General features: G+C 45.0%; 1 protein-coding gene and 1 non-coding gene across 3 annotated transcripts; both read left to right on the top strand.

The window, feature by feature from the left end:
* The first annotated feature begins 11,116 nt into the window (after positions 1–11,116).
* On the top strand, positions 11,117–11,189 carry TRNAA-AGC (transfer RNA alanine (anticodon AGC)). The gene has a single exon. It is a non-coding gene; the product is annotated as a tRNA-Ala (tRNA).
* A 44,176-nt stretch (positions 11,190–55,365) lies between these two features.
* IRX6 (iroquois homeobox 6) lies at positions 55,366–61,332 on the top strand. Of its 2 annotated transcripts, none has more exons than XM_057713034.1 (6): positions 55,366–55,947; positions 56,978–57,235; positions 57,927–58,036; positions 58,218–58,525; positions 59,313–59,921; positions 60,884–61,332. In XM_057713034.1, exons 1-6 carry the CDS (start codon positions 55,903–55,905, stop codon positions 60,889–60,891), a joined length of 1,338 nt encoding a protein of 445 aa, XP_057569017.1. In that variant the 5' UTR covers positions 55,366–55,902; the 3' UTR covers positions 60,892–61,332. The 2 variants fall into 2 exon arrangements, with proteins under 2 accessions (XP_057569017.1, XP_057569018.1); XM_057713035.1 differs by having other exon boundaries at positions 55,826–55,947; positions 60,887–61,332.
* The last annotated feature ends 10,757 nt before the right edge of the window (positions 61,333–72,089 follow it).

Genomic DNA, 72,089 nt, shown 5'->3' with positions numbered 1-72,089 from the left:
TAGCAGCATTATTTACAATTGCCAAGATGTGGAAGCAACCTGTGTCCATCAACAGGTGAATGGATGAAGAAGATGTGAGATATATAGATGATATAGATAGATATAGATATAGATATAGATATATAGATCCAGATGTATATGCAATAGAATATCACTCAGCCATTAAAAAGAATGAGATTTTGCCATGTGCAACAATATGAATGGATCTGGAGGGTATTATGCTTACTGAAGTAAGTCAGACAGAGAAAGACAAATGTGTTATCACTCAATGTGGGATCTAAAAAAGAAAACAAACTAATGAACATAATGAAATGGAAACAAACTTACAGTTATAGAGAACAAACTAGTGGTTACCAGAGGGAAGGGGGAAGGGAGAGGGGAAAGTAGGGGTAAGGGATTACTATGTGTACAGTAAATAAGCTACAAGGATATATTGTCCAGCCCAGGGAATATAGCCAATATTTTAGAAGAACTCTAAGTGGAGTATAATCTATAAAAATATTGAATCACTATGTTGTACACCTGAAACTGATATAATATTGTAGATCAACTCTACTTCAATTTAAAAATTTTAAGAAAACAAAATCACAACACAAAATGTAAAAATAAAGCAGGATTTCTCGATAGCAAAGCCACTGACATTTTAGATCAGCTCATCCTGCGCTGTGGAGAGCCATCCTGTACACCGTACAATGTTCGGCCGCATCCCTGACACCTCATCCTCCCAGATGTGACAACTGAAAATGTGTCCAGCCATTGTCATGGGTCTCATTGAAGCAAAATCTTCTCTGATTGAGAGCCACTGCTTTAAAATCTTACCCAAATCTAAAGCTTTACCCTCAAAGCCACATACCCCATGAAGCTAAGAGTGTATTCACTTGCCGGGGAATATACCAAGAACTGGGCCCTCTGTCTCACCATTAGGGCCCTGAGCCCTTTCTTCTTCATACCTATTTCCATCCAGCGTGTAATCCCTCTTGGATCATGCTTTTCAACTGCATATGCCTCAAGGACTTACATATAACAGAAGCTCGGCAAGCATTTATCAAATGACTGAGGGCATTGGACAAAATAGTTTGCCTTGCATCCCTCCCAGTAGGAAAGCAAGTTTTAAACATACCTTGTGTCGGCTCCTGTACCAATCACATAAAAGAACAGCCTGTTGCTAGGTTTGATGCAATAGAAACCTAATATTTTACCTGAAATCCTGATTTATGTGTAACCACTCTACTCCTTACTAAAAGAGAGCTTGTTGTAGCAAATGGGTCCAGATTTAGTCCATTAGCTTAAAATAAGTGCAAAACTCTAGGGTTTGGTGAAATCACACAATAAAATATCATTAAGCGCTACAGCCTGTCAAGGCAGACGGCAGGTTTGAGTTGAAAGTCAGAAGATCGTCTGAAGTGAAGCGAACGCGCAGGGGATGAGATGGGGGGCAGCTGGCTTTCATTTGGGGGAGGTCGTCAGAAGACCCTCGCGTCTGTGATGTAAATGAGGAACAGAGGCCTCAACAATTTACCTGTCATCGGCAGAAATACTTGGACGGGCACGGCCACGAGCCCTGGCCCTTCACTCCATCTGGGTAGCTCCTGATCTGCATTTATGAGATGGGACCATGGAGCTGGAAGATGAAAGGCCTGGGTCAGGCCACTGGGAGCAGGAAAGGTTCTGCCAGTGTGCCAGGCTGAGGGCTGATGGGCAGCTGGTGTCCTGGGGAAAAGATGGGGGCCACCACCACTTCTAATGGTCCCTGGATGTGCAGATTTGACTGTCCAGGTGGAGGAAACCGGACCCCATTCCCTGTTGCTTCTGGGCATGGGAGCCAGGGGTAGCCATTGATCTCTTCCTCCTCTCTTTCCTGCCTCTGTCTCTGTTGATCTCTCCACCTCTCCTACTCCATCTCTCTGCCTCTATTTTATTCTCTGTATGCATATCTCTCTTCCTCTCTCCCTGTAGACTGTCTCTGTCTCTCCACATCTTCATTGTGGTCTCTGTCTCACCTTCTCTGAGTCTCTCCTTATCTGTCTCTCTGTTTCTCTCCATCTCTATCTCCATCTCCTCCATATCTCTCTGACTCTATGTCTCTTTGTCTTCCCAACTCTCTTTTCTCTATTCCTCTGTGTCATTTGTCTGCTTCTCTATCACCTTCTTAGTCTCATGCTTTTGTTACTTCTCTCTCCTTCCTGTTTCTGCCTCTTTCTCTCTCTTAGCCCCAGAGAATCAACCCCAAATGAACTGTTTCCCTGGGGATTCCCCCAGCATGTTCCCCAAGATGTTAGCGGCCCAGTGCAAGCACAGCTCTAGCTCAAAGTTTGCAACATTTGGCGATCGGCAGTTATGGGCTATGGCATCTCTCCACCTGATGCCTTCACTCTGTGCATCTTCTTCCTTCACCAGCTGAATATGTGCAGACAGTAGTCTTAGTGTGTTCCCTGCCAGAGTTTAGAGCAAGGTCAGCAAATTTGGTCTGGTGCCCCGGTTCCTCGCTCCTCGCCTCCAGCAGACAGCACCAATGCTCTTTCCCAGTGAGCTAATCGCTCTTTCCCACGTAGCTGCTTCTGAAGAAACTGCTCCAGGCAGCTCCAACCAAGATCAGAACAAACACAGGCGACACAGGAGACAGGGTGGATGTGCCATCCCAGACCTGGACAGTAAAGGGCTCAACCTCATCCAGAAGTAGCTCAGCCATGGTTGTCATGGAATAACAACCATGGCAGCCACCGTGAGCACGTGACTTAGAACTACGTGTTTTATATACGGTGCCTCGAGTAGTCTTCATGATGTTATTAGCCCTATTCCCCAAATTTAAAAACTGAGGCTCAGAGAGAAAATATAACTCTCTCAAGGTCACCCAGGTAGCAAGTTACCTAGCTGGGACACAAGCCCAGGGCTGTCTGACTCTGAGCACCAAATGGGGCAGCTCTTCCTCTCATTTCAGCAAAAAGGCTCTGATCAATTCCATTAATTAAGCTCGTACCACATGCCAATCCCTATGCTCAGCATTTTGTATGCATCCATCATGTTTCCAATTCATAATCCCATATATAGCTACTATGCCTATCACCTCCCATGGAGCAGATGAGGAAACTAAAGTCCAGAGAGGTTAATTCACTGGCCCAAGGTCACACAGCCAGTTAAGCAGCAGAGCTAGTGTAATGGGTGGCAAGCAAATTAATAGATTCCAACTGGCATCTCTAAATTTATATTTCCGCCTCTGCCGAGGTCCCTACCACTGCAAGTAATCCTGAAAATTCGTCATGAAGCTTTCAAAACAATTTATGCAAACAAACCTCAAGTGGGGCTATTTGTATTGGCAGCCCATCTCACTTAACCACCCACAACAAGGAACAGATGCCCAGAGCGCTGGAATCGCCTGCAAAGAAAACAGGCGGGGCAAAGGCATCAGAAGCCTTCCTTCCCCCATGCCTGCCCAGCTCTGTGCCGATTACAGGCTTGTTCTTGTTTATGTCTTTGATTCCGTTGTTATTTTATGTACTTGTGAAACCGACCCGGCATTTCACGAGACAAGTTTGTTCAAAGACCATTTGCCAACCATCTTTGGTTACCAGAAGCCTGGCTTTCGACACTGAACTTGGAGTCCTTTCCTGATGGATCCTCCTGGAAAGGGGCACAGCAGGAAGTAGAAACAGCCTGCAGATGCTGGCTTAGAGACTGGCAAAACCTTCAAGACAAACATTTGGAGAGTCTTAGTTACCTGCCTTTTTCTTCCACCTGTGTTTCAACTGGGCATTTGCCACTCTGAGGACGAGTCCTACACTGGGAGGCAAATCCTGGATTCAAAATTGTCCTTCACCAGCTGTGTTGACATTATGCAAGTTGCCTAAACCCTCTGAGGCCTCTGTGAACTCATGAATTAGGCTACCAGTGCCTCCCTGACAGGGCTTTTGTGATATTTAAACGATATTTGAATGATACATATGTATGAGTGATGTGTCCATCATAAAATGCTATTCAATCCCAATTGTCTTAACCCAGAGTAGTCATGTGGCTGCCTGCATCACAGGCCAGTTAATCAACCAATAAATATTGCTAAGCAAGTATTCTTTTCAAGACACCGTATAATGGGTCTGGAAAAGATTCAAAGAAATTAACTCGTGGTCTTTATCCCAGAGGGAACATTTCTAGGACTGTGGCAGATGATACTTTCCAAAGACTGCTGCAACAGTACCTCCCACCCCAAATGCTCTTGCAGAGTGTCTTTGACATTCCTCTCACTGAGAGGTGGGGTCTGTGTTTCTCCCCCCTGAATCTGGGCAGGCTTGGGGAGAAACTAAAGCAGTGATAGGTGACATCCAGGCTAACTCATAATAGGCAATAGCTTCTGCCTGGTTCCCTTGAGGCATTTGCCTTTGGAGCTCTGAGCTGTCAGGTAAGAATTCTGATGCCGCTATGATGGGAGGAAGCCTGGTCCACATGGAGAGGCTGTGTGTAGGTGTTTCAGCCGAGAGGCAGTATCAAATGCCAGTCATATGAGTAAAGACGTTTCCATGTGATTCCTGCCCCAGCCATCAAGTCACTTCTACCCTTGGGGGTCTTCCCAGAAGAGGCCCCAGACATCCTGGTATATGGAGACAAACCATCTTAGTTCCATCCTTTCCTAACTCCTGACACCAGAACTCCATAAACATAATACGATGATGGCGTTCGGTGATAATTTGGGGGGTAGTTGCAGCAATAGAGTAGCAGAACAAAAAAGCAAAATGAGATAGATATACACATGAGAAGTTCACTGAAAATATATGTGGAGGGAATTCCCTGGTAGTCCAGTGGTTAAGACTCTGCACTCCCAATGCAGGGAGCCCAGGTTCTATCCCTGGTCGGGGAACTAGATCTTGCATGCTGCAACTAAGGGCCCACATGCCACTACTAAAGATCCCACATGCCTCAACTAAGACCCAGGGCAGCCAAATAAATTAAAATATATATATGTGTATATGTATTATAGAGAGTCGTCGTGACTGGAGTTGAGAGGAGGGAAGAAACGTGTGCGCTGGAGGTCAGGAACTATTTTTGAGGCAGTAAAGCAAACGTTAAGCCTTAATTGAATGGCCATTATTTGGATAGAGGTGAAGGGAGTTCACTTATTAATAAAAGAACCCATAACTCAATATGTCTATAGTGATTATAGTAATAACAATTAGAGTAATAGCTAATGATGTGGGTGATAATTTTAAATACTTACCAATTATTGTTTTTCCCTGGTATTTCCTGTTACCCCGTGACCCCTTCGTACCTTTTCAGCAGCTCCACCATATGGCATCCATTGCCTGCAGGAAAGGATGTGAAAGCAAAAGCAGAGAAAAGGTATTTGTGAGCGGAGTGCCCGGGCCTCTGAATCGCCTTAGTAAAGACATGATGAGGGGAGCCATGTTTCCAGTGGGACAGCAGGAGAAAGAGGTGTGTCAACCAATCAGCAAGACTATTGGGACGAATTTTAAATCTTCCTCTATAGTGATTTCTTAGTGCCAGAGCTACAGGGACAAGTAGATTATTAAATGTTGAAGAGAAACCTGAAGTCCTGGAAGTAAAAAGGATTATGATAGATTAGCATCTTCTTCCGCCTTCTGAAAGGCCCACTTTAACATATTGCAAAGCCATCTGCACCCTGGAGTGGGCCCCCAACTCCTCCTCAGCCATCAAAAAAGCAGATGCAGTGCCATGTACTGTTTTCAGTGGTTGGCACATTTTCTGCTAATGTCCTAGTGTCTCTTTGATTCCCACCTACGCCCAGAGATTATGAGCTAAGGAAGCTGCAGCTATAATATGACTAAGGCAAGGAGCATTTCCCAGCTGTGACTTCACATACTCCCATCACCTTTCACAGCCATGGTGAGGACCAGCAGGTCAGCAAGCCTGATAATGGGGAATGAAGCAGTCTCAGTTCAGGAATTACAACTGTTCCTGGGGATTTTGGTTGCAACTTTAACACCAAACTAATTAATTCTCTGAAAGATCTCAGATGTTAATCCCCTAGGAAATCTTAATTAACCCTTCTTAGGATTATACTAGTTCTGAAACTTGGGAAGAAATATTAGACATATTCAAGTAATGCTGACTTGTGACTGTGTCATCTTTCATACAGAGGGCTCACTATCCTTTTATTCATCCAACCATCCAACCATCCATCCATCCAACCACCCTTCTGTCCATCCAACTATCCTTCTGTCCATCCAAACAACCAGCCATTTATCCATCCATCCATTCATCCATCTACTCATTTAACAATAAGCAACATTCTAAATTACATTCCAAGAGAGACTGGGGGAAAGTTGGACATCTATCATATAATCACACAAATGTGTAATTACAAACTGATTTACAAAAGTAAGGTACATGTGGACATAAGAGCCATTAGAAGGAAACCTGGTCTAGTGTGGAGGATGTTACGAGTGTTCACCCTGCCTGGGCATTCAGGATATTAACTTCCCAGCCCATTGGAGACATGTGATTGGTTCTGGCCAAAAATATGGATATAAATGACCCATTGAAACACCTCTCCATGATTCTCCAGCCTCTTGTTCCCCTTTGAAGCAAATGTGTTGAGAAGGTGGAGCTACAAAATGGAAATAACTTAGAGTTACACATGGAGGAACAGGGCTCTGAAGCGTTGCCTGGATCTGCAAACCACTTGACATGATTGAGAAATAAACTTTAGCTGTGATGGTCCATTAAGATTCTGAGATTTGTTATTACTGCAGCATAGCCTAACCTAGCCTGACTAAAGCCCCTAAGGTGGGGCAGGGCAGGGGGTCAAGTAAGACTTCCCAAGGGAGTGGTAATTCATTTGAAATTTCCAGGATGAGTAGGCATTAACTGTACAAAAGAAGGTAGGTCTGTTGCATGGAGTCATCCACAGTCTCTCTCCTGGTCTCCTATGACCCAGGGCCAGTCTCTGCCCTGATTGATGCCAGGTTAGAGAGCGCAGCCCACAGAGGTGAGCCCTGCAAGCCTCATGCCAAAGGCTGACAAAATAAGCCCACAGCTGGAGGGTGTTTGGAAAAGGGAGACACACATTCTCCAATGAGACCTAATCTGACCACCAGCAAGACATTAAAAACTGGAAAAAAAGAAGGCAGTGTGGCTGCAGTAGTTCAAAGCATAGTCTAGATCCACACTGTCTGGGTCCAAATCCTGATTGATCACTGACTAGCTGGGTGACCCTGGGCAAGCTCTACCATCTCTCCAACCTTAGTTTCCTCATCTGTTAGTCGGGGATAATAACAGTAGCTAGCATCTAAAGTTTTTTGACTTGAGTTTACTTGGTTACTTAAGTTAATGTTTGCAAAGGACTTAGTAAGTGCTGTGTATACAGTACACAGTAAGTGCTGTGTGTGAATTTGATAAATAATAGAGAGAACAGGTGGCAAGCCAGCCCTGGGTTCCAATGGCCCTTTCTCCAGAGCGTGAGCCAGCCCTGTGGCTCTGGCCACTGCTCCATCACCCACTGAGTTCCTGAGAGCAGGTTCAGTTTGGATCAGGATGTATTCCCTTCTCTGGGGGAGGATGGAAGAGACAGGAGGGAAGAACTTCTCCCACCTATAAGCAAAAGACCTTCAGCACAGAATAACATTACAAGGGACCTTAAAGTTCAGCTAGTAGAGCATTCCCTTTAAAAATTTTAATTCTGTCCAAAAAATTCCAATCAGGCATCCTCCCTTTGCTTGCACACCTTCAGTGACAGGGAACTCACTACGTTATGGGTCAACCCATTCCTCTCTTGTGCACCAGTTTTGCCCACTGATTTCCGCCCATTGGGCTTAACTCTACCTTCCAAGGCCTGGTAGATGGAGGGTGCGCTGTCTACACTTCACTAGCAAGGAGAGAGTGCTCAGAGAGGTAGCCAGGGGCCAGAGCTGGGAGTAGAGGCCATGATGAAAGCCTTGGATGCTAGTCTCATGTGATGACGATAGTAGAAGAAACAGCGATCTCACGAGCTTTCTCTTCTAAATGAATCTCTCTTGGTGGCTGTGCAAAGGACGGACTGCAGGGAGCGAGTGTGAAAGCAGGGGACCAGGTGCTCAATTAGCGCTCATTAATTAACATTGAACACCTCAGAAAGACTTGCCTGCAGCAATGGTCAGTGATAAAAAGACTTCTTGGTGGGGCTCCTTGAGACACTGAGTCACTTCTCTCAAAGCTCTAATCACACTGTGAAATAATTATCTGCTTACTTGTCTGTACCCCCCCAAAACAGAGCTCCCCAAATGCAAGGGCTAGGTCTTATTCACCACTGTAGCTCACCACCCACCCTGTGCCCAGGATAACGCATGGTACATGGTAGTTTCTGGAATAACTTAACACTAGTTGTTCTGTGGTTGTTGGTGTCACTGACATCAGGACCATAAGAGCAGGGTTTGATTACAGCTGGAAGGATAGAAGTTAGACGATAAGCAACCTTTTCCAACAGTGAGGAATATGTTGGCAGTTCAAAAGCAACCTGCCTGAAGAGAGGAGGTGACAATACAATTTATCATCTGAATTGGGACCCACTTGTGTTGAAGATAGAAGCTAAATAAACATGTGGGACATCAAGACCACAGGTCTAGTCCCAGGTGTTGACTGGGACTATCCTGGACAAGCCAGGATGGTGATCACCCTGCTGAAGTCTTACCATTATTTTCTCCTCCTTAACCTACTTTTTGGCTTGAAATAATTCTGTTCCTGCCATCAGCAAACTTCCACCAACAATCCTCTGACTCCAAAAGCTCCAAATCTTTCCCCTTCTCTGTCTGCATCCATCTCACTGGGCAAGATCTGTTCACTTGCTTCTATTTTCTCCAGATGCATCCTTCATCCTGTTTTTCCCAGTGGCATCCTCATCTGGGCCTCCACTACCTTTCACTTGGACAACCACAGCATGTGATTAACAAGCAGTTGTGTTCACAGCTGTAAGAGTTAGTTTCATGCGTCAACTTAATTGGGCCGTGGGGTGCCCAGATATTCGGTCAGACATAAATCTGGATGTGTCTGTGAAGGAGTTTCTGGATAAATTGATAGACTGAGTAAGGCAGATTGCCCTTCCTAATCGGGGTGGGCCTCATCAAATCTGTTGAAGGCTTGACTAGAACAAAAAGGCTGACCCTCCCAGGAGTAAGGGGAACTTCCTCCTGCCTGCCTATCTTCAGGCTGAGGCATTGTTCTTTCCAGACTTTGGGCTTTAACAGAAACATCACCTCTTCCTCCAGCCTCCTGGCCTTCAGACTGGAACTTACACCATCAGCTCTCCAGCATCTCCAGCTACCAGCTGGAGATCTGGGGACTTAGCCCCTACAATCGTGTGAGCCAATTCCTTATAACAGATCTGTTTATATATGTATTCTGTTGGTTCTATTTCTCAACAGCTATATTTTAGGACCTAGCCCAATACCTGGCACTTTGCACTCAATTAATGCTGATGGACTGTGGGGCCAGATTTAAATGTTTTGGGGGCTCTGAGCCATGTAAAGATAGTGGAGTTCCCAACTCTCTATATGTAATTCAAATTAATAACAAGAATAAGACACAAAGCACAAAATGTATATGTGTGCTAATAATTTTTAAAAGCGTATTTCAAAATTTTCAGATTACAGGATTCAGGAAGTCTATTGAAGCTGAACCTTGGAATGGGGGGAGTTCCCCTTCTTTGCTGGTGCCCAAAGAACATGTTCAGTCTACAAATGGGTGATCTCACACTGGCTGAATGAATGAATATAAGAATTAATGAAGGAGCACACAAGAGTCTGGGGTAATAAAGAGAAATTGACCCGTAAATCACACTTTATTATTTTTTCACCTTTCTTAATTTCAGCACTAGCTTGATTCCAGCGGTTTTTTTTTTTTGTTTTTTTTTTTGAGGTACTGCTTACTTGATACTCACCCTTTCAGTCCCATGATACAGCAGTCTAAACTAATTAGTTTCTGAATGTGAGTCCTTCCCAGCTCACCATCTGACCTGGAAACTTGAGCTCACAGCTGGACCCCTCGGTGATGCTCAGTGCAGATTTCCCCATGTGGCAGCCTCCCCACATTGGGGAGGATGGTCCCCAGTGACATTTAGCAACGGCAGGGAGCTGCCTCCTCCCTGTCCCCAAATCAAGCCACTTTGGCCTTGCCATCTCCTTGTTCTGGCTTTACCACCATGAGATAACCGACCTTTCTCTCAGGAAGTTCTCTCTCACACCTGCGGTGGAGACAGGGACGGAACCCAGATCTCTACTGCAGGCAGTGCCCCCAACAGGGCACCTTCTCTATACCAGCCACCACCTAACAACTTTCCTCTAAGGACCAGGGCTGATAATGGCACTTATCTTTATTTCTGCCCTTTGGAGTCATTCATTATCACAGATGACAGAAACTCCCAGGTCACTCGGCCATTCTAGGCTGTTAAAAAAAAAAGAAAAGATGGAGCAAAACCCAGCCCAATTCTCTGTCTTTTGAATCGGCTCAGAGAGAGGCAAAAAGACACTCTTCCCAGTTAGGCTGATGTGTACAAGACCCAAAGCCTGTGAAATGGGTGAGGTTTCCCCTGGTGATTTTGATTTTTGCTACTTGGGTCTTTTCCTAGGATGTTCTGAGTACTTCCTGTGCATCAGGCACTCCGTGGAGCCACTTAACCTTATGCCTTCTATGAGGCAGATGATGCAGTGTAGTGGTTAAGAGCTGTCCTGGTTCAGACCCCAGCATTTGCTTCCTGTGCAACCTTCTGTAAGTTACTTAACTTCTCTAAGCCTCAGTTTCTCTACCTGCAAAAAGGGGATGGTAATTAATAGTGATCTGTTCCATGGGACTGTTGTGAGGACTAAATCACTTCATTTCAGCAAAGTGATTAAAATCTGGTTTGGCTGCTTCAAGCTGTAGCTCAGGCTCAGATCCAACTCCTCCTGTGCTCATTCTAGGTCCCCAGCCATAGGGAAGCAACTCTCTGGGAAGCCTGATGATGGCCAAGTGTAAGACGGCCAAGTGCCGACATTTAAGGCTTTGACTTAAGCTGGCTCGCAGGCATTCTTGCCCCATCTCACCGGCTAAAGCAAGTCACATGACCAAAGCCAAAGTGAAAGTCTGGGGCATTACATTTCTAATGGGAAAAGCTAAAAAAAAAAAATCTACAACAGGAGCTGGGGAATTAGCTCAAGTGGTAGAGCGCTCGCTTAGCATGTGAGAGGTAGCGGGATCGATGCCCGCATTCTCCACACTTCAGTTTTATAAAGGGGGATCCCCTGTCATGGTCACTTTGGCCTAAAAAATCATTTGACAAAGGGTGGAGGTGCAGAGAAGGGTAAAGAGTTGGGACATCAATTCAATCTACCACAACAGGCAAGAGAAGAGAGACCCCAGGAGTCATGGACCCTGATGTAAGGCAACTATGAGTACAAATCCTTTATCCTGTCCTTTATCAGCTACGAACCTTGAGCAAGTCACTGAGCCCCTATTTCCCCATCTTTAAAATGGACATAATAATAGTACTTACCTGGTAGAGCACTAAGGGGGATTAAATGAGATAACGCATGGAAAGAGCTTACAATAGTATGTGACACAATGATCAGAAAGTGCCAGTCTTTTTTCTATGGTGGAACCACAGTTACTCAGGAGAGACACACTCAAGGTTTAGTAAGTGTTGGCAGAGGAAGGAACCCTTGAGCAACTCAGATCTAGACTTCCACCAGTGCCTCCCAACGTTAGTTAGGGTGCATTTGGCTACAAACCTCTTGGGGCATAGAGCAGCAAGGTGGGGTGGGCCTGCAAAGCTGCATGATGAAGACCCCCCCACAAGCTAGTCCCAGGCCAGCAAGGGAGACCTCACCCCACAGGTGAAGGCCCAAAGGAGGAGGCTCCCAAGGAAACGTACCTGCCCCTATGGCACGGGAGACAGGAAGTCTAACCCCAGCTGGGGTGCTTGCTCTCTGCCAGGTATGCCCCAGCCTCTCAGCGCTGGCTTCCATGTCCAGGGATCACACTCGTGATGCTTGTGAAGATCACATGAGTAACTTGGCAGGAGCTAGGAAAATTCTAAAAGCGCAGCCACTCCCGCCCCACAGTTGCACTTCTAGGAATCTCTCCTTGTGCTCAAGAAAGCACATTCACCAGAGTTGCCTGAGTGCCTGTAAGCTGAGGAATCAGTGCATCAATTATGATTCTTCATGATACATCATCATAAGGTGCATCTATTCTGCTTCTGCCTCCCGGAAGGACTCCCATGATCAATTAGGAAAGAGCACATTGCAGCGCACAGACATGGTTTTGCTGCGCAATAAAACAATAACTGGAAATTGTGGTAGGACGTGCACAGAGCCACGTGTTAATTTCGGGAGAGGAATCAGAACGGTGTTTCTCAACCTTTTCTTATTGCCCTTCAATGTCCCACCTATGGAATTTTTAAATCATAGATATATCACATATCTGTTAATGTACTGTGTATCTGTGCTTTATACATAAAAGAGTTAGTTTTTTAAGACCCCACCAAGCACTAATATTTGCCCCTTGGAAGTTACAACACTCCTGTTGAGAATGCATAGTTTGAGAAAGAATGTCAGCTTTTCCTTATTACTATTATTTGCTTCTCAATGGCTTAAGATTTTATTTTAAAACAACAATAGTGGGCTCTAGAAGAACATTGCAAGCACAGGGAACAACACCAGCAAAGTCCCTACATGTGAAGCAAGTGAATCTGAGAAAGAGAAGTAGGCAATCGGGTCAAAGAGACTTTCAAGATGGTGGAGTAGAAAGACCCTGAGCTCACCTCCTCTCCTGGGCACACCAAAATTACCACTATTTATATAACAACTATCAATGAAAAAGATGAGAACCTACCAGGAAAGATCTACAACTAAAGATATAAAGAAGGAGCCACAACGAAACCGGTAGGAGAGGCAGAGTCATGATATAGTCAAGTTCCATACCCCTGGCAGGCAACCCACAAGCAGAATAATTACAATTACAGAGGTTCTTCCCAACGAGCGAGCGGTCTGAACCCCACATTGAGGTCCCCAGCCCAAGAGTCCTGTATCAGGAAGATGAGCCCCCAGAACATTTGGCTTGGAAGTCCAGCAAGCCTCACTTTCAGGAGACCCAGAAGACTGTGGGAAATAGAGACTCCACTTTTAAAGAGCACACAAAATCTCACATACTCTGGGAGCCAGGGCAGAAGCAGTAATTTGAAAGGGGCCAGCATCACCCTGATACCAAAACCACACACAGATATCACCCAAAAAAAAAAAAAAAAATATTAGAGGCCAAAATCACTGATGAACATAAATGCAAAAATCCTCAACAAAATATTAGCAAACCAAATCCAAAATTACATTAAAAGGATCATACACTATGATCAAGTGGAATTTATCCCAGGGATGCAAGGATGGCTCAATAACCACAAATCAATCAGTATGATACACAATATTAACAAATTGAAGAATAAGAACAATATGATTATCTCAGTAGATGCAGAAAAACACTTTTGACAAAATTCAACATCCTTTTATGATAAAAACTCTCCAAAAAGTGGGCATAGAGGGAACATACCTCAACATAATAAAGACCTCAACATGATATGATAAGCTAACATCATACTCAATGGTTAAAGCAATTCCTCTAAGATCAGGAACAAGACAAGGATGCCCACTCTCACCACTTTTATTCAACATAGTACTGGAAGTCCTAGCCACAGCAATCAGACAAGAAAAAGAAATTAAAAAAAAATACAAATTGGAAAGGAAAGGGACATCTGTCACTGTTTTTAGATGGCATGATACTATACAGAGAAAATCCTAAAGACATCACCAAAAACTACTAGAGCTCATCAATGAATTCGGTAGTTTCAGGATATAAAATTAATAGAAATCTGTTGCATTTCTATACACTAACAACAAACTATCAGAAAGAGAAATCAAGGAAACAATCCCACTTAAATAGAATTAAAAAAAAAGAATAAAATACCTAAGAATAAACCTACCTAAGAAGATAAAAGACCTGCACTCAGAAAACTACAAGACACTGATGAAAGAAATTGAAGACGACACAAACAGATGGAAAGCTATACAGTGTTCATTGATTACAAGAATTAATATTGTTAAAATGACCATATGGCCCAAGGCAATCTACAGATTCAATGGAATCCCTATCAAAATACCAATGGCATTTTCCACAGAACTAGAACAAATAATTTTAAAATTTGTGTAGAAACACAAAAGACCCCAAATGGCCAGTCTTGAGAAACAGATTCACAGATATAGAGAACAAACTAATGCTTGTCAGAGGGGAGAGGAAAGGGGGGAAGAGGAAAGATAGGGATAGGGGATTAAGAGGTACAAACTACTATGTATAAAATAAATAACCTACAGGACAGCACATGGAATATAGCTCATATCTTATAATAACTATAAGCAGAGTATAGTCTATAAAAGTTTGAATCAGTGTTGTACATCTGAAACTAACACAATATTACAAAGCAACTATACCTCAATAAAAAAAATTAATCAAAAAATAGTAGTGAATACTGATATAGCATGTCTTACACTATTCTAAGCACTTTATACATTTTTATCATTTAATCTTCATAAAATGTTATGAAGTAGGTCCTGTATTATCTACATTTTACAGATGAGGGAACAAAGTCAGAGAGGGTAAGTAACTTGCTCAAGTTCACACAGCTGGTAAGTGATGGCGCCAAGGTTCAAACCATGTCAGCCTATGTCCAAAGTTGATGTTCTTAATGAAATATAACTGTTTCTCAAGTTTGCAGTGCAAGGAAAAAATTTAAAAAGAAAAGGCGGATGGGATGGGGTTTTCTGTCTGTAAATGGGTTGTTGTCGGTCAAGGTAGTTTTAAAAATTGAAGTGGTTTATAAACATAGGACGATATTCATTATTATGATTAATATGTGACTACTAGCACTGCTATTACACTAATAAAATCAAGTCCAAAGAAAACCACAGCCAAACTTGGAGATCTGACATCAAGTCGAGGAGGTGGGGAAGAACTGACAAAAAGCCAGAGGCAGAATGAGAGAGCCCCTTTAATTAAGATGAACCAGAGCGTAGGCAGCTGCAGGGAGAATCTGGAGGCAAAATATTTAGGCAGCTGTACAGTGTTCAGATGGCAGCCCCTGCTGCTGGAGCAGCGCCCAGCTCACTCCCTCCCCAAGTCAGCTCCTCCCAGCCCCCTGGAGTGTGCTGTAGCCAGATGGGTCAACTTCTCAACAGGGAGGATGCACCTACCTGGGGAGTGGGCAGAGAATCACCAGAGCGCCACTTTGGTCCATGTATAGAGTAGACACAAGGAAGGTCACTCTGATGGAAATGAGGGAGGGGGCCCCAGGACCCCACAAGCTCAGCAGCACCCTCCTCCCTGCACCCATCATCTCTGAATCTTTAGGATCCAAAGGACGCAATTCAAAAACCATGTTTCTAGTCCAAAATCCTAATTTTACAGGTGAGGAAACTGAGGCTCAGAGAGGGGATGTGATTTGTCTAAGGCCACATAGCAAATTGACAACAAGGTTGGAACTGGAATCCTCCATCCTGGATCACTAGTTACCAAGGCTAACTGCATGATACAACCCTCCCTGGGCTTGAAAAGATGAGTTAGTTTCCTTCCTCTGGTCCATCATGGTGGAATGGGTTATCTTTCCAAGTTATATCAAAACTTGCTCATTCCAGGGCCTCTTACCGCATCATCTCAATTTTTTTAAAAGTCTTTGTCTGAATCAGTCTGGCCTGGGAAGAACCCAATTAGAACTCTTTCCCAGGGTCAGATTTATTGGTATTTCTTTTTCAATGAGGTCTTTTAGAATAACCTAGCAAACACACACACACACACACACAAAAGAAAGAAAGAAAATGAAAAACCTGGATAGAATTTCCAGGCATCCGTAAGGCAGACAGCTTGGTATCTTTGAAGTTAAAACCACTAAACTAAGGAAACCACTAGCAGTGAATTGACTCCAGCTGTCCAGTCTCTGAGGTCACCCTCAGCTGGACACATTTGCTACTGCAGCCCGTGAAGTTTCTGCCATGGTAAGACTCAGAGACAACAGAGAACAACGTGCCACGGCAGCCATCGGGGTGTGGGTTCCTTCTGTGCAGGGTGCGGGTTCTTTCCTGTGCCTGCACCATTAATTGGCTGTGGTACTGTCCCACAGATCCACCACTCAACCTCAGAATCCTTCTCAACACAGTGCTCCAAGTAGCCCTGCCCAATCTAACAGTGCTGGCCCTTAAAATGAAGCACACTTGCTATTCTTAATCTCATCCAACATTCACCATTTTACAGATGAGAAAACAAAGCCCAGAGAAGCTAATTGTACCAAGCAACCCCTAACTCTTAAGAATCCCCACGGAATTATAAAGGCCAGCCATGGCCCTGACAATCTTGTCCTCATCTCACTTATTACTGACCTATATGTCATTTCATTGGGTCACTCAGACCCCACGTACCCAACTCTTGGCTAAACTCTACTGCTCTTGCCTCAAGCTCTTGGTGGTGGTATTTGATTCTGCATTCATTAAGAAATCTAGGCTGTCGTAGCAAATAGCCCAAAAACAAGATGCCTCAGATGCTATCAAACTTTATGTATTATAGTAGTCTTTATGTAATAGTTTTAGGCAGATGATCTTAAGCAGGGGGGGGTTCTCTGTGTCATGATTCAGGGACCTCATGTCTTTCCGTTGTGTGGCTCTACCGACTGCTAGGGGTGAGGGTTTTGTCATAATCAGCATACAGCTGGAGGAAGGGGAGAGAGCATTTCTGCTCATATTCCTTTGGCTTAGACTCAGTCACACAGCCAGACCTAAGTGTAGGGGAGACTGAGGAATGAGAGTGGGGTCTAGCTCTGTGATGATGATGATGGAGGAGATGGAGATGATGGAGAAGATGGAGGTGATGGAGGAGATGGAGGTGATGGAGGAGATGCAGGTGATGGAGGAGATGCAGGTGATGGAGGAGAGGGAGATGATAATAATGGAGGAGAAGAAAGAGAGGAGGGAAAGTAGAAGGAGAAGAAGAGGAGGAGGAGGAGGAAGAGGGGGAGGGGCAAGAGAAGGAAAAGAAGAAAAGTGGATTTTTGGTGAACAGCAAGCAATCTCCAATGGAGTTTCAGCTCTCCCCAGTGACTCAGTTTGACTCACTCCTGTCTTTTTTCCTAGCTGGACACTCCAGGTTCCAGTTTTCAGAACCTAATCCCAACAACTAAGCCAATGTCCACCCACAGCTAAAAGAATGATCTGCCCAAGTTCACACAGCAAGATGAGACTAAATCATGACTCCAGGACTGCTATGCTCCAAACATTAATGGAATAGGCAGTTTTTAGGAGTAATATCTCCAGCACTTAGAATATTATAAATAAGGCACAAAACAGCCTGTATTTAAATAAGGGAGGTAAGGTTTTTTATCTTTCATAATTTTCTTTGTTACTTTCAAACCAGCCATTTCAAACTTCAGTCTTTGGAAGGCATGAGGGGTTACTCAGAAAGACTCACTTGTAAAAGGAAAAACAAATTTAAATACTGGAGACAGAAGGAAACACTATGTCACACTTAGGTGCTCAGTGAAAGGGGTTTTGTAATTGGAATTGAGTTCAAATTGTACCCTGGGCTCCAAGCACAAAATAAAAGAGCAAAACTTCTGGTGAGTTGTCATTTTGCTCTGTCTTAAGTACCTCCTATTTTTCTTGTTTCTAAAGCCATATTCTTCCATTCTAAAAAATTTAGAAAACACGGATAACAAGAGGAAGAAAATGAAAATCTCTTCCAACTCACCACCTTTGAATGGCCACTTTTAATACATAGATGGGCATTTGGCCAGATTTTACATACATAATTCTTAATGAAAATGGGGTGTGGGGCTTTTAAGAGATTTTACCTAATGAGGCAAAAGTGACCGGGTCCCACCCTACTTCTCGGGAACCCACTGATGTTTGGCAAGCCATGCTTGATGAAATCTCCCAGCACCGGTGCAAACGCGTGACCTGCATATATTCTTAATATGCTAATTTTTGTTTTGGTTTCTGAACAAAACCCGTCTTTTAAAGAAAAATTTAACAGATTTGAAACCAGAAACCCTGTCCTCCCTGGAGGCATTAAAAAATGCAAACTGAAGGCTTCCCATGTGTGGAGGCTATTACTGATTTCCTTCCAAAAACAGGAGAAGCGTTGCCCTGGCTGTAACGCTTGAGGTCCCCGAGCCAGAAACTGTTTGCTTTCTGCGCACTCATTAACCATGGTGTGGGATCCAGTAACTGCTCTAATTTCCTACTTTAAATGTTTTTCTTTCCCCCGCTTCTCAAAAATGTCTTTTTATGTTGTACATTTACATACTTGTATTCAGCCACTTACGCTGATAGGCTGGTCGCTGTCAGACACAATAAAAAGAGACAGAAACCACTGCGAATTACAGTAGCATTAGTGTTGAAAATGGAAATTTAATTTCCAGAAATGAACCGCAGCAATAAAAGCTCCCTTTGTTGCTGTTCAGATCAGAAATGAATCAGGTCTGAAAGGGAGCTAACATGCAATTAAAAACATCTCAAAGAGGTATTTGTTATGTGTTAGAACAGATGCCTTGGAATGGTGTTTGGAACACAGGGGGGCCCCGGCAAAAATGTTTTTGATGAGAAGAAAGATAGTAGTAATGCCTTACACGTGTATCGCGCGTTTAAGTTTGCAAATTGCTTTTGCCTTTGTGGCATATTTGGAGTCTCTCGCGGAGCCTGCGGAGGGACAATGCAGTTGTGGAAACCGAGGCAGAAAGAGGTTGTCACACAGTTTCCCCAAGGTGAGCTGGTAGGACCAGAACGAGAATGGGGCCTGCAGTGCTCCCCTTAATATAGTTCAAATGACCAAAGTATCTCAAGCTTCCAACCATCGCTGCCTAAGTACCACGTTACCCCGTGTGGTGGCGCGATGAAGCCGTATTTTTAAATATTGACCCGGGTGTCCTTGATCAGGACTTCCTGCTCCCCACTCCGGTTCCCCACCCCACAGCACCCTGACAGCAGTGACCAGCATTCCAGGGGACTGGCCTCAGGGGGCAGAAGGGAGAAAGAGAACATTCTCAGCTTTCGAGTTTCCAAATAGACACTGAAACACAAAGCAAAAGCTATAGTTAGAGAGAAAGGTCTTGAGTCTCTGAAACCTGAGGTTTTCAAGTTTGAGTATTAAAGAGTGCAGTCCTGAATGTCCTGATAAGTGTTTTAAGAGCAAACAAGATCAGGCAGGGCCACCCCCCGGGCCCTGTACAAGTCAAGACGGTGGGGGGGGGGGGGGAGGAGGGAAGGGGGGAGGGGTGGGAATGGGGGCGGGGGGGCAGGGGTTGTAAGGGGGGGTAATAGATCCTCAGAGAGAGGTGAGGACCCCAGAGGGGACTCCCTGTCGCTCTGTTCCTAGGTGGAGACCAGAGAGACAGCAAGGCATTTATTGTTTCCCAGGGAAAATATGAATTGACTGAATTTACACTCACTTGACTAATTACTGCTGCCACATCTTGAATCAGCAGAGAAACAACGGGCTGACACGTGAGGTTGGAGTAACTCTACAACCAATGGGAAGAAAAAAGTGGTAAGATTGTTCCATCCCTCACACCTGGACAATTAAAACGAGCAAATATTTAAATTTTAAAAATTAAGTTGTAAACATTCTGGAAGAAAATATTTAACCTTTTTTTAACACCTGGAAAGGGCAAAGATATGGGGATATGTGTATAAAAACAGATGATTGAACTTGGTGTACCCCCCAAAAAATAATAAATAAATAAATAAAATTAAAAAAAAAGTGTTGAAAAACCTAAAAAAAAAAATTATTTTAGAACCTGCAAGTTCCCCAAAAAAGCAAAATACAAGTAATAACTATTTACAGGACTAGATTAGAAAAGAGCCAGCCATCCAATGGAAAAATAGATAAGATTAATATAAGTGACTTTTACTGAAACTGCATTGAGCTACCATTACTCGCTTATCATATTGGCAAAAACTCAAAAGTATAAAACACATTCTGTTGTCAAGGACAGTGGTTACCAGGCATGCCCCATATATAATTGGTATGAAAATAAATTGTACAACCCTTATGGGGGGCGGAAATCTATCAGAATTACTAACACAGATACCCTTTGACCCAGCAATTGTATTTCAAAGATCTTATCCTACAAATATAAATTCATGGAGAGAAATGACATAAAAGCAAAGCTATCCATTGCAGCATAGTTCATAATAGCAAAAGATAAAAACAATGCAAGTGTTTATGATCCAAAGAAATACCATGTATCAGTAAAAACCTGAGAAATTATCCTATGCACTGATACCAAAGGATTGTCAAAATATATTAAGTGAAAAGGATCAAGGTGAACTATTTTATTGAGGGGAATAAGAAAATAAATTCATATTTGTTTGAATGTGCCAGAAGATATTTTAAGGGACACAAAAGAAAAAACAACAACAAAAATGGGTAATCAGAATAATAGAAACTGGGCAGATTGGGGAAAGTATGAGAGAAAAACTTTTCACTGCATTTTTTCAATTATACTCTATGACTGCATTGCTGTGTAAAGATAATCTATTCAATGCATAAAAAATCAGTGACAAATCTTTTAGGAAAAATAAAGTTTGTGTTACTAAATGAAAGGAGGGATCGGGTATAAATTGGATTAAGTGACAGAAGACATTTTTGAATGTTACATTTTTGCACAACCTGAGCCTGTGGCCTGAGTGAAATTTGTGTATTTTACAGCATTATGTAAAAGAAGAAAGAGTTCTGGTAATCAAATATAATTGGAAGCTATTGAATTAAATAAAATGAGATTTCATTAGGCAAAACTTTCCAGAACCTTAAATAAGCTAATGGGCGTAGTGAGTCTGTAAGAGGAAAGTATAGAATGCATCATTGCCCAAACATATTTGACCCAGAAAGCTTTTTTTGTGGAATATTTGTGGAAGTGTTGCTCGTTATGAATCAGAGATCCAAATTTGTATAGCTTTGGACAGAGGTCGCCTCCTACACTGTTGGTGGGAATGTAAACTGGTGCAGCCACTATGGAGAGCAGTATGGAGGTTCCTTAAAAAATTAAAAATAGAGCTACCATATGATCCAGCCATCCCATTCCTGAGCATATATCTGGAGAAAACCATAGTTCAAAAAGATACACGCACCCAATGTTCATTGCAGCACTATTTATAATAGCCGGGACATGGAAGCAACCTAAATGTCCATCGACAGATGAATGCATAAAGAAGATGTGGTATACATATATATAGTGGAGTATTACTCAGCCGTGAAAAAGAATGAAATAATGCCACCTGCAGCAACATGGATGGACCTAGAGATTTTTATACTAAGTGAAGTAAGCCAGGCAGAGAAAGACAAATATCATATGATATTGCTTATAAGTGTAATCTAAAAAAAAAAAGATACAAATGAACTTATCTGCAAAACAGAAAGAGACTCAGCTGTAGAAAACAAATCTCTGGTTACCAAAGGGGAGGGGGGGTGTGTGGATAGATAAATTAGGAGGTTGGAATTAACATATGCACACTAGTATATATAAAATAGATAAACAACAAGGACCTACTGAATAGCACAGGGAGCTCTACTCCATATGAAAAAGATATTTTTCAAAATTATCCTTTTCAAACACTGCTAGTCCACAGAACAACTTCCCAGTGTTCAAAAGCCTGAAAAATAGACGTAAACTTTATACCTAACCATTTCATTTGCATCCTAAAATATAATCAGTAATATAAATTTGTGGTTATGGTCAAGGACATTGATTGCAACAAGATTTATAATGCAGAAAATTTGGAAACCAGCTAAATAGTAAAACAATATGAAATTGGTTACATGTATCAGAGTGTATCCATCACACAAATTTTCTGTGCAGCCATTAAAAGTCACATTGGAAAAAAGTGTTTCATCACATGGGAAAATGGTCACAACATACTAGGTGATCAAAGCAGATTACACAGCAGTAAGCCCAGGAGGGATAAATATTCCTGGTGACACTCTTCAGATAGAAGATCATTTTTTTGTGTGCTTTTCTGCCTTCTTCAAATTTACTATATTGATATTGATATACGTAGGTAAATTAGAGATAGGTAGATACAGAGAGAGAGAGAGAGATGCAGACGATAGTATTGCATTCAGAGATGTGCTGTTGCAGGCATGCAGGTAAGTTTTGGTTATCTGCATGACATACTTCCCTGGAATTTGATGACTTAAAACAATAACCAAGTTATTATTTAATGTGGTTATTCTTTTATGTCAGCAATTCAAGCAGACCTCAGACGAGCGCTGCTTCTGTTCCATATGCCATAGACTGGAAGGGCCCCTCGATGGTGTTCGGCTGGCAGCTGGATGGGCTGGAGGGACCAAGTAGGTTCACTCATAGTCTGGCCCTTTGGTGGGGTAGCTGGAAGGCTGGTTCAGCCAGGCTTGCCTGCTCTGTGTGTAGTCTCAGGGTCTCGCCACGTGGTTTCTCCTGCTGGCTAGTCAGACTTTTCACAAGGCAGCTCAAGACTCCAAGAAGAAGGAAGTAGAAACCACCAATCCTCTTAAAGGCTATGCCCATTCTTAAAGTGGCAGAATGTCACTTCCGCTGCATTCTATTGGTCAAACAGTTCCAGACGAGCCCAGATGCAAAGTGAGGGGAAGGAGAGCAATCTCTGATGGAAGAAGGGTCCAAAAATTTGTGGCCATGTTTAATACCCCACAATGGCATATTTAAACAGCAGGGAAGGAACCAAAGCCTTTTATACTTAGAGAGAGAACTTAGGCTCAGGATTCCTGCCTCACCTCTTAACCACACAGATATCGCTAAAGAAGCTCATCCTCGTCTGTAAAGTGGGACCTGTGATCGTTATGAAAGTACTTCCCTACCTTGTCAAATACTGCACAAGCACGAAGGAGTATTTGTGTTAAACGCCCCACATATAACCTAACAAGGCAGAACGTTCACAGATGTAAATGCCACCTATATTACGGGGTGCCAAGGGTCATAATCAAGCTCTTAGAGATTGCTTTGACTGATATATAACAGGGTTTGCAATCTGCAACCCGAGTGACCCGCAGGCATATCTCACTGGGCTGTTGCATCACATGAAAATCCACATTCCTGCCTGGGCCCACCGCATTCCTGTCTGGCAGCAGCTGATGGAGCTGAGTAATGGTTGTTCTCTGATGTGGAGACAGGGCCTCCTGTTTGGCCAACACCCCACCGCTCACAACATGTGTGCACGTGCTGAAACCTGGCCCACTTCGCTCGCATTACTTGACCATCCCGTGGCTGTTTTCACTTGGGACGCCTGAAATATAACATGCCCATGTTACTCATGAGTCACAGGAGAGGACAGATGCTTGCTTTCTACTATACTATGTCCATAGCTATCTTCAACATTGGCCCTAATATCTAATAGTGGATCCATTATGCCCAGTGACCCAGGATGATTTTGACAAAGATGGTGATGTGGATCCCAGGCTAAAGGAATACGACAGAAAATGAGGTTGGAAAATGCTACCCCACCGCCTGTGTCAAGCAGTCTTTGAAATCTAGGAACCGTGCCCAGGCAAATCTGGCCACAAGAAATCCCCCCTGAGAACTTCCTGTGGGTGGTGTGGGCTTCCTGGATACCGCCGTGAGCCTTGGCCAACGCGGGGCCCCCAGAACGTGTGAGATGCCAGCCCTGTCGCCATTCTCACCACAAACCTGGAATGCATGTCTTCATTTATTTTGAAAAGCTTCAAGACATTTTCCCTCCCAGATGTTAAACATTAAATGGCAGAGCTGATAGAGACCTACCCAGTGTGACTTTGATTTTTGCATACACCATGATGCTCTCTCTGCTGGAGGAGGTCCTTGGGGGAGTGGGTCCTTGGGGCAGTGGGTCCCTGGGGGAGTGGGTCCAGCGGCCCCTGCCCCACACTCTCCCAAGAAGAGCCTGTGCCTCTCTCCACCATCAGCAAGCACAACTGCTTTTCATTCTGAGGTGTTGTTTTCTTTTATCATTCATCTTGGCAGTAGAAAAATAACCCTTTGATATCAAAGAAGGCAAGCCTACTACAAATTATTATTATTATTAGATTAGTAATAGCGGCAGTGGTAAATTGGACCGAACAAGAGTTGACGTAATGGACCCTCCTGGCCCCAAGCACAGAGCTGTCAGCTCTGCCTAACGCGCCGTTCTCTCTGCCCTGGGTTGTGAGTGCCTGTGTGTCTGTCTCCCTCCCCACTGGAGTTCTCAGCACCTGGAGGGCACAGGCCTCGTCTTGTTCTGTTTTACCTCCCAGCCCTCTGTGGCACAAAGCACAGAGAGGTGCTTAATCAATGCACCAAATAGGATGCTCAGGAAAGCCTCAGTTAGCTGGAAACCTCGTTGAACTGAATTTTATAAACGACTCTCTCCTCGAAGGACAAGGCCAATGGGAGGGGGAACGCTCAAGGATTAGATGGTTTCTGTTCTGTTTGGGCTTTTGTCTTTAAAACATTTTTAAGAGCTGGCCTGGGGTCTGCACATGTTTAATTCTGCACTGGATACGTCCCCTCCCCCTCCCTGGGACTGAAGAGTAAGTCAGATGAAGGCATGATTAAAATGAGTCCCTCTTTGTCCCTGAATGTTGATTGGAGCAGAGACAGGGGACTAGTTTCAGACATTGAATATAGGTTGTCCTGGGGCCTAGATATTCATTCATTCATTCATTCATTCAACAAGTGTCTATCCACCACTTACTATGCACACTGCTCTAGGCAGTAAAGATGTAACACTAAGCCCCCATGTTCTAGTGAGGAAGGCAGACAGACAATAAACAAGGAAACGTGTCAACAGGTGCTGTGTTAAATGACCCTAAGAACTGCAAAGAAAACTTAAGCAGCTTGAGGGAGTAAGGGTGGAGAGTTCCTTAGGAGAGGGGGCTAAGGAAGCCTCTTAGGGAGGGAGTGAAACCTATAGATAACGGAAAGGAGAGTTCCAGGCAGAGGGCCAGGCCAGTGCAAGGTGGAGAGGACTTGGGAGTTTGGGGAAGGAGACCTGTGTGATAGTCAGGCTGCCAGAAGGACTTAGGCTTTCACTCTGAGATGGATTTTGAGCAGAGGGATAGTGGGATCTGGTTTACATCTTAAAAGCGTCACTCTGGCTTCTGTCTGGGAGACAGACTGAAGGGGCAGGAGTAAGAAAGGGAAGGGCAGGTACAACACTGCTGCACGATGCAGGTTATATGTGACGGTGACCTGGAGTTTTGGACAGGGTGAGAAATGGTCAGTTCCTAGCAGGATTGGCTGATGTATGCTGTGTGTCTTGGGGGTGGGGTGGGAGTGCCGAAGGGGAACCCCCCCCATCTGACTCTGATAAGAGTCAGAGAGTGGTCAAGGATGACTCCAAGGTTTGGGCCTGAATACCTGGAGAGCCAGTGTGGGAGATGGAGGTATGGGGTGGGAGAGGTGAGCTTATCTGTGAATCTAGGCATCTTCTCGTGTAAAATAAAACTAGGCTACTATCAAACTTGAGGGGCTGCTGTGTAAAGTGATGTGTAAAAGATGTGGGTGAAGGCAGATTTTATACCTAGCCTTGCTATGGAAAGTTTATCTTTATTCCCTCATCATTTTTGTTTGGAATCTGTGCTACGTTCTTTCAGGGTTTCTTGCCTATTGCTTTAGAATCATGGTTTCTCTCAAGGGGACAAATCAGAATTACAAGGGGAATGTTTTCATTACATAGATGAAAAGTATAATTCCCGAGCCCGTCGCTGACCTATGAGTTCTCTGGCTAGAGCTGTGGGCTTATGTAGGTCACAAAGGTCTCCAGGTGTGCTCTGATGGAGAACTGGAGATTTAAAGTTTCAGCAAAGATGCAAACTTGTGAAAATGCGAGAGAGTGCCCGGTCTTAGAAGGGTCTCTGATCTTGGGAGTTAAGACCTGAGTTTAAAGAAATATTATTAGATTTATTATTATTAACATAATATACTAAAATTCCCCTAAATACTAGAAGAAAATTTGAAGGAAGAGGAAAAAACTGAGTATTTTTACCGTCTGTGTTAAAAGTGATATTAAAGTGATTTTATATGGGAAAGAATATTATTCTATAATTTTACTATTTTATATATTATTATAATTGCAATAGACTATATACTGGAATTCACTAGAAAGTCATACTTTCTGGATACTCAGTAATACTCTTATCAACTAACTCTTCCAAGAGTATAAAATGACACAGCTTTAAAAATTACACGTGTGTATGTGTGTTTGTGTATATACATGTATATACACTCATATATATCAGCAAATCTAGGAAATAGCAGAAATAACTCAAGCTTTAGTCATGTGAGCTGTTTTTAAATATTTTTATTTAAACTACTTTACAAAGTAAAAATTTACCAACTGTCCCCACTACCAAAAGGTAATGGTACTCTTATCTTTGCTCTGAGGTTTTGAATTTCCTAACTTCACCACTGGGGGGTGGTCTCTTCCATTACTTTCTCTCTTTAATGCTTATTTCCACCTGGAATATGGGCACATTGGACACACAGTAATTTTCAAGATGTGGAGGAAAGTTGGGGCCATGTGTCTTAAATGCCAGAAAATTTAGTGGGTCTTCTTATCATCTCCATTTAAAAGATGAAGAAACTGATGCTCAGAGAGGTTAAGTGACTTGCAGGAAGCCACACAGATAGAACTGTGCAGAGCTGACACCAAAACTCAGTTCTAACTGCAGGAAACCAATTTGCTAACCACAATGCTAAGTACCTCTCTGCATCCAATGAAATTATTTCAATCTGCTGTCAAAACTGTCCTAAGGGATGAGCTGGTCCCTTGAAAGGTTTTTGAAAACTGCAAGGTGCTAAACAGATATAAAAAGTTTTATTGGTAGTAAAATTGTATCCTGGCTCTCCCATATTGCCCTACCAAGAATACACACTCCTTGAGAATGGGAGCTCTGTCTTCCCCTTTTCTTAGGGAAAGCCCAGCACCCAGTAGGTGCCCCAGACACGCTCAACGAAGTGCTCATTTGAACTTGTCTGCTCTGTGAAATCAGAGGAGCCAGAATTCATTTGGTTGCACTGTATTATTAATGTTGCTGAGATTGATATCAGTGTTGAATGCCAGAGGAGCATTCCAGCTGCCTGTCCTCTTGAATAGGCAAAGAAAGAACAATGAAACAGTTTCGAGTTTCCCCAGCGAGGGCCTGCCTACCACTGATTCATAACTTCTGTTCAGGCTCCACACCAGAGCAGGCAGCAAACTCAAGGTGCAGTTTCTTACCAACAGCTTCTATGACAACAGTTGGCATTACAGGGTGTCTACCAGATGCCTACACCATGCTGAGAAGTTTTCATGCATAGACTTCCTTCGTCTTGCCCACAACTCTCTGAGGCAGAAACTACCAAGTATGGTCCTTATTTTATGGCTGGGGTTCAGGAAGGTTAAGTAACTTGCTGATGGTCAAATAGCTGTAAGGCATAGAGCTGTGTTTCAAAGCATAAATTGGTAACCTATACACTTTCCAACCTCTGAAAATCAGAGATGAGTCAATAGGACAGTACGTAATGAGCTCACCAAACTCTGGACACCCAATGAAAAGCCTAAAATTCAAGGAAATGTACACACACACACCCCCAAAAAAGCCAAGGAATTGATTACACAATCAGTCAATCTCTCTCTCTCTCTCTCTCTCTCTCTCTCTCTCTCTATTAGAACACAAGATATTTCTTCTGTATGTGCACAGTTTGATAAATTTCGTCTGGAATATTCTGTTTGTGCACCAGGACATCAAAATGGAAAGTCAGGGGATCACTGTTACTTCAACAAATAACAAATTATAAAGCAAGGGATGTCATTTGAGTTATTGAGGTTCAAAAGTATCTCAGGACCCATTTACCATTGCGTTAGGCCTCAGCACTCTTGGGAAACAATGCCCAGGTAATTATTTTAAATGAGCATTAATTATGTCATTATTAGAAATGGGGAGAAAATGCAATTTCCTTCTGTCACTTCTTGATATCTTAACTAGAGGAATATTTGCCATGCTATTATAACAAGCCACTGTTCGCATAATGGTGCCCAGGCAATAACACAGAGACATGTACATTTTCATATGAATATATCATGCCTAACTAATGAGATTGCTCATTTCATAACTTCAGTTCCATTTTTATTATTTCATAAAACTGGAAGTCCTTATCCATTTTATGAAAAACACCAAACCTTTGTGAAATTCATTAAATAAGCATAAAAAATTCATTAAACAAGTGAATTGCATTCAGGGCTGCTTTGATGCAAATGCCCTTTAAGCAATGTAAAACTCCATATTGATTTAACCTTTCATGTTCTGATATTTCCATGTGGATATAAAAAAAATTCTTTATTCAGGGAATGAAATTAAGTGCTGATCCCTTGATCTCCAGCTGGGCAAGATAGATTGGTCAATTTAAGTAGCTTCTGCTGATCAGCAAACAACTGAATTTAAAAGTATTAAGGCATGTCGATATTTTAAGTATTGTCACCTGCACATCAAGCAAAGGAAAAAAAATTATTATTCCAGCTCAATTAAGTTTGTGTTTGCTGTCAAGCTGACCTTGGAAGGGCCAGCCCATTGGGCCATGGCTTCGTGCCCTTGGAAGTTGACAAGGGCAACAGTGGCAAGATGTAAAACACCAACAATAGCCTGAATATTTTGAATTGTGTGGTCAGAGCAACCACAAAATAATTAGCCTGGAGACACGGTCCCCTCGGGCTGTGTCCTCTCATTAGTGGGAGGCAGACAGTGGAGCAAACACTAGTTCAGAGGAGGAGAGAGGAGTTTGCCCTTCACTCAAGAAATACTTCTGGGAACTCTCATTAGTCAAAGAGCGTAAGGCAGATTTCAAAGGACTTTAGAGCTGAACGGGCTCTTGGAGTTCCTCTAGCCACTCATTCATTCATTCATTCATTCATTCATTCAACCAATATGTATTCGATGTCAACTCCTTGCCAAGTATTATGTCTGGTGTTGGGGGAATAAACTTTGAATAACATAGCTACAGCCCCAATCCAAAAAAAAAAAAAAAATCTGGTCCATAGTATTAGATGTCTGTATCAAATCTCAGCTCTGCCATTCATTAATTGCATTGTCATTCAATCTCTCTGGGCATCAGCCTTCTCATACTACTACTTCATGAGGCTGTTGGACTAACTAAATGAGATACTGTATATGAAAACCCTCAGCAAAGCAGATGGAAGCAGAACATGCCTGGTAAATGGTGGTCATCCCTACCATCCTCATCACTGCTGTTGTTTCAATCTGATCATCTCCTGTTAGAGATAAAGAAACTGAGACTTTGAGAATAGAGGTCACACGAAGACTGGGTAGCAGACTGGGACTCACAGGAGAATTTTCCACGCCAATGGTGGCCCCCTCAGCCTCCTAAGCTGTAAACTTTGGATTCCAAGTGACAACTGACTCAAAATGTCTTCTGTGACTGTAAAATCTAGAGGTAGAACTGATGAGGCTTCAGGTGAGGCATGATCCAGGAGCCCAGTGTTGTCACCAGGCTCCAGCTTCCCTCTCTTGATATTTCACCTCCCTTTGCTTAGTTATGACTCCAACCTCAGCCAGTGTTTCTTCTCTCAGCCCCAAGAAGACTTTCACTAGTTTGGAGAGCTTTCTATTTCTTTGCATGTCCTGGAGAGGAAGAAAGAGAACCTTGATATCAGTATTCCCAGACAAAAACCTGAAAACCAATATAATCAGACCAACTGAATTCACCCTTCCACTCCTGAACCAATAACTGGGGCCAGTAGATGGAATGAAGAGGCACATTTGTCCGATTCACCAGCATCTCCCCAGGGTGTGTCACTGTGCATTTGGGACCATTAAGTATAGTTAGTGGATATGAAAGTCCAATGACCTGGTAGGAGACTGCATCCCAGCCCTACCACTGACACATGGGAACTCTTATGCAAAGTGGGAATAATTCAGGATTTATCACAGGGTGCTGTGAGCATCCAATGAAAGAGTATCTGTAAAGCACACAGAAGAAATCTGGCCAATAGGAAGCATCCAAAAAATGCTATCCGTTATTACTATCACTTGGTACTGCCAGACCTCGATCTGTGGCTTCAGCGATGTGTCGCATTAAGGAAACGTCGCTGCCTCCACCATACTTTGCATTGTCTTGACCCAGTACCTCTGTCACTGATGTTCCTCTTCTCCTCAAGACCCAGAGCAAAAGCCACCGTCTCTGTGAGCCCTTTCCCAAATTCATGATCCGGAAGCCATCCCCCTTTGCCTCACACTCCCACAGATTTTTTTCTCCTCTCTTTTGGAACCCTTATCACACTACAATTTTATTTACCTCTTATTTCCCTGGAGGTACTTAGAAAATGTTTGCAACAATGTATTAAATTCTGCCTGTAGATCAACTCAGTTGTGGTACTTCAGTAAAAGACATGGGGCAACAGGAGGGAACTCAATCTTTGGGCTTGGAGTCAGGGCCTAGATGTGTCTAAATGTGTAGGGCTCCCTTGGTTGCAAGGGCTAAAATCCCAACTGAAACTAGCTAGCAGAGTGTATGGAAAGAAACTAATGAGTACATTTGTCACAATGGGATGAGGATGTTATTGATGGAAAGATGCTCACAGACTCAGAGAATATTAAGACTTTATCATATCAAGGGACTCAGAAATTTACAGAGATGCTACGCCCAGCAGAAGATAAAAACAGCATGTACCCATCAGGGCCCCATACTGAAACCACCTGCTTGGATGAAGGATTTCATTTTAATTTTCACGGGAAAGGTCAATGGTTAATACCCTTCTGGCTCTCAACTTCCCTGACTCTTTTGCAGCCTCTGGCCACGTCCCTGCTCACTCATACCAACACATTCCTGAACTGATACACTGAGTGAACTGAAGGTTGCTTTTCTGGGACTAAGTCCTAAAAATTGCATTCTTATCAAGTGTTTAGCTGCAATAACTCTATGAGACAAGTAATATTATCTTCCTCATTCTATAAAGAAACTGAAACAGAAAGAGCCACTAAGTGACTTGCTCTAGATGAAGAATTAGTGACTGTGTTTACATGATTCCACACCCCAAAGCCTCAACCTATAACCGGCAGTGCCCTGTTCATTGTCCAGGATGGAAGGAAGGGTGAAACAGCCAGAGCATACGAGGGACTGTGTTACAGCTGGACCTGGTCTGCAGCTGATAAAAGCTAAACAACTGGATCCAAGGGTTTACTCTCTCCTCCTCAGACTTAGGGGATGGAATTCATTTTCTCTCACCACAAATGAGAATCCCCCTTGCTAAGGAACATGGCTGAGTCACAACTTCTGCACTTCATGTCACGTGGTTCCACTCAGCATCCAATTCTGATCCACTGAGGTCAGTGGCATGGGGTTCTGTGAAAACCAGGCTGCTCCCTCTGGAGTCATGTGGCTGAAGTCAGTAGAACTGTTGGGAGGTGCTGCACCTACAGACCACAGATTTCCAAAGAGTAGTGAAAGTCCCAGCTTCTCTATAGAGTTACGGTAAACTGAAGAGATGAAATATACATGCAAGCATCTGATGTTAAAAAAATGATGTGGTGGAAATCATCATTAGGCTTATACGTCATCTTTAAAACTGCTTGCTGATGAGGATGCCTGCTCACTGCCAGTAAGAACAAAGCAAGACATGCAAAAGACAGAACCACTTGGATATGCATGGCTTCTGAAGCTGGCAAAGCACGTTGCGTTGCATCATTTTTGCTGCATGCAGGCTTTCTCCAGTTGTGCCAAGCGGGGGCTACTCTTTGTTGCGGTGCACGGGCATCTCATTGTGGTGGCTTCTCTTGTTGCAGAGCACAGGCTCTAGGCACACAGGCTTCAGTAGTTGTAGTGCACAGGCTCAGTAGTTGAGGCACACTTGCTTAGTTGTTCCACAGCACATGCGATCATCCCGGACCAGGGACTGAACCTGTGTCTCCTGCATTGGCGGGCGGATTCTTAACCACTGCACCACCAGTGAAGTCCAAGTTATCTGCTTTTGAATCTTAATAACTAAAGCAGGCAAAGTCCATGACTGGCCTTACTCAGTCCTTCTCTGCCCTTCGTGTGAGCTGTGTGACTTTGGACAAGTCCCTTCCCCTCTCTGTGTCTCTGGGTTGGGAGTGAGTGAGGCTAATAAAGCAGTGGTTTTAAATTTATGTTCTGCTGAGCCCTAGGCACTTCACAGAAGCTGTTGTAGGAGGAGGGTCGGGGGCTCAGTGGGTGGGATTTTGAACCCCCCATCCCCACCTTAACCAGAGCATTCTGCTTTTATCTCTTTTATAATCAGAGTTCTGTATGATATTTTGAAAGAAGAAAGAGTTCTGAGGCTAAAAAGAAAATGAAAACCACTCTGGCAACTGATCTCAGAGGCCTTCCAGCCCTCATATCCTCGCAGCCGAGAGAGATAATTGTCTGTGTTTTCTAGTCCTTCGACCTCTTGCAAATGATTTAGGCACCAAAAAGAAACCACACCCAGACGCCTGTCTGCATGCCGCCTTCTGGGGGTACCAGATGGCTCTGTTACCCCCCGATGATGAGAAAAGCTTTCCCTCTGGATATAAAACCCATCATAAAGAAAGAGCTTTCTCTCTTGGGCTGGACCTCACCCTCCCCGACACTGCCTCATGGCGGGCATCTTCCTTGCTGCTTTACTGTTTATGTTCCCTTCAGAAAATCCAGAGTCATTGCGGTAAGATGGGGAGTAATTTTCCCTCTTGGCTAAATGGTTTCATGTGTAGTTTTTTGGTGTCCATAAGATTGAAATAGAGCTTTTAGAGGCCCGGGCAAAACTATCTATTCATTTGAGTTAATAACAACTGCTGACAAACACTATCTTTTCCATCTTGCTGATAAATTATGCCTCTTGTGATGGACATCTGATTGTAAAGGCCCTTGGCAGTACTTGAAGGCATTTAACTTAAAACCATTATTAGACTTTAGTTTAGCTCTCCCTTGATACCCTAGTCCAAAAATAAGGCCTGCAGGTACCTCTGAGATATTTAAGTATACGTTGTCTTAGGAGACCACCCTCACACCAAAGGCAAATACTTTAAAAGTTGCTTTGTAATATGAAAAAGAGAGAGAGAAAGCGAGAGAAAGAGAGATCTGGCTAGGTTTTTTATGATTACTAATTTAGCAGACTCTCAGTTATGTTTTATTGATAGCTCTAAACATAAATTTGCCTTTGGTATACCTTGGTGCTGATGCCTAAAATAAGATGTGTAAGAACACATAATCCTATGCCTACAGCTTTTCAGAATAACGTACAAAGGCTCTTTGTGGCAACCCAAGCAAGAGATGTTTAAATGGGGAAGTGCAGGGCTTAGGCAATTCTTCAGATTTGAGCAGAAAGAGAAGTCGCTTGCTACTCACTAGCGTATCACTCAAAGTCTCCGTGTTCATGCAGTTTTAAACACGACATTTCTTCTAGTTTATTCTTGAATTAGGAATACTGATCTCACCCACATTTTATTATTTGCAATTGGAGAATCATGTTGTGAGGCCCCAAGTTTGTAGGAGAAAAATAATACATACTGCACCACTTAAAAGGGTGGTTATTTATGACTAAAACCTGCTGAGGCTACCAGCGTAATATGTGTAACGAGATGCCTTTACATGTTCAGAGAAACACAAAACTTACGCACAGAGCCCGTAAAAAGCAATCATTTTCAAGGATTTGCTGTCAGGGTTTTTTCCTTTTTTCTTTTTTAAATCATGAGGTGCCCAAGGATAACCAAATGTATATATTTTATCTTCCAAATACTAATGAGCTTGAACACAGTGTGAAAGATGGGAGGGCTGATTAACGGGGGAAGTAATGATGCCATTATAGGTACTGTTTTCTTTATAAATAAATGATCTCGATAAAATCTTATCCAAGAGGAATGCTACCGTGAAGGATTTGATAGCATCTGTAACAGGAGATGGAGACGCTACAGCGCTATCTTTATCCTGGTGGATAACACCTCGTTTTCACAAATGACATTTCCAGAATCAAACCGGTTTGTTTATTCTACTCCAGTTTGCACAGTGCTGGGGACCCAGGCAGTGGGAAAGTCCTCACTTTGTGGTACATCAAGGCCCTTCCCAGCAGGGCAAATGGTCTCTTCTCCTGGTCCCATTTCTGCAGGCGACAATATAGGGCAGGAACAGAGAGACTTTATAAAGCCCATCTCTTAGTATTATTTTAAAGAAGACAAAGTATCTAATAGTGCGCTCTAGGCAAACACACTCTCAGAGACAGATCAGCTTAACTCCCCGGTATCCTGCAGCACAAAGCATTTTAATAAAAAAAGATTTTGGCTGCTGCACAGGTCTGAATTGAAGGCCTCTTTCCTAGATATATATCCTCAAAGAGAGGCAGCTGGGAGCATAGCTGATGTTACTTTGAGCTTCAGGGTCTCTCTTCCAACCTTTCCTCCCCAAACTCAACCTCAGGCCCTAAGATGCCAACTGGGAAGCCAGGAAGAGGATTCCTTTCTCTTCTCCTCCCAGCCATGGCTTCCTTCCCCCCGAGCAGGAGAGCCCCAGAGCTGTCCCCCTCTGCTGGCCAGCTCCCGAGCCATGGCCTGGGACAGCCTTCCCCAACACAGGTCAGGAGCTGGCTCCTGTTGCCAGCACTGGGCTTGTCTCTGCTTGGAATCGGGAGCCATTGTCAGCACCTTTGCTGGGAAGCTTCTTTAAGCTACTCACTGGCCAAGAGAGGGCATGGGTTCCCGGGTGCTCTGTGTCGTTGTAATAAATGTTTCCTGCCCTCCTACTGTGTGCGAAACATGATTCTGACCATCCGTCCCCACCCTCAAGCAGGTCCAAGAGAGAACAGTGATGAAATTGGACCACTAAGGTCCAAAGGGAGAAGATAAAATGGAGTCTAAACATCGGGCTATTCATTCATTCATTCATTTTTAAATGTTCCTACTATGTGCTAGGTGGTCTTCTATGTGATGAGGTGTCATAACAATGAATGAACTTGATTTTTATTTTCACAGGGAGAGCCTACTACATAATAAATGTAACAGTCAGGGCTATAAAATAAAGAGGGTTTGGGGTTTTGGGGGGGGTGTTTTTTTATTGTTTTATGTATTTGTTTACTTATTTATTGCTTTTAGGTAACTTCTGGAGGCAAAGTAGGGTATTAGTTAAAAATAGCATTGAAATCAGACAGTCTTTTTTGTTTTCTACAAGGAAGTTTATTTATTTATTTTTTAAAGCTCTTTATTGGAATATAATTGCTTTACACTGTTGTGCCAGTTTTTGCCTTACATTAAAGTGAATCAGCTGTATTTATACATACATCCCTGTATCCCTCCCTCCTACGACTCCTTCCCACCCTCCCTACCCCAGCCCTCTAAGTCATCACCCATTATCAAGTTGATTTCCCTGTGTTATGCAGCAGCTTCAGTTTGGGGGTTTTTAGCAGACCATTCTTACAGAAAGCCCAGTGTTAGTGGTACATCATTTATTATAAAGCTTGGTAAGCCACTAGCATGCAGTGGGAGGGAGGGGTTACCCTAAAATGATGAAGGAAAAAATGTGTTCAACTATACACTTAAGAGGAAAAGTCCTTTTAACTAAAGGACACTTTGTTTGCTGGACAAGATGATTTGGAAGTCTGGGGCAAATAGTTCATTCCATTTATCAGAGAAATAATAGAGGGGGTGGAGGAGAGGAAGGAAGACAGAACAGGATAGTAGATGGAGCAAGGTCACTTTTGTGGCCCATGGATATTTTATGTAAGTTCACAGTTTTAACAATTCCTAAAATTTTGGCTGATGACTGAAATCACCTTGGGAACAGAGCGAGGTACCTAGAGTGCAACATTTAAGGAGGCACTCACTCTAAGGGTGCTGTGAGCACAGAGATGGCCCCTGGCCATGGGTGCCTCCTTAAATTCTGAACACTAGGCAGCTCCTGTGTCTTACCCTATTTCTGACGCTACAGAATTTGAAAACTACTGATTCTTGGGCCACACCCGAGAGGTTCTGATTTAATTGTCCTAACAATGGACCTGGGCATTGAGATATTTTAAAGTTCCACAAGTGATTGTAATGTACAGCCAGTCTTGAGAACCACTGATACAACAGCTCTCCTCCAGCAGAGCACATTAGAGTGGGCAGAACTGTTAACTATGAATATAAAGTCTTGGAAGAGGAACGGTCAGATTCTTTGCACGCACTTGGCTTTTTCCTGGGTGATTTTACAAGATTTCAGATTTCCCTCTTCCGATGATGCAACCCTGTTCTTGATCAGAGTGGCCATTGGGAGGTCTTCACCAGCTCACCTAATTCTGATGCCAACCCTGATAAGTAGATATTATCGTCTTCATTTTATAAAGAGGAAACCAAAGACCACAGAGATTAAGTCCCTTGTCTAGGAACTTCACGGAAAGGAAACAGGCTGTAGTATTCGACCCTGATCTGTCTTTTTGCAAAGCATGTGCTCTATTTATTTATTTATTTATTATTTTTTACTTTGTTGGGTCTTTGTTGTTGCACACGGGCTTTCTCTAGTTGCCGCTAGTGGGGGCTACTCTTCTGTGTAGTGTGCAGGCTTCTCATTGCAGTGGCTTCTCTTGTTGCAGAGCATGGGCTCTAGGCGTGTGGGCTTCAGTAGTTGCGGCACACAGGCTTAGCTGCTCTGTGGCATGTGAGATCTTCCCGGACCAGGGCTTGAACCTGTGTCCCCTGCATTGGCAGGCGGATTCTTTCTTTTTTCTTTTCCATTATGATTTATTATAGGATATTGAATATAGTTCCTTGTGGTATACAATAGGACCTTGTTGTTTACCTATTTTATATGTAGTAGTTTGTATCTGCTAATCCCAAACTCCTAATTTATTCCCCCCCTTCCCCTTTAGTAACCATAAGTTTATTTTCTATGTTTGAGATTCTGTTTCTGTTTTGTAAATAAGTTCATTTGTACCATGTTTATCTATATCTATATATATTTCTAAATTTTTTTTTGGCTGGGCCGTGTAGCATGTGGGATCTTAGTTTAGTTCCCCAACCAGGGATCGAACCTGTGCCCCTTGTATTGGAAGTACAGAGTCTTAAGCCTGGATGGTCATATTTTAGATTCCACATATAAGTGATATCCTATGGTATGTATCTTTCTCTTTCTGACTTACTTCATTTAGTATGATAATCTCTAGGTCCATCCATGTTGCTGCAATGGCATTATTTCATTCTCTTTTTTTGCCAGGCTTACTTCGGAACTGCCCCTCTCCCTCCTTTACTCCTTCATGTTCGTCATGTCTCCTTTTGTCTCACAGCCTGACCTCTATTTTGTTTATATGTATATTCTTTACTTATTTACTAAAAGTGTCATTCACCTACATGCCCTGTGAAAAGCAGTCTTTTATTGGGAAGGGCTATGTAGGAGAAATAGGCTGTAGATTATATGCCAGTATAGCATACAGCCAAAATTTCTTAGTAGAAGACACGGTCTCTCCACACCTTGGCTCCTCACTGCATTTCTTGCCTTATACCCCTATAATCCTTTGCTATACTCATACCCCTCTGCATGCAGTTTACTCACACCCCAAATTGTTTCTAGCTCATTTGTCTTTCTCATATTACGGCCTCTGTCTGCAGAGTCCTCCTAAATCTATCCTCTTGAAAAATTTATCCTTCCTGACTCAGTCCAAATGTTATGTTCTTTTTTTGTTTTGTTTTGTTTTGTTTTGTTTCTTTAAGAACTTTTATTGAGATACAATTGACATACAATCAACTGCATATACTTAAAGTGTACAATTTGATTTTTTTTCTTATTAGTAATGTATATATGGCAATCCCAATTACCCAGTTTATTCCCTCCCAACCCCCCTCACTTCTTAACCATTGCACCACCAGGGAAGTCCCAGAGTATGTGCGTTTAACCTCCCACTAAGTTACACAGACTCTACGGGGCAGGTGGCCACTTGGAATCAATGATAATGGGAACCGTGGCTCTGAATTTGTGATCTCTGAGTAACTTTACTTACAAAGGTCTCTTGCATTTGATCTAGGAGAAAATCAAGTCATGTTATGCCTTTTAACCTCCAGTCACCAGAGTTAGCGGATGTCCAGTTCTAAAGCCCACATCTGATTAAGGTTAGATTTCAAGTCTGCTTCTGGCTTCAAGAAGGGTCCCGTGTTGCCATGCCCAGACCTCTGAATGATGGCAAGTGAAGCAACAGGGATGCTTGGTCCATGCTAATTCTCCACAGTCTCCAGAGCACTTAGCCAATGGTAGCTGCCATGCAGGGATGCTGAGGTGACATGAGTCCTGGGAATGACAGGTCTTTTCAGCTTGGAGATGCCTAATAATCACAGAACATGCTGGGAGGTTGCCCTGAAAGGACAGTGCTTGGCTTCCTGAAAGGCACAGAGGATTAAGAGACTGGAACAAAGCCAGGCTTAGTAAGAATGTCTTTCAAAAACCAATACCATAACCACCCAGTGCTCCAAGAGAATGTTATGTCCCAAGGCCAGCTTGAGCTGAAAGTGGGGTGGACTGATGTTGGAATAATCAAGGTTTGTACTCTGTGTGATGCCAGATTTTAGCTATAGAAATATCCCTTCCTTTTATTTCTGCTGATAGCAATGCTCCTGTGCTTGTGATCTTTATTGGCTTCATTTGCCAACTAAGTCAAGTACAAGTTCTGGTTCTTCACTTACCAGTTACATGAACTTGGGTGAGACACTCAACCTCCTATAACTACAATTTCTCCATGTATAATAATAACAGCAGCTACTACTTGTGGTAGATTGATTACAATGTGATTTTGCAGCAGTTCCCATCAAGAAGTGGAGCCTATTTCCCCAGTCCTAGAATCTGGGCTGGCCATATAGAATAGTGACTATGTCAATTCCAAACATAGACCTCAGAGGTTTTGCATGTTTCCGGTCTCTATCTCAGAATCCTGCCAAAGACATGTGAACAAGTCCAAGATAGCCTACTGAAAGCATGTGAAAGCATTCAACAGAGGCTGCCCAGCTCAGGTCATCTTACACCAGCCAGGCCGAAGCTGACCCATCAGTTGAATAAAGACACATGAGAGAGCCTGAAATCTGCCAAGCTTGGCCCAGATCTGCAGAACCTCTCTAGACTCATGATAAATAATAGACTTTTAAGCTACTAAATTTTGGAATTTTTTTGTTACACAGTGATAGCTAATTGCTATTCTATTTTATAAAGTTTTTATGATTATTAAATGAGATCATGTATCCAAAATACTTAGCACAGTGCTTGGAACAGCCTAAGTGTTCAATAGATACCAATTTATGCTAGTAATATTACTAATAGTAATAGCAAAAGTAGAAGAAAATACTCTAAATGTCTTATCATAAAGTTCAGTGTATCTTGTCTACCTTACAGTATGGTACCCCGATTTAAGACAGATTGAGCTACTCTCCACACATACTTTGCACTTCTACCTCCTACCTGGAATGTTCTTCACAACGTGTGCACCTCCCAAATCATCTCTGACCTTGAAGCCTTAGCTGAAATGCTACCAGCTCCAAGAAACTTCAGTGATGCCCATCACAGAATCCACTTCCCATTTTTCTGTGTAGCCATAGCACTTGGGTGATTCATCATAAGACTATATTGATACTTTGCCTTGTTTTGGAGCTAATTATGCCTGCTGCCTCTACATGACTTTAGGCTTTCTAAAGGCAAACTTAGGACATGTTCATCTCTGCTCTTTCCCAGTGGACTCAGCTTAGTGCCTAAATCAGCAATGGCAAAAACTAAAAATTAAAATTTGGGGTGCAAGTCAACCCTAATCAGTCGGTAGTCTTCCTGGAGTGCTAAGTTGAAAAGGATTATGAGGCTGTGTCCAGCTCAATTAGAAACATCTTTCATGGGCACAAATGAGAAAGGGGCACCATCAGAGCAGGCCCTTGAATGTTTGCTGATTACATACAGTTTTAAAGCTCTGTATCTGAAACAAAAAAATATGATAGATGCTGCATTTCTATAGCATGTCTAATTGTTATTTCATGTATCCTCGTGACAACCCTGTATTTATTACTCTCCACTTTACAGACAAGGTTAAATGGCCTGGCTGAAATCACGCAGCTAACAAGAGGCAGAACCCAAACTTGAATGTAGATCGCCTGCCTCTAAACTCAAGGCTGCTTTTATTATGGGATATGAATTGTCCTAACTGACATCATAGCCTTGAGTTTATATTTTCATGTTCCATGGAAATTCACTAAAATTATGTAAATTGGAATATTTATTTAAAACACAGGAAAGTACAATATAGCCAAAGCACACAAGCACATGGGCAAGCATACACATAACAGAGAGACATAAAATCAAAAAGCTCGCTTTCAGTTCTTGCCTACTATAATTCTCAATGTGGGCCAGTGGGCATGGCCGTCATTATTGCTATAATTGCATCATAAGGTCATAATTTAATGACTGATTTACTCAGTAGAAAATGAAGACACTATTTCTAGTAGAGTGGTCTTGGCTGGGGAATAAAGGTGTTCTGGTAAATCCAATGTTCTGGTTAATAAAAAGGGGTGATGTGGAATATATATACAGTAGTGAGGAACAATGAACTAGACATACATAGAACAACGTGGACAGGTCACAAAAATAAGGCTTCATGAGATAGGAAGGAAGGTAAAATTTCTAGTACAATCCAAATCATATAAATGAAAAACACACAAAAAACCACATTACATATTTTACATATATCATGCATATCCTTATATAGGAAGGGGAGCAGAAATGGGAATTACAAAAAAAGAAAGAAATAATATTAGCAAGAAGGGCTTCACTCAAACAATGATAATAATTGGCTAAGGAGTGAAAAATATGAGTAACATAATTCTATTTTTTAATTAAAAACAAAGTCCCTGAATAAACAGAAAATGTATTCAAAATATACAAATACCTCAAATAGTGCTTTATTGTGGAAAATCATTTTTCTCTGCCTGCCATTCCGTCAATACATATGGACTGCTCTCAATGGTCAAGATGTTGGAAGTACAGAATAATGTAGAATCTCAAAGAACTTAAGAACTGCTAATATTTATTGAGTATCTATAAAATGCTAAGTTCTACTGAAGGTATGTTACATACATTGTAATTAATTCTCATAACATGATAGCAATTATCATCCCCTTTTTAAAGAAAAGGAAGCTAAGGCTAATGAAAGTCAAGAACTTCACCCCAAAGACACAGCCAGGAAGTAGCAGAGCTGGAATTCAGACTCACATCCCTCTGTCCACAAAGCCCAAGTTTTTTCTATGGAATCACACTGTATGCAATCTGGTACTGGGACAAAGTGGAGATGGAGATATAAGACATATACTCCTACACTTATCGTATCTCGGTGTAATTGTTATAAATGTCGTATGCACTATGAGCTCCTTGAGGGCACATACCAGTTCTCACTTATCCCTACAGTGGCAGTGCTCAGCACAATGCTTGACTTCACATTCTTGTCAAGTGAAAAAAGTAATAACACTAAGAACAGAAGAGAGCATTGCTGGCTGAGCTCTCTGGTTAATAGCTTTCCAAATTAGGCAAATTTGTTTGGTTTTGTCCTTTTATATATAGACGGCAGTTGCATAGACCACCACAAGTACTGACACTTAATTGGTTTCACATGGTACAATAAGCCATGCACCAGCATGTGCCAAGAAGATGCTCGCCCATTGTCCCGAGTTGGAGATTATCTGGGTTCTTCTGCTTAAATAGAAGTGTTTGAATCCAGTTACTATGTGCAGCTTCTGAATCACCACCATCATCACCATCACCCCACCACCATTATTACCATCATTACTGCCATGATCATCAAGCATATTCTACACATCAAACCCAGAGCTAAGCATTTTACAAGCATCATCTCATTTAATAATCTTGAGTTAATGCCATTATTTATCCTATTTTACAGATAAACAAAGGAAGACTCAGAGAAGTTAAGTTACTTGTCCAAGATCACATAGGCAGTAAGCAATAGAATCATATATTAGTCAGGATAGGTTAGAATATGCTGCAATAACAAATGTCTCCCAAAGCTTAGTGACTTCGTTTTTGCAAAATTTGTGACAGGTCTGAGAATCTTAAGGCCATCCATTCTCCATGCAGTGACTCAGAGATCCAGCAGCTCCATCTTGTCCACATGAGGCTTGTATATTTGCAGACTCAAGGGAAGAGAATGATGTGACTCTCATACAGAGAATTCTCATTGCCTCAGCCTGGAAGTGACTCACACTACTCATTATTCTGTGACCCCAGCTAGCAACATGGCCCTGTCTAATGGCAAGAGAGCTTGGAAGTGTTGTATCCAGTATACCAGAAAGAAAGGAGAAGTATATAGGTGAGCACTAGAAATATCTACCACAAACAGGAACTCCAAAGGCCTCTTGGTCCCTGGAGAGACCCACATTCACCATGAATGTTAGATTTGTTCTCTTGAATACTTCCATGGGAGTTGGGGAGGATTATTACGTGCTGTGCCTAGACCCTGTGCTCAGACCCATACAAGACCACTTGCATGCATTATCATCTAACCCTCACAATAATAGCACAAGATGGGCACTATTGTTCCCGTTTTATAGACGAGGAAACCGAGGATCAGAGAGGCAAGGTGACTTTTCTAAGCAAAGCTGAGACTCAAAGCCATGATTTTCCACCTCCAGAACCAAACTCCAGCAAGATCACAGAATAATCACATTCATTCATTTATTGCTTTACAAAATGCTTTCAAATCTGTTCTGGAGTTTGCATTCATGACAGTCCTATAAGATTGGTAGGAATACCCCCATTTCACAGGTGAGGACATTGGAGCTCAGCAAGGTTAAGTACATCACACAAAAGTTCCAGCACTGGGAGAATGAAAAGTAGCCACCACCACCACCACCCCCCCGCCCCCCCAACCTTGTCCTGGCAGCCCAATCCTTGGGGGGAGAGAAGGCAAGAGAAATTCCAAACCTTGAAGAGTTCATGCTCTTAAACACTTATAAAAGCTTTAAGATCCAGACAAAATCCAGACCTAAGTGCAAAGGTTACTGGAGTTGGGATTTTATTGCCAGATGTAAATCCATCTTCTCTAAGACCTGCTCCAGGTCCCTTGTGCCTCACTTGAAATATTTCATGTGTGCTGAATGGATTTGTGGGCTCCCTGTTGCCTTCGTAAATTACGAAGTCCAAATTTCTTAGGGCCTGGATCCAGCAGAGGTAGCTCTAACTGCCCCCTCTCCAAGCCCTGAATGGAGGACAGCTTTGCTTCACTCCTGTGTGTTGCCCTGATTTACTCGTTGATCCACCATTTTGGATTGGAGAGGGCAGTGTTGCTTGGCTCATAACAAGTGACCCCTCAAGCCTCAGTGCCAGAGTTTGGGCCATCACCCCATCATTCTGTGGCCACAGATGATTGGTCCAGACACAATAATTCTAGACCGAAAATGTACCAATCAGATTCTCTCTCTCTGGAATATGACACTTATTAAAAGGGACATAGCTATTGGACACTGAGACTGCTTAATGGCAGCCTTCTGGAGAGAAAGTCCTTAAGCCTTTTGCTGAGATCTCTGGATATGCTTCCCAAAAGTGGGATTTCTAACTCGTCCTTTCATCCACAGTCCATTTACCTTTTTGTTCTTAACTGAGCCAGGCTCCATCTGTTGCAGCAACCAAAAGAATTTTAACTAATACCTGTGTTAAGCACCCACCCTCAAGACAGATACACATCACCTTCAGTCTTCCCACTGCCCATGGCCTACTTTTCTGTATTTCTCTCCCAAACTCAGCAACGTTAGCCACTTTCTTTTGGAGCCCCCACAGAATGGTATAGCTTGGAGGGTGGGATAGGAAAGAAGCTGAGTGTGTGTACTGGGCAAGGGTTAGAGTTCTAGAAGATGCTACATCTCATCAGCATTGTCATTTATGACACTGCTAGATCCCAGAGCAGCTAATCAGGGACTCAGTGGTACCCAGCACTCTTCATCTTCTGCCCCCATCATCTTCTCTGGCCCCATCCTATCCATGCCTTCCCATTTACCCTATTATGATCCCCAATATCTCACCTCATGGCTCTGCCTATGCTAATTTCCTCTCTTACCTAGAAGGCCCCCTCCTCCTTTTCTGATCAAAAACCCAGCTTGCCTGTCATAACCAGATCATTTCCTGCTCTCCTGCACAAGCTATAAGGCACAATTAGTTAAGATTAGTCACTCCCATTACCCTTTATGCTTATTCTCCCTCATTACACTTAACGTGCCATGGTATTATTATCTGATTCATTTCATGTCTGTGCCTCCATTGGACTAGTTGTTATTTAAATAACTCTTCCTTCATAGGATTAATGCCACCAAACTACATATTATGTGTCTCTGTACATAAAGGACTTCTAGGTTGGTTTTCTTGTTGGTTTGTTGGTTTGTTTGTTTATCCAGTCATCCTAAAGCAAGAGATGCAGCCTCATGGAGGAAAGTCTACAAAGATCCAGTTCTTAAATGCTGAAGTAGAATGTATCATAAATGCTGCCCTGTGAGTATGCCTAGCCCTGCATATAACTAAAGGGGAAAGAGTCCAGAGTGGGATAAAAGAGAGTAGATGATGGGGAGCTGTGTAAAGGGAAGGCTAACAAAGAAGAAGGCCAATCTCAGTAGATTCTCCGTGTGCTGTTAGCCAGCTTCTGAATGACATAAATCCTTTCAGAACATGGTCTCCCATCAAGAGAGCTCATTCAAATGTCCCATGGACATTAAGAGAAAAAAAAATACTGATCCCTGTACTGAGGAATAATACACAGGTGTCCAAAGGAGGAATATCTATGTGCATGTTGGAAAGAGGTACAAGTAGATGGTTAAGTGAGTAGAATGCTACTCATTGTATATAAAGTAGCAAACTTTTCTCAGTGGTGACAATGTACCAGGGACAGCTCTATGTGCTTGACTTAATAATTTATTAAATCATCAGAAGAAACTGTGGTAAACTTGTTTTTCTCATTTTCCTGATGGGGAAACTGAAAAACAGGAATTAAGAAACTTATTCAAGATAATCATGGCTAGAAAGTGTTGGAGCCACTATATAGGCAGACTGTATATCATGCAATACTATATAGGCTGCCTATATACCTACACTGTACTATATAGGTTGCCGACATCCAAAACTCCAACCCCCATGCTATACAGCCATTAATTGTGTGTGTGTGTGTGTGTGTGTGTGTGTGTGTAAAAGAAAGAGAGAGAGAGATTGTATACATAGCTTACACTTATATGGCTTGTATTAACATCGAAAATTTCTGGAAGGCAGCCAAGAAACTGTTAAGAGTCTGTGCCTCTGGAGAGTGGGGATGAAATAATCAGATGACTTACTTGTCTCTTTGTATCCCCACTACATTGCCTCCGGAGCTCATTCTGCTGTAAGTAGTAGCAAACCCAATTAACAGAGACTTAAACAAAACCAGTTTATTTGTCTGAAGTCCAGAGGTAGTGTTTTATTGGCTCCCTGATAACGGGGCTACTTTTGTGCAAGTATTTTGACCTTACACTCACAGTAACTCTCCTTCTGTGCTTTATTTTTTCTTCCACAGCATTTATCTTCATCTAACATCTCTATGTTTTACCTGTGCACCTTGTTTATTGTCTGTCTCCTGCACCAGAATGCCATCTCTATGAGGATGGGAACTTTGTTTTGTTCACAGCTGTACCCCAGCACCCTAGAATCCTACCTGGTACAGAGTAAGTGTTCAATAAACATTTGTTGAACTAATGAATGAATGAATGCTGCTGCTTTAGTCATCGCGTCCATGTTCAAGACTCAAAAGAGAGGAGAGGTACCACCACTGCTTCTGTCCTCTTTTGTCATGAAAACAAACGCTTTTCCAGAATCCTCCATGCAGACTTCCTCTACGTCTTATCGGCCGGAATTGGTTCACATGGCATGCTCCTCTCCTGCATCCAAAGATGCTAGAAATCCAGGAGCGAAAGGGTACAACTGCAAACGGCCACCCCAGCCAACATCAGGACGTGCTTAGCCAGGAAGAAGCGGGTAGAGGGTATCAGTTAGACAATCAGTCATATCTCCTGCAGGTTGTTTGGCTTTTTACCACATGCATATTTTACTTTTATTTTATATTTTTCTTTTTTAGTTATTTTTCATTTTTAAATTTTTACTTTATATTGGAGCATAGTTAACAATGTTGTGTTAGTTTCAGGTGTACAGCAAAGTGATTCAATTATACATATGTATGTATCTATTCCTTTTCAAATTCTTTTCCCATTTAGGTTATTACAGAATATTGAGCAGAGTTGCCTGTGCTATACAGTATATCCTTGTTGGTTATGTATTTTAAATATAGTAGTGTGTACATGTCAGCAACATGGATGGACCTGGAGATTATCATACTAAGTGAAGTAAGTCAGATAGAGAAAGACAAATATCATGTGATATCACATATGCAGAATCTTTAAAAAAATGACACAAAGGAACTTATGTACAAAACAGAAGTAGACTCACAGACTTAGAGAATGAATTTAAGGTTACGGGGGGCAGGAAGGGTGGGAAGGAGGGATAGATTGGGAGTCTGGGATTCACATGTACACACTGCTATATTTTATATTTTTCTTGAATACAGATATCCAGGCCACACTTGAGGCTTGCTCAGATTTTCAGAGGGCGAGGCTGAGCATGTGTGCTTTTTAAAGATGCTCAAAAGATTTCGATGTACCATCCATGATAAAAAGAATTTTCCAGAGAGTCTGTGCTTATAGGTAGCAGAAGAGTTTTTAAGTCCTGGAAAAGGAATGTGACCTGACTCCCAGAAAGATGTAAGCCCAAGGGACTTCCATGCAGATCGTGGAACTCAGGCTCTCCATTTTGCAGATGAGTAAACTGAGGCTTCCAGAGGGAAAGAGACTTGTCTAAAGCCTCCCAGGCAATCAGTGGCAGGGCCAGGGCTAGATTCCAGCATCGTCTCTCAAACCAGTGTTTTGCTCCCTTCAGCTCCTGGCCATCTTTTTCTCCATCATGAGGTGTTTACAACCAGGGACAGGGCCCTCCCATTACTCACATTTAACTTTAACAGAGAAACAACCGAGTATCAACTTTCCCTTTCTCCGTTAACTGCATCATCTAGAGTAATAAATTAGTCCCCAAGCAAAAAGATGCCCTTAATCCCCACGCTGCTTTTCCATATCCCTGTGGTGTTTATAACGTAAAAGGAGTTTTAGTGGTTAATATCCACTCTCAGTCTTCCCCTTTATATATGTATAAATTTATATTTCATAATTATAGTTGCAGGTTTCCCCTCTGCTCTGCCCCTGCCCTTGAGCTGGAGAGTGACACAGGAAATGGTTTATGTTCTCCAGTCTACACTGACAGTCTAATCCCACTTGTGTATTTCACGCTGTCTCCATCTAGTCCATTTTCTCCCGGCCGCGAGATAGACACTGTGCCCAATGGCTCTGTCTCTGCAGATGGAAAGCAGCCTGTGCCTGGAGCAAAGGTAGGCACCCCCCTCTGAAAGACTCCAGCTTTGGGGCAGAGGGTTGCAGAAATGCAGGCGAGGAGACGCACAGTCCTGTTGGTAGATTTATTACTCTTGATTAAGTGCCTCATTTTCAGTGCTGTTCCTGTGTGATTGCTATGAATGGCGCAAACTTTCTCTTCTGAGCTCTCTGTTAGAATAAACCTGAACAATCAGAAAGCAGAAGCATGTGTGGCTTTAAAACTGCCAGGGGAAATCTGATAGCAAAACCAGAATGAAAGCGCAAGATGCCACCTTCTCAGAGATGGGAAGAGCTGCCAGGCTACCTCCCAAAGCCTGTATAGAAATCCAAGGTCAGACTTCAGGCTTTCTTGCAAAAGGTGGTAGACCCGTGAGAGGACCAAGCATCAATTCAGAGACCCGGTGGTTCTTGGGTTGTCCCAAATGTTAATCAGTTATGTGACCTAGACCAGAGGCTTAATCCCTCTGAACCCCAGTTGCTCATCTATGAAAAGAGAGCAAGAAAACCTCCCCTATTTAACCCCCAGAGTGACTGAGAGAACGGAAGAAAGCAAGTTATGAATCTGTAATACATGTAGCAGGTAACATGGGTAGATTTGAAGCAACTGAGTCATAGATGCCCTAAAACTCCAGCTCAGCAATTCTCCTTCCCCTGCACCCATCGGCCAAAATTTATAAGAGATGTATTTTCCTAATCATTTAGAAATTGTATATGGCCCTAGTCATCAGCTGAAGGCAAATGTAAAAAACATCCGCTGAGAACCAAGGTGTTGGTGTCAACGGGATCAAAATGTCTATTTAGCTGCTCCATTTTTTTCATTTCTATGCAGATATTTGGTATTACATAGACTTAAAAAGGTAGGGGAAGCCAACCACATGCTATTTAAAAAAAAAAAAAAAAGCACAGCAGCTTAGATCGTCTGTGTATTAGGTGAGGTGGATATTTCTTGAAACTGCAGCACCTCAACAATTAAGCATTTAATCAGAAATGTTCTTTCCCCCAAACTTTAAAGCCAGAAGCTTGAGTTCAATCCCCAGGTTTTCAGAAGTAGCTCTATTACACTGGGCAAGTTAAGCTCTCTTAGGCTCCAACTTCTGTAAAACAAAACAAATGATATCTAATTTCAGGTGGACACTACAGTTAAACTGTAAACTCCATGGACACAGAGATTTTCACTGTCTTGTTGCACTAAATCCACAGCCTCTAAGTCAGTGTTCATAAATAACAAGCGCTCAATGAATGCTTGGTGAAGGAATGAATGAAGGGTAACATAAAATGTGCTTAACCTCATGCCTAAAGTCTTGTGAGCATTCAACAAACATTAAGCCACTTTCCCAAATTATTGTGCTGCTAGATAAGTGATTTCAGGATGATGCAAGAATATTTAACTCATTCAAATGTAGCCTGTGTGAAGGCAGGAACCTGTTTCATTTAGTGCTGAATCCTCGCCTCCTTGAACCATGCCCAGCATTCAGTAGACACTCAGTAAATGTCCGTTGAATGAATGATACAGGTTGTTCTTCCCAGGCAGACCCTGTGCTACCTGAAGAGAAGGGCCAGCACTGGGATATTCTTATACTCTCACTCAGACTGTGTGTACACAAAAGGTATTCAAGCATTCACAGCAGGCAAGGACTGCGGACCATCAGGGGCTCAGGATTGCTTAGAACCACCATGGTCTGTCAATTATGCGTAAGTGTCATGGGGCTATACGATAGTTTCGACTCCAAGTAACAGAAACATTTTCTATTACCCCTGAAACTCTTCCTGCAGGCAGAATTTCAAGAGAAAGTTGCCAGAGAAAATACTTACTGTGAAATTCCACAACCTCTGTCACTATGAAAAATGTCATGGAAAAGGATTTTTCTTATAAAACAGCAGCTTATGAAAGTAATCAGTGCTGGAAAGCTCAAAGATAAATGAAGGAAACAAGAGGAACAGATCCAACAGCTCTGGTTTTATGAATAGACGATGCCACCCCCCCCCCCACTCATTTGTAAGATTCTCATGAGATCTTTTTTTCACAGCAGGTTATGAATCATCTTCATGATATCTTTAAATGGATGACCAATATTATATTTTCCCATAAAATGTTTGGTTTGAAATCCGATTTTAAGTGCATTAGAGTTTTTGTGCACCGAATGGGTGAATGCCATAATAAATTGTCATCAAATATGAAAGAAATAGAGCAGAGATTAATTGCCGTATTTATTTATGAGTCTATAAAATACCTTGTGAAAGTCCTGGCACATTTTTGGGATACCAATTTGAACCTTCGGGAAAGTTAAAAGCATTAAAAGGGACTGCAAGGAGATTTATTATCAGAATGTTTTTAATTGCAGACCCAAGCGGACGTGCAGGTATTAGAATGCCTATGCCCTTAATGGGCATGCCTCATGTGTTTCTCCCCCCCCCCTTTAAAAATGATATACTTCCCATATTTCTATTGATTTGCGAAGATTTGTCATAAATTACTCTGGCCAGCACGTGACATCACAAATGGTCCCAGCTTCCCTAAAGTAGTGGGCCCCAGGTGGCACAAAAAAGAAGACTCCTGGCCAGTTCTAATGCTCAGCTTTAAAAGTAGGAGAAACCACAGTGAAAGAGAATACTGGTGGAATGTGGCTAATCAGATAAAATGTATATGGCTTGAAGCTGCTCATATTTTAATTGAAGCCTTAAAGTCTACAACAGTGAAATCCTTTAGGGAGAAGAATGACAAAGAAGCATCCTTAAAAACTGCCTGTTAGCAATGGTCCAGTTAAAGAGCAGTACGTAAAAATGCGCAGTCCCTGGCTGGAGTCACTGCCAGCACCAAATCAGCTCCCTTTCCCATTTGTCTAGGCCATGACTCTGTCCCCTAATTGTACACTCAAGACTGCTCCTAGGCCCTGTCACAAAGGGGAAAAAGGACATGGCATCTTATCCCAGCAAGTCCTTATATGCTGCCTCTTTCAGGTCTGTTTTTTACATGCATTTTTTTCCCAAAGACTTTGGCTTCAAAAACTGTTCCCTGGCTTTCAAATCCATACATCTGTTGTTGACGTTCAATTTTAATTCCTTGAGTTACCTTGAGCTCATCATTAGAAAGATGGCAGCATTCAGGAGATAAAAAGAATCAAGAATTGCTATACATAAAAGCTGCTTTAAAAGTGAGAAGTTAATGCACCAAACCCCCCAGTCTACTGATGCAAAAACAAAGGTTAAAATATATATAAATATAAATATATAATTTGGTTAGTGACTATATACGTATATATACACATACATTTATACTTATATATGTATATATTTATAAATATATATGTATATATAAATGTATATATTTATATATAAATGTGTATTTATATACATAAATGTACACATATAAATATAAATATATATATATTTACACACATATATAGTCATATATATATCTTCCTGAAAATAGTCTCTAACTAAGTTCCACTGTTTTATAAACCATAGTAGATATATAGATATCTTGGCTGGATTTTTTATAGGTTTTTTGTTGTTGCTGGGTTTTTTTTTTTTTTAATTCTTATCCATCACAGCTGGGTCTGTTTGCTGTTTTCTATTTTAATTAACAATCGGCATCAACTTTCTAAAACTACCAAATTATTACATAAGCTCTTCCATAATATGAGTTGATATAAAAGCTTATAATAGAGCCCCTGAACTAGTATGCTTACTGCGGCCTCTCCTTAGATATTTTCTCTGCTAAATTACACTGTGTTATCCCAAGTCACTACATTTTCAGCTATGTCTGGCTTTATATATGTTTGAAATAATGTCTTGTGGAAATACCCAAAGTGGGGAGGTCTGAATTCTGGTTCCTCCTGTGTCATCTACTGGGTTATATAATCTTAGATTTGCTTCCCACCTCTCCAATTTTCCTTATCATGAGCCTTAAATAAGATAAAGCAGGGGTGTTTAGGATAGTTCCCAAGCATGCTACAAATGCAAAGGAATGTTATTATTACCAAGTAATGATTTTTTAACTTTAAGCTCAGATTTGTACCTGGCTTGCTGATATACCAGTATCTCTACATTTTTTACTTTAGCCAGAAGTTCATTCTTTCTATTTGTCACCTTCCTGACAAGCAACATCAACAGCCTCATCTGGGAATTATTGCCTTTTTATTTTCCCCTCCTGATGCCAGAGTTGCTGCTGACAATATGTATTCAGGCAAGGCAGGGGCTCGCTGTGTTTCACAATCAGATACCATGCACACTACTTCCGTCAAAACAATTAGTGTTCATTTCGGTTTTACTCGGGGAGACCTGCGGTGACTGATCAGTATAAATTATAGATGCATCTGTCCAGATGCACTTGTTCATTCATGCATAGATTTGAGGAAATTTCATTATTCTCTGTTCAAAAACAGTCACTAAAAAACTCATACTTAAAAAATATAATTTAGCAATTTTTCATCTGTGTTATTTTATCCATATGCTCACACAGTGCATCTATGCTTTGAGGCATTTGAAGTTGATTTGCGGCATTTTGGAGTTACCATCCCCTCCCTTTAAAATCTGCTGTCTTTCTAAATCATTAGGAAATGATGGATATTTAACTCAAAATAGTGCAATGTGATTTTGTGTGTGTGTGGTACCTGCACTCAGGTTTACTATCACATCCTTTAGTCTGCCTGCTTAGGACTTTCAGTGCATTTCAAGCAAAGCAACATGAACTTCAAATAAACAATGTGGATTAGTACTCTCCCTGCTCCAAACAGACCTTTGACTGTTGACTTTGTTTCATGTTTGTTTTAATGAGCAGCTAGAGGAACTATCAGGTCATGTGGCATAATACAACAAAAGAATCTGTATCATCTGTATAAAACACTTTAGGTGGAATGACACCCTTAAATATAACTGGGAGGGTTTGTATTTGATAGGTTTATTTACTCGCTTCAGTAAAATTCAATACGTACACATAGACAATTGGGCATTTTCCCAAAACTAAATTAGTCAGCACCGAACAAAGCAATGGAAAGCCAGAACGGTGGAGAAGCTCAGAGCACTTGGCTGCAGAAGTGAGTGCCTGTCACAGTCAGGCGAACAAGCAAATTCCATGGTAGCTTCCTTGAATCACTTTCCAAGAAAGGATTCTTTCCACCTGAAGTTTCTGCCAGACAGAGGTTGAAACTGGTTGAACCTGATGGTTTGGTTTTGTACCAAGGGCCCCAAAATAATGGGAAAAGGCACACTTCATAAGAATCCTTTTTAGGGAAACTTACTAAATGCTCAAGGTAGTGACAATCAAATGTCAGCAGCATCAGGTAGGTTGGCTTTGGGTGCAGCCTCTCCCCAGGAAAGAAATGTCAACTCAAGGTCTCCCCTGCCTGGAAATGGCAGCCTTCCTCCCCAACACATTCTGATACCTTAAAGTAACTTTGAACACAATAGAAAGATGCCATAACAGAAAACCTGGTCTTTTGTTTGTTTTCTTTTCTGCAGATGAAGTAAAATGCTGAAGCATCTTCTTAGTCTCACCTCCCAATTCACTTCACCTCTGCTCTTCCTCCTCTTTTCTCTCTTTTGAAAAATCTTGTGGCTTTTCTCGAATCCTAGAGAGCAAAGGCAAGAGGTAGGCCTGGAGGTCCTGCACACAGCATTGATACTGCAGAGGTCTTATAAATCAGCTAAAAAATCAATAAATTCTATATGGTAGCTTATCCTTTGCAACCAGATCGCCAGGGGACAGAACTAATGGTTTTTCTTCACCACCCTCCCCATTTTTCTGTCATAAAAAAAAAAAAAAAAAATCTTCTTAGGAACGAATGGGCAATCAAAGTTGCTGAGTAAGTATTTCAACTACCTAATTTTATTACTTTACAATTGACATACTGTCCCTCTGGAAATGTTTGCAATTAATTAATTAGCAGTAATCTTCCCCAAGGGACTAATTGAATGAATTCTCTCCAATTCTTACTTTAAAAAAATAGCTTAGATGTATCCAAGCTGCAAACGTGTAGATGGCTCCAAAGTGCATTTTGAAAAATCAAGGGATCTTATCTATTACGGTGAATTTTTATCACTAAATCAATCTGGCGATAACTATAATTCTTCTTCTAACTAGGAGTTTCCCGGGTTGAACGCAAGGTTTCTCCAAGGTAACGACACTCAGTAGCAGCAGCCAGAAAACCTCGCTGGGTTTGTGCGTGTTTAGAATGGAGCTCGTCCTCGTGTTAATAATCTCTCAGGCGGAGGAGTCTGCGGTTTGCGGCTTATTCAAGCTCTGTGCGCATTCTGCAGAATATGTGAAGAAAAAAGAAGCCGATGTTGTTCTAAAGAAGTCGTTGGCTTCCGGTCCTACCAGTCTCCTCTGAAAGGTGCGGGAGGAAAAGGATCGCAGCCAGGGATCCCGGGCCTGGGCCCCAGACCTTGTCCGTCCCTGGGCTTCCTCCTTTCCTCGTCAGAACCCAGGGCAGAAATCCGGGTTGTTCCTAACCTCTGCGCCACACGTTCTTGCGTTTCAACTAGCAAATAAAGCTGGGCCGGTGAACCAACCCCACCCCCACCTCCGACCCGATGCCTCCGGGGAGGTTCAGAGAAGGCCTAGGAGAATGTTTTCGTAAACTGTAAAGCGCGGTGACCCCGTGAGTGAAAGGCGAGGCATTCTGAGGTTTCTGACCTGAAAACCCGAAAACCCGAGAGTTCCACTCGGATCCCGGCCGCATCCCCGGAAACCCCCCCCACTCCCCACCACCACCACCACCACCACCACCACCACCACCACCACCACTACCAGGCCGGCAGCCCCTGTACGCCCCCAGACGTCGCGGGTCGGAGGCCCTCGGCGGGGAGGCTCTGGGCCTGGGGATTGAGCCTTCGGGAGTGTAGGACCTGTGGAGCTTGCAAACTGGCGGCTGCTTGCCTGGGGGCCAGGCCTAGAGGACACAGCCCCCGCCCGCGCACCAGCGAGCTCGTCCGCCCACCAGTGCCCCTTTGAAGGACCCTGGGTTGGAGGGGGTGGTCAGACCGCTGGGCCCAGCAAGGCGTCCCAACTGAGCGCAGGGCATAGGCCGCCCTCCCCGCGCGCTGAACCGCGGCTCGCCAGCGCCACCCCCAGCGGAGCGCAGCGGCTGCAGCTCGGCCCCAGCATCTTCCTGCGGCTCCCCGCTCCCCCGTGGACAGAGCGCGCCGTGCGCACGAGGCAGCCCAGTCTCGCCTTCGGAGGAGATGCCCAGGGTCTCAGTCCGCATTCTGCAGATGCCAGGGGTCAGACTTGGCGTCTTTCCAGGCCGAGTCCGAGAGGATCTGAACCTTGACCTCGAGGGGGCGCTATTCAGCGTATTCGAGGGCCAGAAAGCCGCAGAGAAGCCCCGGGGTCAAGGCCCTGGCAAAGGATGGGGCATGCATGGAGAGCCTGAATAGAGCTAGAGTCCTGGGGAGACTGGGGCGGGAAGCCAGGTCCCCGAGGACAAAGACGGCCGGAACAGTGGGATCCACCGACGCTGCCCAGCGCTGCCCCAACGAGCTCGGGGCCTGTGGCGCCAACAAACTTTTCTGCCCCGGAGGGGCGGGGGGGTCGGGCTCGAGGCTTCGCCGAGTCTCTGCTCTCCTCCACCTGCCAGCAGCGTTCAACCTCCGCCCAGCCTTCGCCCACCCCTGCTTCCTCCCCTCCCCCGCGCGCCTCTGTTCACTTAGACTCCTCATCTCTCTCCTCTCCCCTCCTCCTTCTCCCTCTAGCCTTTCTCCCCCACTTTTCTCCTGTTGTTTCTCCTGTCTCTTCTTTTGTATTCTCTCCTCCCTCGCAGCCCGATGCTTCTCTCCTCCTCCGGGCCGCAGGGGAGGAGGTAAGCGCGCTGCGCTCGGGGCCTGCGCGGCGCAGTGGGAGGCGTTTCCCCTACTTCTCCCGGGTAATTTGGAGAGATTGTATGCGCGCGCGCGCGCGCGAGCTTAAGGCGAAAAGGGGTAGGATCCTGCGCCAAGCAGAGAGGGTCAGGGTCTTTGACGTTCCTCACCAGCTGCACAAACCTCCCGGAACAAGTGTGAGTGTGGTGAGAGTGCGCGCGCGCGCGCGCGGGCTGGCTGCGCTTGGCAGGCTTGGTGGCCCGGGGCCCCAGGGCCCGGGGGCCCGTCTGGCGGCCCGGGATTACCGTGACGTCACATTGAGCCTCTGGCCACCTTGGACTGGGGCACCTCCGGAGCTGCACTGCCCCGCGCCACGCTTCACCTTGCCTCGCCACGAGAGCTTTTGGGAACCAGCATCCTCTCCCTTCCCCTGCCCATCCATGGGCCCTTCTGTCTTCCGGACCACGCGGGCAGGAGGGGAGCCTTCTGGAGCGCGGGGCTCGGCAGCCGGGCTGCCTTTGGCTCTACCTCCAGTGGCGCCAAGCAGGCGGTGGACCCGGCGCTGGGCACCGGCAACCGTGTAAGGAACCGAGGCCGCGGACTGCTGGAGGCGCAGCACCGCCGGGCTGAGGCGGGAACTAGCAAGAGGGAGGCGGGTCGCGGACAGCCACCATGTCCTTCCCGCACTTTGGACACCCTTATGGCAGCGCTTCCCAGGTAAGAGCCGCCCCCATGGGGGGTAGGGGCAGACTGGATGGAGGAAGCCCCTAGTACAGCAGCCTGCCCCTAAACGCCCCCCTCTCCCACGAGTCCCCGGGGAAGCCAGAGAGAGCAGGCATCTGGGTAATATACCACAGACCCCTCTGACATCCGAACCCTCCGACATCCCCAGTCCCTGGCTGAGAACGTTCCACTCTCCCAATGCAAGCCTGAAAATCGTGTGACCCGAAACTTGGTCACTCTGACCACACGCTCCGCGAGGTGGATGGGTTCCTGGGAATCTCCAGACAGGCCTCCTTATCGTACAAATATCCGAGGTGGCCGGGAGAGTCTCAGACTTCCAGTCCAGAGCCTTGGCCATCTCACTATTTTTCTGGGCTTGTTCGTTTGTTGTCCTCTGTTCTTTTCCTCCCCGTTCCATGGATAGGTCCAAGCTCTCTGCTTCTGGTGCCTTCGATTTTCCAGACCTGGGGGTGGGGTTGGGGGGGTGGGGGGTGGTACTGTACAGTAACAGGGTTTCCTGGGAAAATTCTGGAAAGCCCACCCCTGTTCGGTTTCTCTGCAGAGTGCCAGAGGGCTGGTCCCACTTGATCTCTGCCCCGCTTTGCGATCCAGGATAAGTCTCTAGTCCCCATTCCCTGTCTATAAAATAGAAGCAGGAGTGAGACGTGGTCTCTAAGGTTAACTTTAAGTTCGGCCTTTGTAAGATCCTGTGACTCCGGGGAGGGAGGGTTCCGGAGGGAACTGGCGGAGTCTTGGCTTCTGTAATTCGGGTTTTAGAACCTTCCCATGACCCGGACCCCCTGAAACTCTGAAGCTCTAGCAAAGGTTTAGGAGTATCTATAAAGGCAGTTTGGGTAAATTGCTTCTACAGATAATTCCCGTCCCAGTCCTAAGCAGAACGCTCAACACGAAGTGGCATTTAGTTTATGTTGAATGAAGGAATGATCTGGCAGTTCCGCCGCTGGCTCCCGCGAGCCCGAGGCGCCGGTCTCTGATCTCCGGTGCCCCTCTCTCGCCCCCTTAGTTTCTGGTGTCTGCAAGTTCCAGCGCCACTTGCTGCGAATCCGCCCCGTGCTCGGTCCCAGATGTGGCCTCAGGCTCCACCCCGGCGGCCGCGCTCTGCTGCGCACCCTACGACACTCGGCTGCTGGGCAGTGCGAGGCCCGAGCTGGGTGCGGCCTTGGGCATCTATGGAACTCCCTACTCAGCCGCTGCAGCTGCCCAGAGCTACCCAGGCTACCTGCCCTACAGCCCGGAGCCGCACCCGCTGTACGGGGCGCTGGTGAGTACCCCGGGGTGGAGCCTGGGTCTGTGCGCCAGAATCTACCCGCCTGGGGGCAGGAGCGGCAGGGGCGAAATCCGACGTGATATCTCCATCTAGGAAAATCTAGGAAGGACACACAACTCTGAGGAAAGAAAAAGGTTAAGATTGTATATAAAGAAAAAAAAATCTTTACAACATTTTACAGTTTGCAGCAGTCCTGTTTAGAAAAGATCTGTTCCTCTATTAATTGGGTGAGGTAGGCAAGTCATCACTAGGTTCAGTGTACAGATGAGGAAACTAAGGTGCAGGGGGGCTCCAATAACCTTACTCAAAGTCACACAGATAGAACAGGTCAGAGAATAGCTCCAGAAGGGGAGTAAGGAAAGTTCCCCAGCTGGTAAGAGGGGGCTTGGGGGGACACAAGTAGTAACAGCGATAACATCAGCTAATATTTAACAACTGCTTATTCTGCACCAGGAATTCTGTCAAGCATTCTTCAATAACCTTTATGCAAATTGTTATCCCATTTTACTAAGGGGAAACTGACGCATAGAAGGGTTAAACAGCTGTGCCCAAGATCACACAGCCAATGCGAGTGGTGGTACTGCAGTTGGAATCAGATTTGACTCCAGAGTTCACACCCTTAGCAACTTTCCACCCTTCCTCCTCCCCAAATGTAGTCCTGAATTCTTCCTTCCTCCCCCACCAGAATCCACAGTATGAATTTAAGGAGGCTGCAGGGAACTTTACCCCCGGCCTGGCGCAACCAGGAGCCTATTATTCCTATGAGCCCAGTCTGGGGCAGTACCAGTATGACCGGTAAGGCATGGGGCCTTGGTGGCTGGCATCACAAGGTCGGACCAATCCACAGAGCACGGGGCGGGGAGGGGAGCTGTGTGTTAGGATGGGGAGCAGAACCTCAATTCTAGGATGCAAACTATCTCCTGTCTGCAGCCCCAGGTTCCCAGCCCCAGAAGTGTGAGCCAGGTTCTTCCCCCAGGTACGGAGCGGTGGAGTTGAGTGGCGCTGGGCGCAGAAAGAATGCCACCCGGGAGACCACTAGCACACTCAAGGCCTGGCTCAACGAGCACCGCAAGAACCCCTACCCCACCAAGGGTGAGAAGATCATGCTGGCCATCATCACCAAGATGACCCTCACCCAGGTGTCCACCTGGTTCGCCAACGCGCGCCGGCGCCTCAAGAAAGAGAACAAGATGACATGGGCCCCCAAGAACAAAAGCGGGGAAGAGAGGAAGGAGGAGGGTGGAGCAGATGAATTGCTGGGCTGCCTAAATGGTGACACCAAAGGTACCTTATGGTCGCTGCCCCAACCTACGCGGGTTTCCAGCCATCAAGAAATTTCATTGGATTTTCACCACCACCCAGTGGGGTAGCTTTTATGGAAGGCACCCCTTTCCTTACCCTTGCATGTGCAACCCCTGCATGCCTTAGAGCCTTTGCCTTTGCGGTTCCCTCTGCCTGGAATTCCCTAGGGAACCAGCTTCTTCTTGACTGTAAAGTGCCACCTCCGAAAAGCCTTCCCTGGCCACCCACGCCAACTAGTTTCCCAAGTTATTCTCTATCATGTCAGCCTACTTTATTTCCTTTGCCAAACTTACCCCCTCAAGGATGTCAGCTGCACAAGAAAGTGTCTTCACCGCTGAATTCTCTAAATTCTTAATACCTAAATGCCTAAATGATGTCTAGCACATAGCTGGTGCTCAGTAAATACTTTCTCAGTTAAATAATACACACCAGCCCCCTGTGGGTGTTGGAATTGGGTAAAAACTGTCCCTTGCTTTTTTAAGGCTGAGAAACTGAGATGCAGGTCTTAGAGGAAAGCGGCCGCTTCCTTGGGCTATCGGAGGGAAGGAGTCTTCCAAAGGGTGGAGGCAGGTCCAGGGAAGGGAATTCTTTCCCAGGGGCAGGCAGCCCTGGGGCAAGTGTAGGTGGCTGTGTGGCCAGCCTGGTGAATTACACCGAGAATGCCCAGAGTGCGGCGGTGCATCTTGCTAAAAGCTTCTTGGGGATAGGCACTCCCGAGGATTTCCCTTGGGGCCTGGGGCTTTTCTCACTCGCTTTTGATTTCCCGCAGACATTAGTGCTAGCCAGGAGGCTCGGGGGCTCCGGCTGAGTGACCTGGAAGACCTGGAGGAAGAAGAGGAGGAAGAGGTGGAGGAAGAGGAGGCAGTGGCCACTGCTACGGACAGGCTGGCTGACCTCCATAAAGACACTCAGTCGCTGCCGGCGGCGCAATGTGCCTCAGCTCGAGAGGGCCGGCAGGAGCGCAGGGAGTGCAGTCTGGCGGCGCCCCGCTTCTCATTCACTGAGTCCCCCACGTCGGGAGAGGCCAGCTTCCTCCGGGCCGAGCCACGAGGCCCCACGTTAACCATGCACTACCCCTGCAGCGAGAAACCTCGCATCTGGTCTCTGGCGCGCACTGCGGCAGCCAGCGGCGTCGAAGGTGCATCTCCAAACCTACCCAGGCCACGAAGTCCTGCGTGCCATCTGATTCCCAGACAGCCTCCAGGCCCGGGCGCGCGACCCGCGGTCCCCAGAGACTCCGCGTGCGAAGAGTCTTCCCGAGTAGCCAAAGCCTTTGGAAACCCCACATTTGCCCTGCAGGGCCTGCCGCTGAACTGTGCTCCGTGCCCGCGGCGGAGGGAGCCCGCAGTGCAGTGCCAGTATCCGTCGGGAGCAGAAGGTAGTGGGCCCCCAACGGCGCTGGGAGTGTCTGTCCAAAAGACGCCTGCTCCCCCCACCCCACTCCCACCCCCACCCCCCGCCACGTTCCCCCCACCCCAGTGCCCAGCCACGGCGCACTCTCTCTGCTCAGGTTTAGACCTAGCAGCGAGATTGGCTCACAGCACTCCTTGAAACAGAAGCTTAAAGTTCTAGTTTCCGAGTCTTAAGACCAAATCATAGTACTAAGCTCAGAATGAGACAGTAACTTACCTAGAAAACCCTTAGAAAGTCATTGAAGAGATGGACAGCTTAGATCTCTCCAATGTTCAGCCAAATGCACCAGGTGGACACCATCAGGACCCTCCAGCACAGGCACCCTTGTCCACTGCCTGCCCTTCGGAGGAGGCCAGCTGGCTCCTGCTGTTCCTGTATCAAGAGTTTGCTAGTGCTAGGCAGGTACCAGGGATTTCCCAGAAGGCCGAGGGGAAGGACCAGATACCTAACAGTCCGTTCAAGGCCAGTGCTTAAGTTCAGCTTGCAGTCCTCTGTTCCGCCCATGAAAATCCCCAGAGGTATACCTCAGGGGAGTGCTGTCCCTGAGAGCCCCTACCCCAAAAGCTCACCCCCAAGCAGGGCAGGACTGCCAGTCAGTGTCTCCTGCCCCTGGATCATTCTTTGGCTGTGCTTGGTGGAAGGGAATTTCACCCCACAAGGGGACATTCCCCAAGCAGTCAGCAGCCTCCAGCAATTACTGTCAGATTCTGCTCTTTGAAGTAATTTCTCTCAGGATTAGCTACTGGCTTAGAAAATTGGGTTACACTGTTATTTGAATTTACACATAACGGGGTCCAAATGTTACCTCTAGTAAGCAAATTGCCTCTAGACCTTTGATTCCCTTCGGATGAGACACCACCGACCTCAGATTTCTTAGGAATCACCACCAAGTGGCCTTCGGGTTTTAATCAACCTTTCCTCTCTCAGCAGGTTAGCGCAATGGCTGCGATTTGCAGAAGAATCTTGGAAAGAAGCCCTACTTTTTGGAACTCACCTCCACACTAAGAAGCTGAGAGACCACGTCAGGGTCTGGGGCTCTCACTTCGCCTAAGAGATAGACACACAGAAACCCTCCTACTGGCCCTCCTTGCACGCAGAGCTGGGAGTGGCTGGCAGACGTGCATCTTGTCAGATCCCACGGAGGAGGTGGCAGGGCACCTTGAGGAAGGCCAGTTGGGAAATCCGGGCGAGTCTGCCCGATGCACTCCCTCGGTACCCAAGTCTTCCTCTCCCCTCCGGATTCAGGGTCTGAAGCCGTTCCCTCTCCTGCTCACCCCCATCACCCTCACTTTGTAACTTCAGGGCTGACCTGGCCCCTAAGGACCACTTGCATCTTCTCCCTGTCCCCACTCCTTGTGTCCTTAAAAATAATGAAACCGAACCCAAGCTGTGTGGCCTATTTGCGCCAGGGGGAGCTTGGCAATGTCGGGGTGAAGGGGAGGATGGAATGCGTCAGGGGTTCTGGGGACTGGGCGGCATGGATTGCAGATTGCAGTCCCTTTCATACCTGGGAGAGAAACTGACAAGCTAATGGCCAAGGCCGCAGCGCCTGCGGTTTAGGCCGCCGAACTGCAGCCGCAACCAACTTGCAGAGCCGGGCGTGGGAGTTGGAGGTGGGGGCGGGCAACTGGGGGGAGGGAAGGGGCGGGGTGGAGCTGTCCAGATATTTGTGTGGAAGCTGCATTTGTTTCCGGGTTCGTACTTGGGTTTTAAGTTTGCCGGGAGGCCGGGAGATGGGGATCCTCTTGGCGGTCCCTGGGCACTGCAGCTGGGACCCCCCACGCACCTCCCCCCTGACCCAGTGGCCAAGTCTGACAGTTTGCCTGGTCGATTAGAGGCGAAAGGGGGCATTCTTTCCGTTTAATCAAGTGTCAGCAAACACTTCCGGTACAGGCCAACCAATGGGAGCTGAGAAGCGGGGACGGGGGCTTTGTCCCCCTGGCTAGCAGTGTCAGGAGGAGTAGGGCTGGGAGTGCGGGGGCGGAGATGAGAGGTTTAAAGATGCCGGTGCCAGCCCTGAGTGTGTGTCCTCGGCCCCGTGGCTTCGGCTTGAGCCAAAGAGTGCGTTCTCCGCTACACACAAGGAAAGAGGGAGGTGAACCGGGACAGCGCCCTAGGGGAGGTCCGGGAGCTGATGGGGACGGGAAGGCAGGAGGGAGGGTAGCTGAGGTGTGCGCCTAAGGGTGGATTTTCGGGAAGCTGTGTCTCCACTGCTGGGCTCCAGCCTCCCACACCAGCGCAGTGCCTGCTCACTGGTCTCTGAAGTCTGGGGCGGGAAGCATCCGCATCCTTGGGAGGAGATTTTAAGAATCTTGGAGGCTGCAGAGAGGAAAAGTGGGGGTTAAAAAACCTGAAGGGAACAGGCGCCGCCAGTCTGCCTTTTCTATAAAATAGTCATAGATAATGAATTATACAAACCCCTTCCTCAGATGAGGAAACTGAGGCCAAATGGGGGTGGGGGGGGAGGGATTGGCTCAGGGTCACAGAGAACCGGTGAAGACGACCCAGCTCTCCATCAGAGCCCCTTTTGCCTCTGACTCCTCTCCCTTGCTTCCTCTGGGAAACCCCCTCTCTGCTTTCCTTTTGCTTCTGGGCGACAGCTGCTCCTACCCCCAGCCTCCCCGGGGACCCTCCGGTCGCCCTTACTGACCCGCGGCTTAGGGTCCGGGAAATTAAACTGCGAAAAGATAAACATTATTTCCAGTCGGCTTTGCGGGATTAACGCTTGTAATAAAGAGCATTAGCTTGAGGTTTCTTTCAAGGCTCCCTCGACCCCACCCCCTCCTAGGGGGCCAGGTAAAGCCCTCGGGAGGCTGCTGGGGCTGCAGAAGCTTGTTCCTAGGACCTTCAGTTGGGAGTGGGGTTCCCGCTAGCCATTTTGTGGAGGGGAGATGGGCCCTTAGCATCACATTGGGTCCGATTTCCAGATGGGAATGTGAAGGCCAGAGAGAAGGACCCACCTAAGCCCGAGGTTGTGTGGCTGAACTGGGACTGAGATGCAGAGAGTGGAGGATGGTAGGTGGGCGAAGGGTTTGCCTGCACACTGCCTCTAGCCATTCAGCATTTATAGGACCCTGAGCCTTGGAAAAGGAAGTCCAGGTACCACCCAGGACATCTAGAGGTTGTCTCTCTCTCTCGTCAGAGAGGTCCAGCCTCTCCCCACCTCCCACAACCCAGAGCAGGAGCCAGCAGCCCAGGGTTTTCCCAAAGATCTGCTCCTGGTTGGCTGGAGGCAGTGGCCTGTGAGAAGCCTTGAATCTCAGGAAATGGCTCTACCACCTCAGTCCCATTACTACCTTGCTATGTGACCATGCACAAGCCCCTTCCCCTCTCTTAGTTTCCCCAGCCATCAAGTACGTAGATGATCTAGTTCTCCATCCCAGTGCTCACTGCCTGCTCCTGAGCTGATGGCGGGCTCCAGCAGTACAGGTGAAGGCCTGAGAATGGCGAGTCTGAGCCTGTGATTATCCCAGCCTCCGGCCCCCAACGGCAATCTGTTCCCACCATCTCTGCCCCCGCTGAGAGCCTCCTGCAAATCTCCCAGTATAATCTCCCAGAATCATATTTTGAATACTGTTTTGATTAAACACCAGGGCAAGGGGAGGGAGGATGCAGCCCTGCTGTCCTCAGCTAAGCCTGCTGCTGCCTGCAGACAGCTGGCGCGAGTTCTGCAAAGTGAGTGGCAGTCAAGGCAGCAAGGTGATGTTCTCAGGTTTGGAGAGACTGGAGGAGTGGCCCTCCAAACTCCCTTGATGGCAACGTACTCCTTCCCTCAGCTGGGGAGAAACCACCAGGAGACTGGGTAGAGAGAAGAAGCTGAGCCCAGGGAACCACAACACATCAGTACCTTCTTCCTTTATTGATTCCTTTCTGGCCAGGAGTCACGACATGGGCATTAGACTCACTAGATGATCTCTGTGATCACTTTTGGTTCAAACATCCGATGACCCTGGTAATGATGATAAGCGCTTCTGGGGCCCTTAACATGTGCCAGACTTAATGCCATGTCCTTTAAATGCACTACTCGTTTACATGTCACAAGAGTCCCAGGGACCATTATATTATACTTACTAGTATGTCCATCTACCAAATGAGGAAACAGAAGCTCAGAGAGGTAAAATAATTTGACGTCAGTTATCCAGTTAGCACGTAAAGAAGTCAAACCCTGAGTAGGACTGAGTCTTAACCACTAAGTTCTGCTGCTAATGCGTTCTTTTATTTTAAAATTCTTTTATTCCATTATGAATAAGAGCCTGTGTCTCTGAGACTCTACTAGTGTATTATCTCATGCCTCTGGAACTCCAGGTTGCCCTTCTTCCTTTTCAGGCGTGTCCAGTGGAAAAGGACTTCCAGTGCTTCCTGGACCTCCCCCACATCCTGGCCTGGAGCATCTCACCCCCAACTTTCTTACTGCCCACATTTCCCTGGGACGTGGCTGTCTGAGCCCCGCCTGGTCAGTGTTGGACAAAATGTAGCACGTGGATTTCCACCATCAAAATCAGCCCATGACTAACGAATCCCAGTGAGAGGCAGGCTGGAAGATTTGCTTGTGTGACAAGCATCCTAGGTGGCCTAATGGGCCTCTAACCTGAGTGGCAGTGGCTGACCCTCAAGTGACCAGACCCTAAGCTCAGCCTGAGGCCTTAAAATGCCTGCTGTTGGCCAAGAGTAAATGACATCCCAGTAACAGGTGCCAACGTTTCCTCCAGGATTCAATCTGGATTCACATGCAGTCGCCTCATCTGGTTCAGCTCCTTACCCTCACCCTGAAGCTCAGAGATTTGTTGTTATTGGAGAGGGAGGAAGTGACCTAGCAGATGAACTTGCCTCTCCCAGCTGTCCGAAGGCTAACTAGGATTCCAGGTTTGGAAGCATCTTTGGAGTCCCCTGCACCTCAGCATGTAAGAGAATTCTGTCCCCAGATATGAGCATGCAGTCCAGAATCCCTGCATATCTGGGGAAAGCCAACACCAGGAAGGGAAGACTATCTTCAGCAACTAAAAGAAGTGATGGAGAAGGTGGGTCTCTCACTGTCTCCTGTTGCAGGCTTGGCTACAATAGGAAGTTCTTTCTTTTTTTGCACCAAATTCTTTCTCCACATCGCTTCCGAAATCAATTTCCTGAACCAACAAGTCTTACTTTTCTCCATGAGTCCTTCTTCTTTGTCCTACCCTCTATGCCTCCTCTTCCCCTCGTCCTCTCAGTAGCACTTGCTTGGTCTTTACACTGAGATAAGAGTAAGAATAGAGTCCCATGGCTGTCTCCCAGTTATATGGTGGAGGACCTCCTCCGTTGGCATGATTTTCACTAAACGCTAAGTTGGAGAGGGTAGAGAAACAGTGACCTGAGTCCTTGGGCAAGTCACCAAATGCCTCTGAGATTCAGCCTTCTCCTGGTAGGTTAGGATTACGTTAAACCATGTGGCTCTTTCATAATTTCTCTAGCTTCCATGGAGACCAAGATTTAAATCAGTGTTACTTGAATTTTGGTCAGTGGCAAACCAACGCCCTATTTTTACCAAGAGTTGGAGAGATGTTAAAGACAAGCTGGCACCAAACAGAGGCTTCTCCTTTGTGAATCAGAGGATTGAAAGAAAGTTGAAGAGGGAATGATTTGGGTCACTCTGAGATTCAGCGTTATTTAACACCTTGACCAGCTCACATCGTGGCTTGTACACATTCGACTGTGTGGCGAGTTAATCTGTATTAATGTAAAGGATGATTATTATTTATGAGATCATCAGAAACTGAGGTCTTCCCTCATTGCCTGGGACTGTCTCCAGATTCCAACTTGGCTTTATTTAAAGTCTTAGACAACCTGCCTTAGAACAATAATGCCAACAATGACAGCGATGATGAGGCTAGAGCGTTTGTTCTCAACCTTGGCGGTGCAAAAACTCAGCCAGCGAGGTGTGTTGTTTTCTTTTGATTTTTCATACCAATATCCAAGCTGTACCCCAGACCAATTAAATCCAGCCTCTGGGGTGGGCCCCAGCAGTATTTTTTCTAATTTATTTATTTATTTATTTATTTATTTATTTATTTATTTATTTATTTTATGGGCTGTGTTGGGTCTTCGTTGCTGCACACGGGCTTTCTCTAGTTGTGACGAGTGGGGGCTACTCTTCCTTGTGGTGCACGGGCTTCTCATTGTGGTGGCCTCTCTTGTTTCAGAGCACGGGCTCCAGGCGTGTGGGCTTCAGTAGTTGCGGCACACGGGCTCAATAGTTGTGGCTCATGGGCTCTAGAGCGCAGGCTCAATAGTTGTGGCGCACAGGCTTAGTTGCTCCGCGGCATGTGGTATCTTCCTGGGGCAGGGATCGAACCCGTGTCCCCTGCATTGGCAGGCGGATTCTTACCCACTGCGCCACCTAGGAAGTCCCCACAGCAGTATTTTTAAAGCTTCTGAGTGATTCCAATGTACAGCCAAGGTTGAGAACCAGTGAACTACAACCAGGCTGTTTCTCTTTCTAGCCCCAGCATTTTCTAGAAGGGTGTAAGAGTAGGGGATGGGGCTTGGCAGACAAAGTCTAGAACCCTGTGGTTTCCCCCTAGAGTCTATGGAATTCACTTTTTCCACAGGATAAAATGAGATATAATAGCTACATTTTACCACATCATTTACAAAAATGCCCCAAGATGGATGTAACCCTGGACACCAAAGGCCAATGTCCAGCCTGGGAGACCTCATTGAGTCTTGCTCACCTCATATCCCAGCTGCCTGTACATACAGTGGAAGATCCTAGGCACATGAGCCAAGTCATCCTTGGGACAGGTCAGAGGTGGCTCTGAGCAGAGGTAGGAGCCCTTTGGAAGTGTTTCATGGTGTTCCAGTTACGTGCTGCAGAGGGAAAAATCACCCTCAAACTTAATGGCTCAAAACAGTCATTGATCTTGCTCGTGGATCTGCAATATGGGCGGTGTTCAGTGGGAAAGGTTTGTTTCTGGCCCATAAGGTCTTAGAAGAGGCAGCTTGACTGGAGCTGGAGGATCCACTTCCAAGGAGGATGTGGGGTTCCAGCCCCTGCAGCAGTTTCCACCCTCTCCGTGAGCTGCTTGAGTTTTCTAACATCATGGCAGCTAGGTTTCAAGAGTAAGTGTTCCAAGAGGCCCAAGTAGAAGTTGCAAGCTTTCTTATGTTCCATCCTCAGAAGTCCCAGATGTCACTTCCACTGTATTCTGTTGGTGAAGTAAGTCACTAAAGCTTGTCCAGAGTCAGGAGGAGAGGAATTCAACTCTACCATTTAATGGGAGGAGTAGCATACGGTTTGCAGCCACCTTTACCTGAGTTGGGATCATTGCTGAAGGTACAGTTCTGAATGCACTTCCAGACTTTACTATTCTCCCATTCAACATGTGGACTTGGGGTTCTGTCTTAGCGAGAGCTGCCATAACAAAATATCACAGACTGGGTGGCTTAAACAGCAGACATTTGTTTTCTCACAATTCTGGAGGCTGGGAAGTCTAAGATCAGGGTGCCAGCCGATTTCGTTCCTAGTGAGAGTTTTCTTCTTGGCTCACAGATGGCCGCCTGCTCATGGTGTCCTCACGTGGTGGGGAGAGAGAGCTCTAGAGTTTCTTCCTCTTCTTATGAGGACCCCAGCCCTATTGGATCAGGGTCCTACCTTTATGACCTCATTTGACTTTTATCACCTCCACCAGGCACTGTCTTCCCATACAGTCCCGTTGGGGATTAGGGCTTCCACACAGGAATTCTGGAGGGTGATAAACATTTAGTTCATAACAGACCCTAACCCAGAACCCAACGTGGACAAGGCCAGTGAGGAAGTAGGTGACCAAGAAAAGGATGCTGATTCTCTGGCCAGTGATCTTGGCCAACCCCCAGCCACAGACATGCTGATTGGGGCAGGCATCTAGCTACACATCATATTCCCCCATCAATGTCCTGCCCTGCCACTCAGTGTCTGTAGCCTCAACGTGGAAGAAGAAAGCAGTGACGTATATTCAAGAGTCGTTAAGTGCCTAACACTGCAAATAATTTCATAATGCTCTATAAACATAGAAGCTGAGTCTTAAGAAGCAAAGTCCTTTTTCCAAGGTGCCACATCCAGAAAATGGCAGAGATGGGGTTCCAATCCAGGTCTGTGTGACCCCAAAGCCCATGCTGTCCTCCAAGGGAAGACAGAGGGAGACTGAGTGCCTCCACTCTAAGGTCATGCTGTGGAGCAAAGTGGTAAGAGCACAGCCTCTGAAACCAGACTTGAACCCGGGGCTTGAATCCCAGCAAGTGGCTTAACCTGTCTGGACCTCAGTTTCCTCATCTCTAAAATGGGAATAATCATAGTGCCTGCCTCACCGGACTGTTGTGAGGATTAAACAGTTAATAGGTAAAGCACTATGTAAAATGCCAGCTGCAACTTCCTTTCCTACTGCCACACCCCAGCAGCCCCTGACTCCCTAGTGAAGCCTGAAATCAAGGTTATGTCCCCACCCCCAGCAGCCCTGAGTGCCCTGCTCATTCTGCCAAGTCGATGTCACAGTTCACACACGTCCCTCTTACCTAGAGCAAAGACATGGGGTCACTCTCTCGGGTGTCCATTTAGGGAGAAACCTCACCCAGCAGATGTTATGAATTGCTCCCACTTCCCCGTATCAAGATTAATGGCACCATTGCCCACGGTCAGTCCTTCTGTGGTCTCAGCTAATGACTTCAACCCTCACCACGTTTCCTCTGCATTGGCTTCAGAAAATCGTTCTGAACAGCAAGACTGCTTTAATAGCCACTTGGTACTAATGATGCCTTTTAAGTGCATAAAGAGAATCTCTAAGTACCAAACGGGAGGCCCATTGACTGGTGACAACAGCTATTGACATTGACACACAAGGCAAGGTCAGAACGCTGCCGACCACAGGGACTGTCACTGGGCCTAACAGTGGGGATTTTTTTTATAACATTGGAAAACGCCTCATTTTTCCTCTTGCTCCTCAGACACACTCACTAGCACCATTTAGTGGGCTCTGCTATGTCCATGTCAACGCTATCAGCCTCTGCTAGTTTTCATTTCACCTTCAAGATTCAGGCCATCGCCAAGTTTGTACTGTTTCCTCCTGATATTTTTCTTTAAATAGACTCACTTTCACATTTTCACTAAATGTTTTTGAAAAGGAAACACTGTATTGTTACCCACTCTTTGTGGCCGCCCTTCCCCTGCTGTGTGGCCACTGTGACACAGCTGGTCAAGAGGTGGTGTGGTAGTGTGATTAAGAACGTGGATATAGGAGGCAGAGTAAGTTGGATTCACATTCTGGTCCCACCACTTAGCACCTGGTGGTGGTGAGCTAGTGCCTTCATCTTTCTGAGCCTCAGCTTCTTCTAAGTGAAATGGGATAAAACTAGAACTCAGCTCGTGGGGTGATGGCGAGGATGAACTCAGCTGAGAAGTGTTAAGTGTCTAGCTCAGGGACCGGCACGCGCACTCAGTAAATGTTGGCTATGACTGAATTAACCTGCTCCGCTCCAGCTGGACTCCCTGGGGAAGTGATAAACAGCCTCAGCTTGCCTCGCGTGTCCCTGCGATGATCATGATATAGACTATAGTCCTGAGTAGCTCATGTGTCACCCCACCGCGAGGTCCCAATTCTGTCCACAAAGGGCCATTCCCCAAAGATGGAATCTGGGTGTGTGATGTCACAGAAGCATTGGGACACTTTCCACTACCACACGTTTCTCCTTCTTGGGAACTGACCCAAGAGAGTGTTCCCGTTCATTATCAACTATTATCTCAACACCGAGTCCTACCTCCCAGGGCTTCAGATCTAGTACGTAGTGTCCGCCATGTTGGCTAGTCCTTAATCACTCATTACCTCTCATTACCTCCCAGGAGGACCCCAACCTTCCAGTACTGAAAGGCATTGGTTCTTGGTCTCGTTTTATGCTCAGTTTTTGGTGTTGTTGTTGGTTGGTATTTAGGCCCCATCTATGAGTTTGGGGCAGAGCAGCGGGATGAGGCCACCCTCGGGGAAGGGATTCCTGAGCACTGGTGGGAGCTGTAAACTTTCAGAGAGCAGAAGAGAAAGGAAGGAATATGTGGGGGAGAAGCAGAGATGGAGCCTGGACTGGGGGGTGGAGGGGAGGAAGTGAAGAAATGAGGACGTGAAGATGAATGGGCGTGGAGGACGTCAGCTCAGAGACTTCGGAGGTGAGGAGCCAGCTGTAGGGTGAGCAAGGTTGGGATGTTCAGGAAAGGACGTCCCTCAGTGCGGGGCATCCAGTGGACTTTCCTGAATGTGCACCGTGCTGTGCGTTGATCACATGAGGCAGAACGACATGGACTATTATTACATTTTGTACAAAACTGAATACTCCAGCATACATCCTACCTGAAGCAGAGATACTTCTAATCTAGGGTGAAGGCAGTATCCCTTTGGCTGTGGGCAAGGGGGCAACAGGGCTTGGGACGGAGGCAGGAGCTCTGTCTGCGGTTCCTCCCGCTCTCTCTTCATCTAGCTCTCAGCTCCTGTTCAGCCCCATCCCTTCACTGTGACATTTGACATATGACACCCATGAGTTTCACTTGACCCCTTTGTCGGGTGCCATTAAATGGCCTGAAGTTAAAATGTTAATTATCATTAATCATTTTTTATGAAATGGCTTCGCCAAGCCATAAATCCACCAGAGAGAGGCCTCTTGCGTGGAGCTGACAGTTTATGGAATACTGACTGTCAGAGAAGGAACTCGAATATGTAGATGTTTCTGGAGGGGTAAGTTATAAAGAGAAAAATGAATGCCTACAGGTGGGATGGGTTGATAGAAAGTGACTCGGGAAAAAAAGAACGAGATGGCAGGATGAGTCGGGGAGGGGGGAGGTGGGGGGGGACAGAAAGGAGTCAGTTTTTTCCATCTTGCTCCCTACACCAAGCTCAGTGATCCATCGGAGGTAGATGCCCAAAAAACCAATCTGGAAAGATGAACAAATGAGGAAGGAGAGAGGAAGGTCAGAAAAGGAAAAGAGGGAAAAAGCAAAGGAAAGGGGAGGTTTACAGAGAGTTGGAGAGTAAATCAAAGGCATATGAAGAGAAAAGAGTGCAAATTTCTGCCCTTATGTCCAAGATCCTGGGAACCTCAGTGTATATATATATATATATATCGCTTATTTATTTTTGGCTAAAACGTGATTTACCTGTCTCATTCCTGTGCAAGAAAAACCTCCCCATCATTAGCAACACTGCATTGTACACTTAAAAGTCTGTTAGGAGGGTGAATCTCATGTCAATTCTTCTTACCACAAAACAAAACAAAAGCAAAAACCAACACATGCAAAAAGGGGCACAAGGAAACTTTGGGAGGTGATGGACATATATGTTACCTTAAACGTGGTCATGGTTTCACCACTGTATGCATCTGTTCAAACTCATCGAATTGTATATATTAAACAGACACCACTTTATGTATCAATTATACCTCAATGAAGCTGTTCAAAATCATCTTTTCATAAGTACAAACATGCAGAGAAAAAGACACTGCAAGGTCATGTGCCAAAATGAGAACATTGGTTTTCTCTGGAAGATGAGGTTATGGGTATTTTCATTTTTCTGGTTTCCACATTTTTGTATTTCTAAATTTTCTGCACAGATTGTGCTTTATCAAAAATACATAATAGGGACTTCCCCGATGGTGCAGTGGTTAAGAATCCACCTGCCAATGCAGGGGACACGGGTTCTATCCCTGGCCCGGGAAGTTCCCATGTGCCACAGAGCAACTAAGCCCGTGTGCCACAGCTACTGAGCCTGCATGCCTAGAGCCCAAGCTCCACAACAAGAGAAGCCACCACAATGAGGAGTCCATGCACCGTAACAAAGAGTAGCCCCTGCTCGCCACAACTAGGGGAAGCCCGCATGCAGCAACAAAGACCCAATGCAGCCAAAAAATAAATAAATTTTTTTTAAATAAAAATAGAATATTTTTTAAAAAACGTAATAAATCTCTGTGTGTGTGTGTGTGTGTGTGTGTACATACACAAATGTGAACGATGAGGGATAGATAGAAAGGCCCGTTGTGTTCCCTGGGGTAGTCCTGTTGAGGTGGGTGACAAGAGAGCACCCATTATTTTGGGTCCATTACTTTGGCTCAGGAAGTCTGCAAGAGAACAAACACAGAAGCTCTGCAGAGCCGG

This window comes from Hippopotamus amphibius, chromosome 16, assembly GCF_030028045.1.
Source record: "Hippopotamus amphibius kiboko isolate mHipAmp2 chromosome 16, mHipAmp2.hap2, whole genome shotgun sequence".
In the NCBI taxonomy this organism is placed as follows: Eukaryota; Metazoa; Chordata; class Mammalia; order Artiodactyla; family Hippopotamidae; genus Hippopotamus; species Hippopotamus amphibius.
The sequence above is the reverse complement of the archived record's forward strand: the minus strand, read 5'-3'. Positions and strand labels throughout refer to the sequence as shown.

Excerpts from the sequence above, each read along its gene's own strand:
- IRX6 (XM_057713034.1), top strand. The coding sequence starts at position 55,903 with ATGTCCTTCCCGCACTTTGGACACCCTTATGGCAGCGCTTCCCAG. Across the intron at positions 55,948-56,977 it reads CTTATGGCAGCGCTTCCCAG|TTTCTGGTGTCTGCAAGTTC; the intron begins GTAAGAGCCGCC and ends TCGCCCCCTTAG. Across the intron at positions 58,037-58,217 it reads GGGCAGTACCAGTATGACCG|GTACGGAGCGGTGGAGTTGA; the intron begins GTAAGGCATGGG and ends TTCTTCCCCCAG.